Source organism: Chrysochloris asiatica, unplaced genomic scaffold (genome assembly GCF_000296735.1).
Source record: "Chrysochloris asiatica unplaced genomic scaffold, ChrAsi1.0 scaffold00138, whole genome shotgun sequence".
Lineage (NCBI taxonomy): Eukaryota > Metazoa > Chordata > Mammalia > Afrosoricida > Chrysochloridae > Chrysochloris > Chrysochloris asiatica.
In genome coordinates this window covers 1451275-1513373 of record NW_006408656.1, presented here as the reverse complement: position 1 = coordinate 1513373, position 62099 = coordinate 1451275, and the positions used below count along the sequence as shown (strand labels likewise).

The 62099-nt window shown below is 40.6% G+C and overlaps 3 protein-coding genes across 6 annotated transcripts; 1 reads left to right on the top strand and 2 right to left on the bottom strand.

Moving 5' to 3' along the window:
- Positions 1-6019: 6019 nt before the first annotated feature.
- On the bottom strand, positions 6020-36819 carry CBX5 (chromobox homolog 5). Of its 3 annotated transcripts, none has more exons than XM_006869932.1 (5): positions 36727-36819; positions 17416-17594; positions 11032-11218; positions 8037-8137; positions 6020-6301 (listed from the first exon to the last, which is right to left on the bottom strand). In XM_006869932.1, exons 2-5 carry the CDS (start codon positions 17550-17552, stop codon positions 6151-6153), a joined length of 576 nt encoding a protein of 191 aa, XP_006869994.1. In that variant the 5' UTR covers positions 17553-17594; positions 36727-36819; the 3' UTR covers positions 6020-6150. The 3 variants fall into 3 exon arrangements, with proteins under 3 accessions (XP_006869994.1, XP_006869995.1, XP_006869996.1); XM_006869933.1 differs by lacking the exon at positions 36727-36819 and adding an exon at positions 19398-19423; XM_006869934.1 differs by lacking the exon at positions 36727-36819 and adding an exon at positions 19157-19241 and having other exon boundaries at positions 6151-6301.
- A 1400-nt stretch (positions 36820-38219) lies between these two features.
- On the top strand, positions 38220-42389 carry HNRNPA1 (heterogeneous nuclear ribonucleoprotein A1). Of its 2 annotated transcripts, none has more exons than XM_006869931.1 (10): positions 38220-38295; positions 38837-38953; positions 39229-39375; positions 39510-39720; positions 39811-39903; positions 39981-40073; positions 40422-40496; positions 41490-41645; positions 41755-41812; positions 42042-42389. In XM_006869931.1, exons 1-9 carry the CDS (start codon positions 38281-38283, stop codon positions 41808-41810), a joined length of 963 nt encoding a protein of 320 aa, XP_006869993.1. In that variant the 5' UTR covers positions 38220-38280; the 3' UTR covers positions 41811-41812; positions 42042-42389. The 2 variants fall into 2 exon arrangements, with proteins under 2 accessions (XP_006869993.1, XP_006869992.1); XM_006869930.1 differs by lacking the exon at positions 42042-42389 and adding an exon at positions 40714-40863 and having other exon boundaries at positions 38281-38295; positions 41755-41810.
- Positions 42390-48528: 6139 nt separating this feature from the next.
- On the bottom strand, positions 48529-51003 carry NFE2 (nuclear factor, erythroid 2). Its single transcript, XM_006869929.1, has 2 exons — positions 50890-51003; positions 48529-49530 (listed from the first exon to the last, which is right to left on the bottom strand). Exons 1-2 carry the CDS (start codon positions 51001-51003, stop codon positions 48529-48531), a joined length of 1116 nt encoding a protein of 371 aa, XP_006869991.1.
- Between the last annotated feature and the right edge of the window lie 11096 nt (positions 51004-62099).

Sequence of the window (62099 nt, the reverse complement as noted above, 5' to 3'; positions counted from 1 at the left end):
GGGAGAAAGGTCAGTAGTAGCAGTGACGGCAGCAACAACGCTCTCTCCAGGTTAAGTGAGTGGCTAGAATCCTAGTGTCACCAAGCACCCTCCTGCCGCTGCACATTCAGGGGGCAGAGTCTCTTCCCTTTCTGCTTCAACTCAATGTCAGTAGTTACGTCTTCAAACTCAGCTAAAGATTAAGGATATGAATGATGAATCCTGTTTGTCTATCGGAGATGGAGGGGTTGAGTGTAACTAGCCAGACTTGTCATATTCTTTCCTCCTTCCAGAGACATTACTTTACAGCAAAAGAAAAACAACTGTCTTACCCCCCACCCCACCCCACCCCACCCCCACTTTAGATTTATTTTGGATTCTGGTGAGAATCAAGTCCCTTATCCTGAAACTAGGGTGGAAGGGCAATTAAACATTCAGCCCTGGTTCAGAATCAAATACTCACTTGAGTCATGATTGTTCTGACATAACTGAACTACTATCTTTTCAGACCTTTTCAAGAAAATCAGAAACTTGTCCCCTTTCTTCCCTACTCCCCACAGCAGCCACTACTACAGGATTCTACATACAACAGAAGCTTAAAAAACAATTTATCAACAAACACAGTATGACCACCAAGGATACTCTAGTTGCAGGAAGAACCAAACATCCTATAAACTTTGACTGCTTATCACACCAAACAAGTTAAGGTGGTAAGAAAGTTCAAGACTGATGTTTAAAACGACTATGATAGTTCAGGTTCCGTCTGTTTGGAGGGAGGAAGCAAAATTCCTTAAAAAGTGTGATGAATCGGACACTTGGGCCTGAATCAATGCTTAGGGTCATGCCTGCCAATCCCAGGGGACATCACAAAAGAAAAAAAAAGAGAGAGAGAATGACAAGATAAAAAGTTCATTGGATTCAATTTGGCCTAATTTCTTGATAATAGTTTCCTATTAGATTTTCCGATTAATACTGATGGCTCTTACCTAGCCTGTGATAATTAGGTTTTGATCTATTGTGACATTAATGATCACAATCAGTTGACTTTGAAATAGTCTTAATTAATGGCTCTTTCCTCACAGGCTGCCTCCAGTGCAGCTTCTTTCAATGATTGTCACCTCCCCCACCATCCGGTTTTAACTCCTTCTCTTACTGACCTCAAAGTGGACGATCACTTTCTTTCCATATACCAAGATTTTAAGTTATTTAAAAATATTTCTCTGGCAGGGGATCAAGGTGAGATGATGTTAGTGAAAAGAGGATCAGGATGATGAGGCAAGAGAACATGCTATCACTGAGCAGGAAAAATTCCATCTTAGAAAGCATCCAAAGTCAAGCATGATGTTAAAATGGCAATGGCAAGAAGTTGGAGCCAATTTTTAAAATGACAAGATGAGGTAGATTAAAATTCAAGAAATTCAGCACAAGCAAAAAGAAGTAAGAATTTTATATTTTTGTTTTTATGAAGCTACCCAAAGAACCTTTATACTTTATTCCAGAACAGTTCATCTAACTCCTGAGAATTCTGACTTCCAAAGCTAGTCAATATTCAATTATTCAGGCAGAGATTAAGTCGCTTTTCTGTGGTCAGATGGGTCAGAATTGAGGAGTTTTTTAAGGTCAGACTATTTCAAACAGGGAATGGCCCCACCCTAGACCTACTGAATCAAACACCAGGGTGTGTGTACTTCTGGGCAAGGATTCTACATAATTGATAAAAAGTCCTGCTTAGAATACAATGCACAGAATAAATGTCAGGCATTAACAGATGTGCCCTAAGTCTTCAATTTAACAAATCTTGTCACTGTAAAGTATGTCCCAGTTTTAGGCTAAAAGCCAGCCTCATTCATGTTAATTTATCCAAAAGAGATGATAAGTTGGGGGAAAAAAAAGGGTGTGAGCAACTGATTAAATGTTCATGAGGAACAAATGCTACAGAACCACAAAAATGTTAACACATAACTGGATCTCTAAGTCAATACTTTCCACAAGCAAGGATTAACTATACTATTAACTACTTTGGTAAAGAGCCTAAAAAAGGGACAGAAATAAGGGGTTCCCAAGCCCCCCTAAATCTTTTGTTGCTTCCTTAGTAGTAACAGCATTTCTAACTATCTCTTAGCTATCTTTATTTTCTGGAATAAAATAAACCCTTGTTCTGGTTTATGACCAGTTCAGTTCATCCAAGGTCTTAAGTCTCCTTCTATATATGAAACAATTAACATTGCCCTCCTTCCTACCTATTCTAGTCACAAACTATACTACCAGTCGGCTCTCTTATCAGAAATGCAAACCCATTTATAGCACCTATTACACCAAACTATTATTAGTCAATTCATCCTCACCTAGTATAAAAATGCTTTGTGGGGAAGGGAAGACTTTGTACCCCCAGGGCCAAAATACACTTGTTGAATGAAATGAATTTGATGTAGGCTAAAGTGGATAGAATATGGACAGTTAAAATGCAAATCTACCACAATTGGGGGATGGGATGAAGCAGAATGTGCCCAATTCAGAGCATAGATTCTTGGGTATAAGTTTGATTATCTACTTCTGAAAATACAATTTTTGTGAGGCAAGCATGAAACTAGAACACTCTGGGTATGGATCTTTCCTTTTGCTGCCATGCTATAGTTATATCCTAGTGGTACGATCAAAAGGAATAGATGACAGCACTTCAAGGCTTCCTCTAAAAAATCTAAACCAAGAAGATGGGGTCCTGGATGTAAAATGTTTTTCCTTTTATCTGATTTGAATGAAACAATTTGTGCTTTTTAAATCTAATCATCTAACCCTTACTAGAGTTCTGTCATTGCAAAGCAGCATTTTAGGCATTCAACTTCCAACCCTAAAGGGCAGAGATAATCACCCCCTACTCCAAACACAGTTCCTTCTGACCTCTTATTGTACACCCTTAAATGAGCTGGGTCAAACCAATACAATAAGGTAAAAACTCCCCCAAACCTGTCCCAGGGTCCTATATAACGTGGCCTGAATAGACAGAAAATGGACTGTAGGGTGGCTATCAAACAGGAATCAAAATGGTTAATATAATGTATCTGTCCAAGCTATGGAAACAGGACCAGTCCTTCAACAACAAAAAGCAGAAAGTAGATATGTCTGAGCAACAGCCAAAGATCATCTAGACTTCTCAGTGTTAAGGACCAAAGAGCCAAATGCTCCCTAGAACAGACACAAACTGGACTGCTGTTTGAAGGGGAAAAAAACAAACACTTCCTACAGATTTAAAAAGGACACATGCATCCAGGAGACTTTCCCAACAGCTCATTGTAACATGCATTATCTGCCTAGCCCAGGAATCAGAAAAGCTGCTCAAACTGACCTTGGTAAATTCTGCTTGGCAAACCTTATCCACTATCTGTGGAAAGGGAGATCATTTAATGCTGGTTACTAGAAGAAATTCAGCATTACAATCATGTTTAAAAGATGACTAAATAGGAAAAAACACTTTAAGTACCTAAGACTGTAGTAGTCCATAGCTACTAACTCTTAGGTATGAAAACAGATTTCTATTTGAGGCTTCGATTCTCCAAGGGCCAGAGCAGCTCCTCAAATGCCAGAGGCATAGGCAGGCATCCATCTGGTTTCCTTTGTGAAATCAATATTGGTCTCTGGCTCACTATATTTCTAACGACCCAGCTAGGAGTAGATATGGAGAGAACAAAGGTTGTTTTGGAACCAGTCAGTACAAGACTATGATTCAATAAACTGAGGACAGGAAAATGATGGAGAGAAAGAGTAAGGGATCAAAGGGGGGATGAGTAGATGATGAAACTGGATTATTCTGTTAAAAGAAAATCAGGTTTTGATGAATGTCTTAAGCATTATTTATAGCCATGGCTATCATATGCCCTAGGTTTCTCAGGACCAATCACAGTACCAAATATTGCTGTTAGAATTTTGTTGTTAAAAATATGCCCACTGCTACTGGGAGGTACACACTGACTACATGGATAGACTGCCATTTTCTCCAGCTGCAAATCGAGACCTAGATCACACCTCCTCAGGGGCTCTGGCCTACTTTCATCTTTTTGTTGGTCTATCTTAATTAATATGCTTGGTTATCGATTGGTTAAATCTGTTTTCTGATCATCCTTTCTTTCCTTTAGATGCCCATCAGAATAAGTACTAACAACTATCAATTAGTCAGCACTTGATTTCGGCCTCTAACTCCTTTAGGAAGTCAAGGAAGATGGAGATAAAAACACTCCCACCCACCTGAGGTGTGGGTTATAAGCTCTCACCCAATCAAAGTACCATTCAAAAGGATTTTCCTAGATAACTTAAACCCAAAACTTCATTGTTCCAGTTTGTCACATCACCACAGCAACAGCTGTCTTAACTGTGCAGTATAATTTTTGACATAATTTATACAAGCATACAGAATTCAGTCAGCAGCTGAGCAGGGAAACAATGTTAACAAATGCTATGAATGGGTCTATGATTTGCATGTTATTTGGCTCATCTGTGGACTAGAGCAATTGATCCATTCTCCCATCACTCTGAATAATCCAGAAATGGTTGAACTCTCTTGGGCAGACAGCTATGTTTTAAAAATCAAAAGCAACGACAAAAACCACCTTAGTGGCTGGTGAACTCTAGAGTTAAGGCTATTTCAAGCATTTATTCTTATTTCCTCAGTTTGGGGCTGGGACAAAGATGCTCAAAACCCTGCAATATCCTTACTTTTTAGTTCTGATTCTCTAGCCCTCCTCAATTATAAAAAGAAAAGGCTAAAGAGAAGTAGGGCATTTGTTGGGCGACAAAAGCAGAAGGATATGTTACAAAAAAAAAGACAAACCCTCAATATAATGGCTGAAGGATATCAAAAATGAAGTATTTTGTAGAGAAGGGAAAAGGTTATGCCAATATACGAATGCCAGGGCCTGTCCTTTTCTGAGGTGATACTCTTACATGGAAAAGCATTTAAAAAAATAAGATACAACTAAGAGCTTGAAGGCTAAAAGAGAAGAACATTAATACTTTAGGGACTCTTGGTGGCAAATCCAGGAGTCAATAAAACAGGAAACACGACGACAAACACCATGACTATTTAAAATTGACATTGTGGCCAATGGCCCCCTCTCCAAGAAATCCCCACCAAAAATAACTGCATGAAGGGGTAACTCAGGTCCACTGAGGAGTAAGAGTCAGGTTTGAAGCCTCTTTGGTAATAGAAATGTGTGGGAGGCCACAAAAGTTGGCAGGGTTAGAGGATACCTAGCACCTCTGCGCAAGCAAGCACCAGGCAGTCACTCCAACGTACATAAATATATATGTTCCCAATAGGAGGGATGGATGGAAAAATACATATATACCATATGTGAGAATAATAGACAATTATATCCCACTCCTACCCCATCATCCTTATGTATGAGAGCTAACACTCTACAGTTAATCATCTTGCCATCTTATGGCAGACAGAGACCACCTTGCAGAAGTAGCATCAGGGATTGCTAAGAACCATGGCCAAATTTCGGGGTTAAAGAATTACCTCAACAAACTTCGCCATAAAATTTATAGTCCTCCAAAGGGCAGAGTTACTCTGAGAGGATGGGTAAGGATGAACAACAGTGGGTGGTCCAGAAGACCACACCAGGAACCCTGTATTCTCCTGGGTAGGGCTGAATGAGATTGGGAAATCCCCAACAGGTAGGCGGTTGCTTTTGGTTTTTTAAAAAGATGGGCAGCATCCTTTCCATCCACCATCTCAAAACAAAGGCCAGCTGGTCATCAACATGTTCTAAGAACCAAAGCAAGAAACCAAAACTCATCATCCTTGTAACAAAATCCCCCTATCTAAAAAAGGTGGCCAATTCTGAAAAGGTCAAGACTCTAAAGTGATTAAAAAGCTAAAACTCAACTTGAGGTCACAGGAGAGCAGAAGGAAGAGATCAGGGCAAAGGAAAAGACTGTGGGAATTACACACAGTATGTAAATGCCTGGTCTTCACAGAGACACTTAACCATGAGTCAGACCATCCGTTATGTTACAAGAGAACCAATATCAACATTTCTCCTGTGGAGCACAGTGATAAGCACATTTTTTATGTACGTGTTTAGGATAGAAGGAGGTGGGTGGAAGGGAAAAGAGGCAGGGAAGTGAATGTATTATGTACAAAGAGAAATGACAGAGACCACCCCTCCTCCTTTAGCTCTTTGCTGTTTCTTTCTCTTTGTTTTCTGCATCCTCGGGATATGCATGCCACGTCAGTCTCTCTTCATAAAATGCTATCACAATCTGTGGACATTTCACATTAGCTTCTTTTGCAAGAACCAAGTCAGCTTCATCTGTGTCTTTCCTGGAGAGACATAATACAGAGGCTTATGTCACTGTATGGGTTTCACTTACATAACTTCCTCTTCACTTTGATTTCAAGGGGAAAAGGACCCTAGACAGTTTAATATTTTCAAGGAAAATTTTAAGTAAAAGAGCTAAATTATTCACCTATGTCATTTAACTACTACATCAGACAGCAACAGGAGTCTTCAGCTGTAATTTAAAGAAAACATGGTAAGCTTGGTCAAAAAGACTGTTATATCCATTCTGCTTCCAAAATATTTATTTGTAAGCAATACACAATCAAGCCTAAAGATTGTAAGTAAGTTGGCTGATACATTTTTGGGATCATCTAGGTGAAGAGGTCCTAACCCTCCTCTCACCTTACGGACTTATAAACACTCATTTACATCCTTGGTCAGAACTGTGGATTAAAACAATAAGAAAACAGAAATGTGTATCAGTAACAGTACTTCAAAAAGGGAGTGCAAGTAAAAATGTAAAGTCTAGTCACTAAAACGACTTTGTTCTTGTTGTTATGTGCCGTGGAGTCAGTTCCAACTCATAGTGACCCTGTGCAGGGTTTCCGAGGCTGTAAAAAAAAAAAAAATTTTTTTTTTTTTGAGGCTGTAAATCTTTACGGGAGCAGAAAGCCTTATCTTTCTCCAGCGGACTTTAGAAATTACTTAATAGACTTGTTTATTCAGGTAACCCACAGGCTCCACCACTACATATAACAAAAATCTAGCAACATCTCCTTAACCATGATTCCAAATCAAGAAATCATATTTTAAACTAAAATTCTGAGATGTAGGCAAAGACAACGACCTCCTTTTTGAGAAAACTGAAATGTTTAATTCATCGAAGTATTATGGGAGAGAAGAGGGGGGAATATGCACACAGCTTAGAACAGATACTCAAATTTAGATAGTGATGGAAAAAGCTAGTTAATATGTGAATATAAACCGTAAGTACCACATTTGGCTGAGTAGGAAAAAATAGTCTCTAAAAGCCCCTTACTTCTGACAGAATAGTGACTCTCTGAGTACAGGCTTCAGGGTAATTTACCAGCAGCATTTCGATCAGATAAAACATAACCTTCTGATTATATAATTTTTAAGGTAATTAGCTTCCTTAGTGGCGGTGTAACCTGAGCCCTCTCTCTATATAGAGACCAAATTTAAACCAAAACCCAGAACACTTGGAAACAGAGAGGTAGTCATGGCCACACAATTAATTACCCTGTCTTTAAAAACCATACTGAGGGAAAGGATTACACTTTCTTCTAAGAGCCATTCTTTATGCCGGATGAAATAACATGTGCTTTAGTCAGTATTAACATTAATGCTTTTTACTGAGATTATTTTTATCTTTTAAACACTATTCAGTGGTCTTGGCATCCAGTGTCAGCAGAAAGTCTCATCCAACTCCTGTACCATGGCCATAAGCTTATGGTCTGATGGTAAATGATTCAGAACAGTGTAAACAAATGGTTAGATCATGTTTACAGCTTTCCTATTTAAATTCTACCTTTTCCTGGTAAGTAAGCTACTGTAATATAATTTGACTTAAGACTTTAAATTCATTCTGAACCGTAATTCCCATTTAATACCGAAGGCTGATATTGGCCAAGGATCCTTGAGAATCAACATTCTTAGTTTGGGAATTCTCGAGTCTTATCACCCATTCTTTCATATAAACTCAAGCCCCTGGCAAAGAAACAGAGCATTGTGAAGTGAGGCCCCAATATCTCTCACCATTTCATTAGGAACATTAAATCGCCACAGGAATCTGTCGCCCCAATGATCTTTTCTGGCTCCAGTCCTCTTTCAAAGCCCCGAGCGATATCATTGCTCTGCTATAAATAGAAGATGAAGAAAGGTTATGGCTTAGATGAAAGTGCAAAAAAACCTCCCGATTTCTCAATTCAGCAAAACACAACCTAGGTTAAGACCATCTGACACCATTTTGGTCACCAATTTAGAAAAATTCTGAGAATGCAAGAAACAAGTACAACATTGGGTCAGCCAGTGACAGTGATGCAAAGAAAGAGATTTCCTCAGTAAGAAATGACTGATCTTCCATGTACTCCTTACTCCTTCAAAGGAGTAAGAGTGACCCCTAAAAAAATGTTAATATCCCTTAAAATAGGCTTTAGTCATCATCCAGGAATTGATCTAATTTCACCTTGAATTGCCTTAAAATTGTAAACATTTTAGCTTATAACAGGATAAACAAGTCCATGTTTCCTCCTTTTTCATTTCATAAACTTCAAATGCACCAGTATTTTTTTTAGAATTCTGGGTGACCTTGAAAACACTGACCAATATTTTAAAATACTGTTCACCCAGTCATCTAGACTAATGAAAGGAAAAAGGTAAGAATGATTCAAAGTAACAGTATAAAATAGTAAACTTCAGAGATCAGATATGCCAAATTCCATGCACTTCACTAGGGAAAATTCAGACCTGACCTGTGCTCATCCCCTCCCAAAGTGGGTGAACTGCTAGACTACAAGGCAGAACTCGGCAGTGATTAAAACAAAAACAAGCTGATAATTCACTAAAGTTACTAGACAACAAATAGCACAGGCTCATCTATGTGTAAAAGCACTGGTGAGGACAAGATAGTAAGATGTTATACAAATTGGTACTTTTAAAAATGCTACTACTGAAGATAATGCAAACTTATCTAGTGGCAAAACAGAAAAAGATTTAGAAAGATAGCCCAAATGAACTAAATATCTGGTATCTGACTTTCATAATAAAGTCTCTTTGATCTAATATTCACTTTTCTTTTTTTCCGAGAAAGACAGCATTCAGGGTCCAGGTGGTCCCCAAAGATTCACCAGAGCTCACATTGTGAAGGAAATTCCATGTATGGATCAAGGGGAGATACTGACTCTTAAAAACATAGCCTCTTTTGGGGGTGCTTAAGGGGAAGAAGTTCCCAGATGTGCACACAGCTGCTCACAGCTGGAATGCTGGCGCTTGGACTGAGTCGTAAATCATAGCTGGCAGCTGAAAACAGTTTGCCACATAGGGAGGAAAAGGAGGGGGAATGAAAGAAAAATGTTCAAGCTGCTGAAAAGGAGTCGAGGCGAGGAAAATGCTAAAATCATCACACAGGCAGTAATCTTAAATCAAGCATAATGCCGACTAACAAATTTCTTCTGCAGTGGTCTAAAGAAAGAAACATAATCCCCTCCTGTACCTTTAAAACATACAATCACCTATCTTCCCAGCTGCCTACCTGACTGCCGCCAGCACTATTGAGAATGCTGCCAAGGGCCCCAGATGAACATTATGATGTAAGAGATGTGTGGGGGTTGTTTCAAGGTCGGCAGCATTGAAACCTGGTCTAGGAACAAAACTCCCTGCCCTGGCCAATGCCACTAACTAGATTGCTCCATCTTAAAAGGACAGACAGTCTTAGCTGAGAAAAATATAACTATATGCCACAAATGGTTAGTAAGGAGCTTGTGCTGTGTTGTTTTTGCTTTGCTTAGCTAGAAAATTAATCAGAGGACATTTAAAAAAAGCAAAAATGAGGTAATGAACCAAGTTCTTGCTCTTTAAAGAAAGGCATTCTACAATCCTTTATTAATATAGCATATCATGATATACAGAGCTCACCAAAATAGGCCAGTTTCTGATACATTGTTATTGTTAAAGTGCTGTCGGGTCCATTCCGACTCATAGTAACCGAATACAGGGGTTCTGGGGGTCCTGGTGTGGCACCACAGCATAAGCACTCTGCCTTGAGGTCTGTTTGAACCACAAGGTTGGCAGTTCACACTTACCAGCCACTCATCGGAAACCCTATACAGGGTCGCTGTGAGTCTGAACAGATTCCATGGCACTTAACAACAACAATCAGGGTTCCAAGAAGCAGCTGGTGGGTTTGAACCATAGACCTTGCAGTTAGTGGTCCAGTGCTTGTCCTATAACACCATACCAGGACTTAAGTTTTAGATATAAGGTTGTGAAAATGAAATCCATCAGGGAAACAAATGACACAAACCCATAGTGCACTTTCACTTGAAGCCTACAAGCCTTCACTCTCATTTCAATTATTTTTTAGAAGACTGGTCTTTCATTTCTCCCCAAGGGAGACCAGGAATCACATGTTTAAACCTTTATAAAGGCAATCCTGGCAATCCAACAGGAAAAATATGGGAAAACTACTCAAAAACTGAAAATCAGAAGCAAAGCAATGGCATCAAACAAAAATTTCATAAACATATTAAACAAACTGAACAATTACAAACAAACGGAAAATAAAATTTCTTATTAAAAGTATGTAGAAATAGGATCAAAATGACTATATATGTCACTGAACTGTATATATTTAAATTATTAACTGTTAGAAAAATTCAATAAAAAAGAGAGCAATAACTTGTCTTTGGAATAAAAGAAAAGACGAAGCAAAGTGGTCAACATTTCAAAGCCGTTTTCTATCCTTCAAAAATTCATCAAAGACCTTCATACACTAAAAACACTAAGTCTTCCATTTATGGAGAAGGCAGAGAATAGTTCAACATTTTACAGAAATTTAATTTTTCCATGTGAATACAATTCACTGGACATAAATTACACTCGTCACTTAGCCAGGAGGGGGCACTATAATCAATACACTTCCCAGGAAACTGTTCCAAAGATTTTCTTGTAGAACTAACCAAAATAGGGCTTTTTTATTTTTTACCCAGCAGAATAATTTATGGGAAAACAAAAACAAGGAAAGGAAGCTTACCTCTCTCTTTTTTTTGGATTTGATATCATCAGTACTGTTTGAGAAATTGGATTTCCTCTTGTTACTTTCTGACTTCTCCCTGGGTTTGTTATTTTCACCCTCCTTCATCTTCTTATATTTTTTCATAAACTCAGAAATTAGCTCAGGGCAATCAAGGTTTTTTTCAGGCTCCCAAGTATTGTGCTCCCTAGACAAGAAGAATACAGAAGAATGGAGGGGGGGAAATCCAATGCCTTATTCAAAACAAAATGACATGCAGACACAAAAAGCAAAGAAAACTATAAGCTTAAAGGAAAAAACATTTTATCCTAAGAATGTATCCAAAAGAAACGGAAGCATATGCCCACACAAAAACATGTATAAACATTGTTTATAGCTGCACTCTTAATTGCCCAAACCAGGAAACAATTTGAGCTAAACAAAATGTGGTATATTCATACAGTGGAATACTTGTTATGTACCATGGAGTTGGTTCCGACTCATAGCGAGGACCCTGTACAGGGTTTCCGAGGCTGTAAATCTTTACGAGAGCAGAAAGCCTCATCTTTCTCCCGCAGAACAGCTGGTAGTTTCAAACTGCTGACCTTAAGGTTCGCAGCCCGATTCGTAACCACTACGTTATTACCAGAGCTCCTTCAGTGAAATACTATTCAGCAATAAAAAGGAACTACTGAACTGTGCAACATTGAAAAATCTCAAAAACAAGAAACCAGATGCAAAACACTATATATTATTGTCTGATTCCATTTATATGAAACGTGAAATGTAAAAAAAAAAAATTTTTTTTTTTTAAGAGAAACAAAGTACATCAGTGGTCTCTTGGGGGCTGAGGGTAGAAGTTGGAATTAATTGCAAATGGGCTCAATGGAGTTTTAAAAGGGGAAAGTTTTAGAAACAGCAGGAGAACTGATGTATTTGAATTACATTGTTGGCAAAGAGTAATGAACTGCCAGAACAAACTAGTCTCTCCTGGAAGAAACAGAAGAATGCTCATTAGAAGTGAGATGACCAGACTTTATCTCATATACTGTGGAAGAATGTTATCAGGAAGAAGAAGGACATCATGCTTAGTAGAGTGTCAGTGAAAAAGAAGACCCTCAAAGAGATGAAATGACAGAGTTGTGACTACAACAATGGGCTCCAATACAGTAACGACTGAGGATGGCACAGAAGCAGGCCATGCTTGGCTTGATTGTGCGTGGGCTCTTTGAGTCAGAACAGACTCCATATACCTAAGAACAATGGAAATGGACCAAAAACTGAGTGATGGTGATGGTTGCATAGCTCTATAAATACTCTAATAATCACAGAATTTGTATATTTTCAATGTAAAAAAAAAAAAAAAAAAGTGGATGAATTTTATAGCATCCAATACCTCAATAAAAAGGCTTAAAATATTAAAAATTCTGTTTCTAAGTGGCATCAAATGATTTCATGTATTTAACTATGTTGTTCCTGTTAAGTGTCATCAAGTCAGTTCCAATTCATAGCAACCCAGTACTGGGTTTCCAAGAAGCAGCTGGTGGATTTGAACCACTAACCTTGTGGTTCAAGTCAAACTTGCAGTCTAGTGCTTTATCCTACATGGCCATACCAGAACTCCTATTTAATTATGTATGTATGAAATTATGCAACTCTTGAAAGCAGGACAACCTAATATATCATGTAATCCCACTTTACATTGTGTTCCATGTTACTTATATTTTGAAGAAATGCCAACAAACTACTGAAGAACTAGAAACAGTTATTTTAAAAGGATTTAAATCAGTAGAATATGAACAAACAATAAGACTTTTATAAGTGAAATTTGAGGTGCATTAATTCAAATGCTCTAGACTTAAGTATACTGTCCTACACAGACAAAATAGATTTTCAGATTAAGCAAAAATAGTCCCAACTAAATAACGTGATCTAATTGAATTTAGACTATCCTATCATGAAGAAAATAAATATAGTTGGTATCCTCAAAGTTGTTCTGTGTTACTGACATCGATTTTGGCAACCCAATCCTCCAACTGCATCATTGGCTTATAAAATTCAAAGCAAGAAATGAGTTTATGGGGTGGGTGTGGGGAACTAGACCAGGCAGGTATCCTCTTCACCCTAGTCAGTGGTAACGGTTCTCCTGGTTATATAGTAAGAATGAATTTACATCAATATGCATCCATAAATGTATCATCTGTTGTTAAGTGCTTGAGTCTGTTCAGGTTCTGATTCATAGCGACGCTGTGTAGCGTTCTGAGGGCCGACCTTGCAATTTACACCAACCTAGAAGTTGAGTGCTTATCCTATGGAGCCACACCAGGATCACAGGAGCTAATTACACAATCCCTCAACTAACTTGGGAATGTTTAAAAAACACATATGCTACCATTTCATATATTTTGCTTTTAAAATAAGGTATCTGTGGCACTGTAAGATCACTGGGTTGCTAACCACAAAACTGGTGGTTCAAACATACCAGCCACTCCCTGAAAACCCTGTACAAGGTCACTATGTCAACAACAAACCTTTAGGTGGAAATGCATGCCAAAACAACCAGATTATTCACTCTACCTAAACATCTTTCTACAAACGGAGCTTTAGAATGAGGCAAAATGTACTTCTAAATCATCTGGGCTAAGACTCGAAAAGGCCTGTCTCTGGTATCTCTACTCTCAGCAGAAAACCATTACTCACAAAGTAACTTTACCTAAAATTTAAATTCAGTTTTTCTATTAAGGGTGATGGGACAACTAGGAAACTGATTGATGGTTGAACCACATAATAGAGATAAATAATGTCAGTGAATTATGCCTGTGAAAAGGCTGAAATTTTATGTGTTATTACACATATGACTGAGTTTCAAAAAGTTCATGGAAAATGGAATTAAAGGATAACAGAATTTTTCCATGAACTTTGTCAAGCCCACTCATCTGTATACATATATACACACACAAGTATATCATGATTAATTTTTTAAAAATCACAAACGATGCAGTTTACTATCTAGAGAAAATGAAGACCAGAATTAGGAAGAATCTCTTTGATGACACGATAAGCTAGCCATTTTCCTACCATTTTGGTACTGTTGTTTCGAGTTCAACCAATTTTCACCCAAAACAAAACAAAAACCACAGTTGTGGTATAATGTAAAAATAACCTGGGCTTTAGGGCCAAAGAAATCTGACACTGGTTCCTTGTCCTAGCCTTTAGTAGTTATATGATCTTTTTCAAACTCAATTCATTGCTACAGTAAGTTGTCACAGCACTCCCCTTTAGAAATATGGAGGGCACTTTCTGATTGTTGGAGTGACTGGTGAAAAGTCTTAACCACATTTAGGGCCCCAGAGCTAGAGATGCTAAGCATTCCAATGCATGAATTATACCACCTAAAATGCCAACAAGTGCTCTAGATGAGAAATCCTGATTCATGTAATAAAGCAATTTTCATTATGGTACTGACTCATACCATTATCCAAAGGTGTTGTCAAACATTGAATCTTTTATTATACAAAGGTGCTTCAAAAAGGTGACGGAAAAAGTCCATTATCTTCGAATTCCTTTTTCCACAATCTTTTCGAAGACCCCTCATATTTAGGTCCTAATGTGCCTTCAAGTTGGTTCCTACTCATAGTGATCCTATATACAGGGTTTCTAAGGAATGGCTGGTGGGTTTGAACTGTTGATCTTGCAGTTAGAGGTCTAGAACTGAGATATACTATAAAATATATATTAAAGAGTTGCATGAAAAAATAATGTAAAAATATCGCAAATTTTGGTACTGATAAGTGTTGAAATATTTTTACATATTGTATTAAATGAAATATTAAAACTAATTTCACCTTTCCTGAATGTGACCACTAGAAAATTTTAGGTTATGTATGTGGCTTCAAAAAGTTTGTGAAAAAATTCCATTATCTTCCAATTCCATTTCTGAAGCCCACTCATATTTCTATGAGATAGTACTTTAGGAACCTATACCACTTTTTATCAGTTTACAGGGGCTCTTCATTTTTCATTATTAGGCATTTAGGAAAATAATTAACCAGAAATTGAGCCAGAATACGTAATGATTGTGTATAATCTATTTCTTCTATGCTTCTGTATGTGTTTAGTTCTATTTGTTCAAAAGGAGAAAATAATTTAGTTTTTCAGCATAGAACAGTTACTGGCAAAAATTCTAATCAACAATTCATTATCACTCTTATGGCTCAATGATTTAAAAAGAGGGTTTTTAAAGCCTTGAAAAAAACAGATGGACAAGGAAAATATACTAATAGTAACACAAACCAACATCAGTTGTAGCACTATCCAGAGTAGCTGTTGAAATAACCCAAATGTGCAACAGAGGAACCAATAAACAAAATGTGGTTCTTACATGCAATAGAATATTATGCAAGCATAAAGAGAAATGCTACAACATAGATGAACCTGAAAAACATCATGTTAAACTATTCACAATAGTAAAAAGGTGGAGACAGCCTAAATGACCATCAATGGAAGAGTGAATAAACATAGTTTGGTACACACACACAATGGAATACTATGCAACATTGAAGAGTACCAATGAATGTATAAAGCATTTCTTAACATGGATGAACCTGGAGGACATTATGCTGACTGAAATAAGTCAATCATAAAAGGACAAACACTGTATGACACCACTATTATAAAAACTCAAGAAAAGGTTTTCATACTAAAAGAAACATTCTTTGATGGTTACCAGGGGTGGGAGGGCAGGGAGATTATTCACTGGCTAGAGAGTAGACACATGTTAACTTGGGCGACAGGGAGGGCAATATATAAGATGAGAGGGAGGCTGGCAGATGATGAAGACAAGTGAAGAAGACACACTTGGAAGGGTAATGCAAGGGCTAACAGGAAAAGAGGTAAATAACCTTGGAACAAGTGTTCTTTATGTAGCTACGTGGAGAGAGACATAGGTTGAATGGGTATGGAGGAAGAGTGGGATATATAAATGTTTACACATCTCACAAATATATAGGAACTTAAAAGTAGGTATTTGAATGAAAGAAAAAAAGAAAAAAAGAAAAGCTATTTGTACATGGGTAACCGCAGGGAAGTAGAACGAGAACTATTGTTATACGGAGGGGTATTGCAATCATTAAGATGAAATAACGTGTGATTTGTTAACGTAAAACTGATGATCTTGTCTGTAAACTTTCACTCAATTCACAACAAAATAAAAAAATCTTATGACGGTAGCTACAAAAGGTCAAATATTATATGATTCTACTTACATGAAATATCTAGCATAGGCAAGTTTATACAGACCTAAGTGGTTTGGCACTGTAGGATAAACACTGGATTGTTAACTGAGAGGACAGCAGTTGAAACCCACCAGTCACTCCTCAGAAACCCTATATAGGATTGCTATGAATTAGACCAGACTTGCACTTAACAAGTGACTACCAAGGGTGGGTGGGAGTAAGATGAAAAGGGAGGCTTCACTGTTTAGGAGATGCTGAGTTTGTTACAAGGTGATGGAAAATTCTGGAAACAGACTATTGTGATGATTACACAACATGATGAACAAAATTAATGGCACTGGACTATGCATATGAAGAATGTTAAAATGACAAAGGTATTGTTACATACTGGTTATTTACCACACACACACACACATATAAAAGCAGTTTTATCATACATACACACATATTACCAAGCAGTTTTTTAGTTTAGAAAGTCTAAAAAAACCCAAAACCTCCACAATAAAAAATGAACAAAAACAAGTTTAAAATAATAGGAGAAACTAAGAGCTCTGAGTATTCATTGTAAATTTCTTTTGCTTTGGTCCTATGTTTGAAAAAATTCAAAATAAAATGTTAGGGCAGGGCGCAGGGGAAGGGGGGGGAAATATGACCTCAGATTTAAATTTCTCCTTAAGATGGGCACTTCATTCTGCAACACTACTGAGATCTAAGGATCACTCTGGAGAGCTATGAGGAACTGACTTTTTTTTTTAACTTTATTTATACATTCTAGCTTAGTTGGATCCAAAAGAACAGTAACATTAAAGTTTATATTTACACTGAATTTATCATGTCAGGATCTGTATATTTATCCTACAGCCTTATGGAGTAAGTACTGATCCCTATCCCTACTTTGTAGAGGAGGAAAGAAGATTAAGTAACTTTGCCACGGTAACCCAGCTTGAAATCCTAAGTGTGAAGCAAGAATCTGGACCCAGGAAACCTGTGTTCTTAACCATATAATACCTCTCAAAAGTAGTATCAATAGATTGGCTCCACTTGAGGGAAGACTTTATTTACTGCTGTTTCTTTTGAATCAAGAAAGGAGAAAGATGGCCGTGGTTCAATGGGAAGTAAGCCAAACGTGTCTACCCCTAAAGAGTCCTAAAGCCTGAGAGGCAGTACTTACTCAGAAAAGCCTTTCCACTTCAGTAGGTATTCCACTTGCCCCTTAACTACACGCCTATCTAGCACCTTCTCCACAACGTACTCTTCCTCATCCTCTGAAGAAGAACTGTCAGCTGTCCGCTTGGTTTTCTTTCCCATGTCTCACACTGTTCCACCTGAAGAACTAAGGCCACCGGGTTCCTGCAAATGGGAAAAACATGATTAAAATTTATGAGAGGAGTTAAAACTTTGACTCTTCTTGATGGGATGTTAAGGGATAGACCACAAAATTGTCATGTAGCCTTCTCTTGGGTACTGGAGTATTCTACAGATGAGTCTAAAAAATTCAATTTAAAAATTGGGTCAAGTCCCACTTTCCCACCCACAACTTTCCCTTCAGTTAAAAAGACCAAAATGAATTGCCGTAATTGTCTAACTCCTATAATTTCATATTTTAAAAAACAAGTTGTGTGGCATGTTACTCCTGGCTACTTTTGTAACTATTTTATAAGCCAAGAACTCAAAGAGAATTGTGGACAACCTTCAATTAAAGGAACTGTAATAGAATTACAAATCTTTCCTGCAAGGTAAATAAGGTTCTTTTTAAAAATGAAAAAGAAACAAACTCCAGAATATAACTTTTCTGCTTTGAGCATTTTGACCAGTCTCATAGTAGCACTTAAAAAAAAAGAAAGCCTGCTCAGGCATCTTTCACCACATTTTCAGTGACTCGGTACATTTCCCTTAAACAAATTGTGCTTGTCCCTTCTTAGAGCATCCATCAGCTCCCAAAAGCAAGGCTGACATCTCAAACACACTAAACCTCCTTTTAGCAAGCTCATTGGGAAGAGAGGAGGGGGTGAAGCAGGAAGGAGTAAAAAAATTTTAGTCTTAAAATTCAAAATTAGTCACTTGACTGTTAAGTTAATTCCCAAGGCTCAACTAACCCAAACAGTTACGGAGGTACCGCTCCTCTTTTCAAGTGAAGCTGACTGGGCCAAGGGAAGAAGAGGAAGAAAAAGAAGTCTGGCCTCAAACTCAGCATCAACAAGAAGTCTCCAAACACAGAGGAGCCATTCATAGGCCCAAGGAAAGCTGAAGCAAGGCAACACAAATGGAAATTGAGTTAAACTCAGAAATATGCACACCAGGGGGTACTCAACCAAGAATCTAGTTTTTAAAAATTACCATGCTGTTGTGACCATAATCATTTTTAAGAATTCTTCCTTAACCATGTTAAATGGTGCCTACAGTCTGGATTACAGAATAGCAGGAATTGTTTTCTTAGCTGAACTCCATTTTTATTTTGCAGTCATCTTTAAAGATGTTTTTTTTTTTTCAGCACTCCCTAAAATATTTCCATCCTGACAAGAGCAACCCAAGAATAGTGAGAGCAACTACCAAGCTTAAAATTCTGTTCAAATCATATTCAATTTACGTCAAATTTATAAAATGATTCCTCCCCCAAATTAGAGCTGTTAACTGTATCTCCAAAACTTATTAGCAATATCCAAAAATCTGCCTGTGCCCATTTTACTGTCCTGTAATTAAGCTATTTTCATTAAAATACTTTATTTGGAAGAGGGGCTAAGGAACAATGTAGAAAGGCGGTTTTAAAATAATTTCTTCATGAATTTAAACAAGAAAATAAGCTTCAAGACAATACATATGACTTGGTTTATTTGAAATAAAAACAGCCTCCAACCTCACCAGACAGGAAATGGCATATTTCAGGGAGAGTACCCACCCCCACCCCCACTCACCTTGGAATTTCCGGGAGCTGATCAGTTTAGGTCAGAGCGCTAGGGTTAAAACCAGCCCCATGTTAGATGCATGCAGTTAAGCATTGTGGCTATGGCCTCTCCTGCCTCACTAGGAAAAACAAGGATTTACATATGTGTTCTTCAGTTTGAGGGAGGCAAGAAAAAAATCTCCCTTTATACCTTCATGCAGAAGAGGATCCCCAAAGGTAGAAGATGAATGGGGGTTCCCTCCTTTACCTACCGGATCGCCCCAGTTCTTTCTCTCCCTCTGGGCTAACAGGAGGGGCCTTCCCCTCCCAGGTCTGGGGCTTGGCGGGCTGGCAGCTCCCCCGCCCCCACCCAGCTGCCTGGGCGCCACTGCGCAGCTGTCCCAGTCCGTTGCCACGGCAACTGGCAGCAGTACTAGTCTAAGGGGGGGAGAGGCAAACGGAAAAGTTAAAAGGCTTAACTTTCCTTTTCAGTAAAGACTGGGTGGAGAAATTGGAAGGTACCTTCCTTGGCCTCAGAGCGAAGGCATGCAGGGCTCAAGGGAATTGCTTCTTGGGTTTAAAATACGATACCAGGGCTTATTTCTCCAAGAGCACTGGGAACTGATCAATAGCATTTTAAAATCATCCAACAGGATTATGGCTCAACTGGAAGGGGGAGGGGAAAGACTAGGTCTTTCTCTAGAAGGATCAGTACAAACCACAACCACACACCCCCAATACGGCCGACCAGAAACACTTTGGACAAGGGCTTTTGTACCATCTGTCACCGAACAGTTCATTAAAACTGCTTGGGGGAAAAAAATAACAAGAAAAAGGGGGGGGGGTGAGATAACCAAATGATACAACTTTCCTTCTATGAAGGATTACTAGATACAAAAACAGAATCCAGACATTTGAAACACTACCAAACACATTTTTCAACTGAAACTGTAAGGGGAAAACAAAAAAAGAAATCAACACATTGTTTAAAAAAAAAAAAAGAGAGGGAGTTGTTTAGCCTTCTCATTAGTTGTCTTTGTAATGTTATCAAACAGATTTGTTAATAATTATTACCTACCCATTATTAAGGAGCTCTAGTAGCATAGTGGTTACGAAACTACCAGCTGCTCTGCGGGAGAAAGATGAGGCTTTCTGCTCCCGTTAAGATTTACAGCCTCGGAAACCCTGTACAGAGTCGCTATGAGTGGAAACCGATTCCACTGTACTGACAACAATAAATGTACTGTTGTGGGACTCCTGGTGTAGTGTTAGAGGATCAACCCTGGAGTGTGAACCACAGAGTCAGTGGTTCAAACCCACCAACTGCTCCTTGGAAAACCTGTACAGGGTTCCCTATAAGCCAGAATCAACTTATTAGCACACATTTTAGAGTGTTCCCTAAACCTGCTCTGCTTAATAGTTTTTAGTCAGAAGTTGCTGTTATAGAAGCAAAATGAATAATCAAAAGCAAAGAAGCCAACTGATGAAAAGGGGGAAATGATTAGTCTGGCAGTCAAAAAGAAAAAAATCAGTAATAGGGGATTTCCTCAAATTTGAATGATCTATCAAGAAAATAGCCTCTGAAACCCTGTACAGGGTTGCTATGAGCTGGAACTGACTCAATGGCATATAACAACAACATCAAGAAAATGGGACTCCTGGTGTGGCGCTGTAGAATCAGCACTGAACTGCCTGCCACAAGGTCGGCAGTTCAAACTTACCAGCTGCTCCTCGAAAACCTTATATAGGGTCGCTATGAGTCAGAATCAACTCTTAATAGCACTTAACAACATCAAGAAAGCGGAGTTAACAGTCTGCCTTTTAGGTCTCTTCTTCCATTCTCTTTTTACACTTTTTAGTTAAAAGCTGTGAAAACAATGCCAAAGGAATAAAAAAAATTCTGTGATTAACTTCCCATGTGCAATCTTGTGTAAATACATTTAAGAGCTAACCCTGCATCACTAAAACATGCCAAATAAATCCCAAATGCCTAACTCCTAGAGAAACAGTGAGTTTATGTCGAAACCAAAGAGCTATTATGTCCCCCAAAGAGAAGCTTTTGTAAAAATATGCTAAGGCTGAATATAACAGCAGCAGGAAACATGTGACCTTCCAAATTCCTTAGCTGTTAAACTATATCACATGCTATAGGGTAAAGTAACTCCTGCAGCTTTATGTGTTAGTAAATAGCAAAAAAAGAGGAATAGTCTTTATTAACTAGGCACTAGAAACTAACAAATTTCCTAGAACAGGGTAGGTATGTTCTCTCTCAAAAGTAAAATATTTATTCTTACTCAGAAACACAACATTTTGGTGAAAATTTAAAAATAACTGAATTTAACAAATAAGTGAACAAAAATATTCTGGTGTTCACTCCTCCTACCTACAATTACATTAGGAAATAGAGTCTGATCAATTCCCTCCCCTCATCCTTAAGAACTACCTAAAGGGCACATGGGCTGAGGTCCCATTCTCTTTTGGAAATGGATTTTATAATAGCTGACAAATCAAATTGGGCCCCATGCCAGGAGTCAGAGTCCAACCATAATATTCTGTAAAGAATGGCATGCAATTGTCTTGTAAATCTCCTGGACAGTCACAGATCAGAAACTGGCAAGGATGACGACATAGTTCTGATGGAATGTGTCTTATCTTAACCTTGAAGTTACAGATCTGCTCAGGAGCAGCAGTAAGAAATGAGAAATGCACTCAGACATTCGAGGGAACATAATTCTCTTTTAGACAGTGCGACCCAGTGTATTAGGGTCAAATGAAACACAAAGCCAGACGGACAATTTAAGGGCTAGCGCCTGGACCAGATAAAGCATCAAGACTGGTGGTTCATGCTGAGCTTGGGAGGAGGGAGTGTTCCAGTATGAGAAATGAGACATGGCTGGCAGGATGATGGAGTGATTAAGGTAGAATCCTGATACCATGACGGAAGGAAAAGAGGATGAGCCCCTGAGCACAACCTTATCCTTGTGGAAATCTCCATGGGAAGGGGCGAGCAGCTTCTCAAGTTTCTAGCATCTCTTTCAGGCATGCCTGCTCTCAGCCCTCTCTTGAATATAGACAGGAACTTTCTGGTAAAGATATCAACAACTATACATAGTAGATTTCAGAAGCTAAAATCCACAAGGACAGGAGAAAACAGCAGGATCCACCAACCCTGCAGTATCAATAATACAAGGCAAATTTCACTATACAGGCCTCTGCATTCTGAGGAAATCACCTAAAATAAGAAAGCCTTGGAAAAAAACATCAAAGAGCTTTGTGATCAGGCACAGTAAGAACCCACATTCCAAGCCACTGACAGGAGACTCCTTTAACAGATGAATCTTCCAAAAAAAAAGGGAAGAGGTGAGGAGGTGAAGCACAAAGAGAAGTTGTTGGGGGGGGGGGGGGGGGGGAAGGAACCCATACATATAAGGATAAAGGGAAAGTTTAAAACTGTCACCCCCCAGCAATTACAGAAGAAAAAAAGGAGAGAGACATTACAGAATGCTGGGGAGACCTAGAAAAAAATTAATGCAATGGTCAGCTCTTTGCATGAATCAATCCTGGAAGCACAGAATCACCCATATGGGTCTCTCTGGTGTCTGCTCTGTCCAATTCAGGCTCTGCTCTAGAGTCCCTTTAGTCAACATTTTCAATGCCAGCTGTCTGCGTGGCTTTGCTTCAATCTTGGTGTAGCAAATGTTATTTTCATCATCATTATGAACAAAAGGATATATAACATAATTCTAAATATTTCTCTAAGCTTTTTTGTACTGTTTAAAAAGAAATGAAAAACAATTATGAAAAGGCATAATCAAATGCATTCTCTTATTTTAGACTTTTAATATAAATTCTAAAAGTCCACTTGTTGTTGTTGCTGTAAGTGCCGCTGACCTGGTTCTGATCCACAGCAACACTGTAAAGGGTTTCCAAGGAGCGGCTGGTGAGCTTGAACCAACAACCTTAACACCACGACTGCAATCCAGGGCATTAGCCCACAGCGAAATACCAGGAAGGAGGCAAAATTCTCCAGAAGTCAAGTTACAGCTCAAAAGCAGGGAAGATAGAGGGCATATGAAAAACTCCCTATATCATGTTGTTGTTAAGTGTTGTCGAATCAGTTCCGGCTTATAGCAACCCTAGGTTTTGGAGGAGCAGCTGGCAAGTCTGACCTGACAACCTTGTGGTCCAGGGCATTATCCTGTAGCACCACACCATGCCACTGATGGGTGACTTCAGTTGGCCCAAGTTTGAGAAACTTCTACTGTTACTCTAAAGTCTCTGGGGAAAGAGAAGTGGCTTAGGTAAAGATTAAACTGTCAACTACAGTAGTGCAGTCTTCAAGAAGTCCTCTCTATAGTCTGTTGCACCTTATAAACCCAATAAAAACAAACCAATTTACAGAACTATTTTAGTCTGCCCTATGTCTGTTCTTTGTTCTGTATGGATTTTAAAATACTGATGGTCGTAAGAATGTAACACATACAGCATAAAACTAAAATACCCTCTATAAAGATGCTTTTTTCCCCACTAGATTTACGATTTCCAAAGTATTAGCCATGTTACATTTTAACAAAAACAGCTTCATTTGAACAAAAACAGCATAGAGATGCACATTACAGCTGTCCTGACTGTCTCAGGTTTTGTTAAATGGGCTGATAACTATCATACTTCACCTCCACCAAAGGCCCAAGAGCAACCAATTCAAGAGGAGTTAAAAGCTTTTTAAACGTCTATTTAAGAGACTGGATTAGGAAAGAGTTGAGGAGCAAGATTAACTGTGGTCGTTAACACCCCTATCATTAACAAGCCACATATAGACAACACAAACTTTAATAGAGGAGTGTTGAAAGAGGAAATGTTTTCCCTTTGGCTAGCACAGCTTCAGTACATGATCTTTTTAAAAATCAGGCCAAAGCAGTGCTTCAACCAGGCTCACAATTACTATTCTGAGCCACTGTATTCTATTTGCTATCCATGTTTCCTGTTCTAGTGAACAAGGGAGGAAAGGGCCTTTTGTGCTTTTATATTAAAACACATACATTATAAATGGAGATAAAGGCTATATATTGCAAATTTCATTTTGTGGTTTACCCCCAAACTCAGACCACCATTTCAAAACACAAATGAATGTGGACTGCAGGACTCATTTTCCAGAACTGCTTAAAGTTATCCTTCGGGACCACAAGTCATTTAGCTGCAACATTCAAATTCTTAATCTCATCAAGCAGAGCAGTTTCACAAAAATAATTTTATGTGATTTATTTTATTAAAAGCCACTAGATGTCTTCTTTTGTGTCAGTCCTCTTCAAACTTACGGAATGCTTACACTCATCAGTGTGTAACAGCTAGAGATTCAATTGTTCAAAATTTATGAGAAAGCAGAACTTGGCACCACTATGGAGAATGTCTTCCAGATGGTGCTTTCCAACAACTCTCCTTAGAATGCACTGAACCCATCTCAAGGTCCTAAACTGTCCAAGCTCTCAAGGTGGGTGTTAATCTCACCCCCTCCTTAATTAAATGCAATGAAGAATGAACTGGTAGACCCTGTCACCTCTCAGAAAGAACATGAATACTTCATAAATAACTTTTAAAAAGTGGATTAATAGTAACATTTGAGTAGATTAAGGAGCTCGTGTGCCACAGTGGTTTAACTTTTCAGCAATTAAAACAGGGCAGCTGCTCTGCGAGAGAAAGACGTGGCAAAACGCTTCCATAAACATTCATATAGTCTTGGAAACTCTCTGACAGTTCTACTGTTTTATAGGATCGCTATGAGTTGGAATCACCCTGACTTTTGTGGGTTTTGGAGTGGGTTTTAGTATCTTTCCTGAATCTTGATGCCACTTTGGCAGAACACGTTCACAAAATATAGAAGAGTTAAAAGAATCCAGAAGTATCCAACCCCAAATAAAATTGTGGTCATAAAACATTTTTCAAACATCATTATTAAAATTTGGACTCAGTGCTACCCTGGGATCAACTAGTTTGTACAGGTTTTGGACTTCAGAGCATCAATTACAAAAGTCCCTTCAGGCCTTTAGACAAAACCTCTACTATATGGTGTTAAGATGTTGTTAAGTGCTGTTGAGTGGGTTCTGACTCATAGTGACCCTGTATAATAGGATTTCCCAGGAGCCGCTGCTGAGTTTGTACCACTGACTTTGCAGTCCAGCACATTATACCACAGCTCCACAAAGGTCAATGGTTTAGGTCCTCAGAGTCTTAGTTTAGCAAAGATATTTAAGAGACATAAAAATTAATCTGCATATCCTAAATTACAATCTCCTAAAAAAATCTGTAATTTAACTGTTGAGAAGATATTAGAATTTAAATCAATATACTAAAATCTGGTTAATCCATGCTCACAAAAGTAAGAGTTTTTATATAATTGGAGTAAGACTAACTCAGACCATAAAATTTCAAGGAACAAAAGAGAGTATTCCTTCAACATATGGCATAATTTTGTGCTTTGCCATTACGTGGGTATATGTGCAACATGAATTATACTGAAGTCATAGCCTACAATTTTGATAAAGTCAACCAGTATTGAACCTTTCCCCATCCCATATAAGGGAATCCTTGGCCATCTATTATCCTGACCAATTTCTCTCAGTGGCAATTTAAAAGCTGTAAAAAAATACATAATGGGTGATGACAGGAGAAACAAACCCATATCAGAAGTTATTGAACCTTGCAGGTCTTTGCAAGTGTCTCTATTGACATTTAAGTGTGAATTACTGTGCCACAATATCATAAAAAGTGTTCTCTACACTTCAGATATATTGATAGTTAAATACAATGAAAGGCCACCACCACATGAATGGCTAATGGACGTCAGCTTCAGACCACCAAGCTCCCAAGTGTTTTTTTACTTTTTTGTTCGTTTCCAATTATATTCCTAATTCAAACCTTATGCTAAAGGGATGGTTAATATAATTCTGACTCTTGCTCTAAAATTACTTGGTTGTGTAAAATGTATTGAAAGTTATTAAGCACTGCATGGGTACTGTGAGTCTAAATCCAGTCTTCAATTTAAGGTTGAGGATTTTGTTTCCTAAATCAACAATGGTTAGCACTGACTTTATAGATTGTTACAAAAAGGTTACTAAAAGGGCAACCTGTTAACAGAGGAAAGATCAGAGCAAGGGACGGATGAGATGTGAATCCTATCCTAACTAGAGATCACAAAAAGGTCAAATTGGACAGTTTACTTAACCTGGATGTTGGATATTTGCTCTACTTAATCCCATAGGTCTATTTGACTTTGAAAAAATCAAACAAATAGAAGATAAAAAAAATCTGACAGTAGTTAAAAATAACTAATGCTTTGCTAAGTGTTCCCTCCTCTTCTAATTTCTAGAAGTGTGTGTGTTGTTAGGTGCCGCCATTGAGTTGGTGCCAACTCATAGCACAACACAACGAAACACTGCCCATCCTTGGCCGACTCCACAATTGAGCCCATTGATGCCAACACTTTATCAATCCGTCTCTCTGGGGGTCTTCCTCCCTTTCTCTGACCCTTCACTAAAAGTGTGTGTAGAGTTGATATTATTTCTTCTTTTAAATTTGGTAAAACTGACCAGTGAAGCCATCTGGGTCTGTAGTTTACTTAGTGGGAAGATTTTCAACTGCAAATTCCATTTCCTTAATCGATACATAAAACCAAACCTGTTGCCATGGATTGTAACAGCAACCCTAAAGGACAGAGAACTACCCCATAGGGTTTTGAACCACAAGTTTAGTGGTTCAAACTCATCAGCCGCTCCTTGGAAACCCTATACAGGGTCACTATGAGTCAGAGCTGACTAGAAGGCACTATAACAGCAACAAAATGTTTACAGAAGTAGACTGTCGCATCTTTCTCCTACAGGGTTTAAAGTGATGACCTTTTAGTTAGCAACTGAATACTGAAGTACTGTGCCTTGGAGACTCCTTCCTTAATATTGTTGTGGTTGGTAAGTGCTGTTGAGTTAATTCTGACTCATAGCAACCCTGTATAGGGTTTCCAAGGAGCAGCTGGTGAGCTTGAACTATCGACCTTGAAGTGCAAACGATTTTGCAGTCTGCCGCATCATTAGCCCATAGCGCCACACCAGGACTCCTTCCTTTTTATTGGACTAATTAAATTCTGTATTTCTTAAGTGAGCTTTGGTAGTATTTCAAGAAGTAGCTAATTTCATCTAAGATATTTAATTTATTGGCATAGTTTATAGTTGCTGTACTTTTTTAATGTCTGTAGTATCAGTAATGATATCCGCACTCTTATCCCTGATGCTGGCAATTTGTCTTTTTTCCTGATCACAGTTGCTAAATTTATCAATTTTATAGATTTTCTCAAATAATCAATTTTCAGTTTCAGTGATTTTGTTTTATATTAATTACTGACTTTATATTTATTATTTTTCTTTTATTTTCATTGGATTTAACTTACTCTTTCTCTAGGATTTTAAGGTAGAAACTTAGGTCCCAACTTCAGATCTTTCCCTTTTTTAAATGGAAGAACTTAATGTTATATATTCTCTGTAAGCAGTGGCTTAGTTGCATCCTTCAAATTTTGCTCACATTCTTATTTTTATCCAGTTTAAAATGATTTTCTAACTTTCTTCATGATTTCTTCTCTGCGTACACAGGTTAGTTAGAAGTGAGTTTTGTTTCAAGATAATAGAAAAAAATTTCAGATGTTTTTCTGTTGATGTTTTCTAATTTCACTGTTAGGAAAACATACTTTATATGATTAAATCCTTTTAAATGTGAGACTTACTTTATGGTCAAGAAGATCATCTATTTTGGTTAAATGTTTGATGTGCCTTTGAAAAGAATGTGTATTTTGCTGTCCTTGGGTGGAGTGTTCTATACATGTTAATTAGATCATGTTGTTTGACAGTGCTGTTCAAAGTCTATTTCCTTACTGATTTTCTATCTTATTTTATCAATTGGAGTCCTGGTGTGGGGCTGTGGGGTAATGCACTATACTGTAAGGTCAGTCTGAACCACAGGTTGGCAGTTCAAACTCAGCAGCTGCTCCTTGGAAACTCTACAGGTACTTAACAACAACATTCTATCAACTATTGAGATGATGTATGCCAAAATATCCACTTAACTGATGCCTATTTCTTTTAGTTCTATCAGTGTCTTCTTTATGCATTTTTAAGTTTTAAGTTGTACACATACAATTATAGGTTTGTTGTGTCCTCTTGATAAATTACCAAGCCCTTTACCACCTTGTTGTTAAGTGCCATCAAGTTGGTTCCAACTTATAACAACCCTGTTTCCAAGGAGCAGCTGGTGGGTTTGAACTGCCAACTTTGCAGTCCAGTGTTTATCCTACAGTGCCACACCTAAACTTGTGTTATCTTTCCTATTTCATAGGTCTGGTAAGAAAAAAAGAACAAGAAAACACTGCAAAATATATAGCAAGTGAAGGAAAAATATTTGATAATAAAGTTAAAAATAACTTTAATAAATTTTCTGAACTATCTGTAATTTTCATCTATGCTTGTTTTCAACTACTCATATAAATGAGACTTGTCTATGTGTTATCAGATCCTTAAATATAGTTTATTATAAAATACTGAACAAAGTGTATTATACCCCACAACTCCCTGTGAGGTAAGTGAGTTTTACTGATTTAGGGATGAGAAACAAAGAACAGAAAGTTCAAGGATTTACAACAGAAACAAAACTTAATATAGATTTCCCAGTCTGTTAGTTGACCTCTGTTTAGCACAGGGCATTTTATTCCAACATAATTATAACGGTTGGCTCAGATATGAACCTTCTTTATTCTAAGAAACACAGATTACAATCAGAGAAATACTTGAATTTGGTTCACCTAGCCATGGAAGAAATTAAAAAAAAAAATGAGACTGCGATACAGAACTTGATCTTGAAATAATAGTTCTTTCAAATAAGCATCTCAATATCATTCTTTCTAGTGTCCTTCCTAGCAATAAAGCCCAATGCAAAGGTCACTCAGTAAATCTGAAGAACAGGAGGGGGCTTCAAAATATGCCTGGAAAAATGGAATTAGAACTTTTTGATGCCCCCTCATAAGAGGCAAACAATTTTTGACTCTGCACACACCCTAGTTTCTTTTAGGTAGAAAATGTCAGTGTTTTAGTTTGACCAACTACTATTAGCCACTCCTCGGAAACCCTATACAGGGTCGCTATGAGTCAGTATCGACTTGATGGCATTGTAGCGTAGTAGTTACGAATTGGGCTGCAAACCTCAGGGTGAGCAGTTCGAAACTACCAGCTGTTCCACAGGAGAAAGATGAGCCTTTCTGCTCCCATAAAGATTTACAGCCTCAGAAACCCTGTACAGGGTCACTATGAGTCGGAACTGACTCCATGGCACATAACAACAACACTATCTGGCATGGTGCTGTAAGATAAACACTGAACTGCTAAACTGAAGGTCTGTGGTCCAAACCCACCAGTCGCTCCTTAGAAACCCTATGCAGTTGGGCTATGAGCCCAACCAACTCAATGGTACTTAATAATAACCACTACTTGATAGGTTCCCTCAGTGACCAGATGTTTAAGTGTTTAATTACTAGCAGAAAGAATGGAGCCTCAAGCTTTAGCATTGTTGTTGTTACGTACTGTGTAATCGGTTCTAGACTCATAGTGACCCTGCATAGGGCTGCCGAAGCTGTAAATCTTTATGAGAGCAGAAAGCCTTATCATCGTTCTCCCACGGACTGGCTGGTAGTTTTGAACTGCCGACACCTTGAGGTTAGCAGCCCGATTCGTAACCACGCTACCAGAGCTCCTTAAACTTTAGCATAGGCACCTTGATAGACAGACCTGGCAATCTGCCTTGAAAACCCAAAGGAATAGCTCTACTCCGTACATGTGGTAGGGTGGCCAGGACTCTGGCAATTAACAGCTGTCAGCTACCTGGGGAGGAGTCCTGGTGTGGCACTGCAGGATAACGCACTGGAAGGCAAGATCAATTTGAACTGCAGGGTGAGCAGTTCAAACTAACCAGCTGCTCCTTGGAAACCCTAAACAGGGCTGTTATGAATCAATGCCAACTTGATAGCACTTAACAAGTTACCCTCACTGTTGTTAGTTCCTATTCATTAGGATGAGTGAAAACTGTCCAGCTAACCTATTACATCCCTTTAGAAAGCCATTTCTTTCAAAAGGCGTAAATATACAATTAACAAGTATAGATTTTTTTAATTATTATTATTCTGTTAGTACCCTGAGGAGTCTGACAATCAACCAGCAATTCAGTCTTCAGACTCTAAGCATGACCACCACAGAACTATGATGGTCCAAATATTAGTATGAATTCTTGATTCACATAATCATTACTTAATTAACAAAGTATAATTATTACTTTAAATACAAACTCCAAGAGTTAGGAGTCACTTTGTAAAAACTTAGATCTAAAAAGTCATTAGCTATTACATGGAGGTGCAAATGGTTAATGGACTCAGCTACTAATGGACAGGTTAGAAGTGTGTCTGCCCAGATGGAAGAAAAGCCTAGCTGATATGGTTCTGAAAAATCAGCTATTCAAAGTCCTATGGCACAGTACTACTTTGACATACATGGGATCACCATGAATATGAATCAGCTTGACAGCAAGTGGTTGGTATCTAACTCCTTCCATATAAGATGAAGAAACTAGAGACACCACAGAGGTCAAATGACTCACTCAAGTTTATACCTCTAGTTAACAGCAGAAGGTGAAAGAAAACCCAGACTTCTTGCACCTGTTTTTTTGGTTGTTTTGTTTTTTCCAATTACCTCTTTCCTTTTGTAAATAACCATTAAAAAAAAAAATTTTTTTTTTTTTTTTAAAAGATTAAATTTCTTTGGATAGTGGTTAGGGAATAGGAATGTAGTGGGCTGAATGGCAGACCCCCAAAAAGAGATGTCCACATCTAACTTCGCAAACCTGTCAATACTATTTCATTGAAAATGATCTTGAGAGTTTGTCCTTGATTTTTGTATGTAAGCCCCCAAGTACAATCACATGTATCTTAGAGAGGGGCAGAGGAACTTTTGAGAAGATATCAGAGGTTAGGACAAAACAGAAAAAAGCAGAAAACAGGCAAAGAACAGATTTCCCCATAGTGCTCCCAGAGGGAGGACAGCCCCGCCAACACCTTGATTTCAGACTTGTGGCTTTCAAAACTGTGACAGAATAAATTTCTCTTTTTTTAAGCCACCAAATTTGTGATAATTGGTTACAAAAGCCACAGGAAACTAAATACACAGGGAAGGTTTAAACACATAAACTGGATAGATAAAGCTAATTACTAATTCAAAAAGCATCCTGCTTCAAATGATACAAAGTATGCCAAAAATCTTCAATCCCTCATTCTAAAGGATAAACTGAAGCAACCACAGGATGCAGTTTGCAGCCTCCACCCTACCCCCAAAACTTGGCAGGCCTAAGACCAACTCAAAAAGGTCTAATATTTACATAGCTGCTAACAAGAACAGTGTAGGTTTTTTTCCCAAACATGCTCACTGGTAGAGCTCCTGGACAGACTAAACATAGGCAGCAGTTGTCACTGTGGGTGTTCTGCCAACACAAGTGTAAAGTTGTCATCAGAAATGAATATGTGATTTTAAGTGTGTTACAGAAATCCAGCAAATCTGTATCGTGGATTCTGCACAAGCCAGTTCTGCTCAGGATGACCTGGACTCCTTCCCATTGGTACAATTATCAATAAAAGTCATCCTCTATATAAGCAGAGAAACAAAATAAAAGTTTTATGTCAGGGAGAAAGATGATTGCCCAGAGTCCTAGTTCATGAATAACAACGTGTAAATAGTAACCATATAATATCAGTTACAAGCATTATCTCCCACTGTCATTTGTTACTTTTTAAATCAATATCCACAGTAGCTTAAGGTCTGAATTACATGTAAGGCAAAACGTAAAAGTACACCAAATAAAAGGAGCAAATAACCAAACCAAACCAAACCAAACTCCTGCAATGTTTTATGAGATCATTAAATAAGGAGTGCTTACTAGTGGTGCTTACAGTTGTTCCACATGATAAAGACGTGGTAGTCTGCTTAAGGATTTACAGCCTTGAAAACCCTACAGTAGGGCAGCTCTACTCTGCCCAAAAAGGTTGCTATGAGTTGAAATTGACTCAATCAATTGCAATGGGCTTGGTTTCTGGTTGGATATTAAATAGGTAATTTCAATAAGATATGAAAATCATGCTATATGGTTAAATATACTCCAACAAAAGCAAAAATGATGTCAGTCTTTCTCAGAAATCTCTATGCCCTAATGTATGCCTTTCTTTTTTCTATAGCTACTTTTAAAGGTTCTGAGTCTCCAGAGCTTTACTAAACATTTAACTCTGTTGTTGTTAGGTGTTGTCCAGCCAGTTCCAACTCATAATGACCATGTATAGTTTCTGAGGAGTCACTGGTGGGTTTCAACTACCAACCTTGCAGTTTAAGCCGATGTTGCAGTCCAGAGCTTTTCCTATACACCAGGACCTCTAGTCATTTGAAATGTATGTTTCTTCACTTTCCCAACTATCACTCTGTTCTCCTACTACTCAAACAGAAGCTTACTACTTAAATAGTTTTCAGACAGACAAGTGAAGATGTGTGATTTTCTCCTTTTAGTTAACAATCCTTTTAAAATTTGCTGTAATAAGAGAGCCTCTACATTCTAAGCACAAGTGTTTCTAATCTAACTTATTGTTTAATATAAACTCAACTCTTTAAATTACCTCCACCAGATAGAAATATTCATCACACTTGCGCACTATGGAAAAGGTTCTGTAATATTTCAAAGAAAATCACATCAATAATATACTAAATGAGCAGTGGTGGTCATGTGCTGTGGAGTCGGTTCCGACTCATACCAAGCCTGTACAGGGTTGCTGAGGCTGTAAATCTTTACAGGAGCAGAAAGCCTCATCTTTTTCCTACGGAACAGCTGGTAGTTTCGAACTGCTGACCTTGCGGTTCGCAGCCCGATTCATAACCACTATGCTCCTTATGAGGGGGTCAATTCAAGGATGTATAAACCCACGTACCTGGGGCTGGAGAGGGAGAAATGCCCTTAGAGAATATCTAAAGTGGTACAATTTTATTATCTATTATTTAGATCAAGGTGACCTGGTAGTGTAGTAGATTATGAACTGGGCTTCTAAGAGAGTCTGCAGTTCAAATACAGCAGTTGCTCTGTGGGAGAGATGAGACTTTCTGCTCCTATAAAGAATTACAGCCTCCGATACCCTATATCTGGCCACCACCACTATTCAGGGTTTTTTTCTCCACTGCCCCCTAAAAATGAGTCTTACAAAGTCCTAGGCTGTGAAACCAGTTCAAGTGAAATTGATCTGCACTTAGAAAATATCAGAGTGTTGTGCATAGTGAAACTTGTTTCAATCTGTGTATGTTGTTGTGTGTCGTGGAGTCAGTTCCGACTCATAGCAACCCTGTATAGGGTTTCCGAGGCTGTAAATCTTTACAGGAGCAGAAAGTCTCATCTTTCTCCCGTAGAAGAGCTGGTAGTTTCGAATTGTTGACCTTGCAGTTCGCAGCCCGATTCGTAACCACTACGCTACCAGATCTCCTTAATCTGCGTATAGAATCAGTGTAAAATGTATTTCTTACTGAGGGTCATGTCAAAAAGTGTGAGACACTAACCTAAAAGAATCCTAGAAAAGGAGAGAGTTAAATCAGATGAAAACTTAAGCTGCACATAAAGCAAGGTGTACCTTATTCAAAAACATTTGTAATTATTTCAGGAAGCCAAACACAAAATGCAATCAATCATGTGTTTGAATTACAAGAAATGGTGAAAACAAGCCACTCCCTAAAGGCTTCATCTTTTTTCTGCCTCCTTTATTTAAATTATTCCTAAGAGATAATCAACTCTTGTTAAGTGTCAAGCAGTAGGTTCTGACTCATGACAATATCGAGTTTCCAAGGAACAGCTAGTAAGTATGAACCACTGACCTTGCGGTTAGCAGTCCAGTGCTTATCCTACAGTGCTACACCAGAACTCAAAAACTTTAAAGTACCATCAAAATGGCTGTAAATCTTTGTGAGAGCAGAAAGTTTCATCTTTCTCCCACACAATGGCTGATGGAGTTGAACCGCTGACCTAATGGCTTATAAGTCAATGTGTATCCTACAGAGCAGAGCCATCATGCTCCCTAGGATTTCAACACTAGCACCTACCATTTTAGAACAAGTTTACAACCAGTGGAGTTTTTGCTACACACATCATCACATTTGGCAATGTCTGGAGAACTTTTGGTGATCACACTGAGGGTAAGGTTAGGGGGAATGTATGTGTGATGCTATTGGTGTCTAACAGATTATAGGACAAAGATGCTGTTAAACATCCTACAATGCAGATAACCAAAAAAACCCCAAACTTGTTGACATCAAGTCCATTTCAAATCATGGTGACCCTACAGGGGAGATAGAACACCCTAGCATTTCCAAGGCTGTAATTCGGACCAACTGGATGGCACTTAATAACAACAATCTTTATGGAAGCTGACTGTCGTATCATACTCCCACAAGCAGTTGGTGAGTTTGAACTGCTGACCTTTGGGTTAGAAGCTGAATTCTTAACCAAAGGGAAGCTCTCCACAATAAAGAATTACCTAGTTCAAAGTGTCAGCAGTGCTAATATTGAGCGACCCCGTTTTAAATTGGGGACATACACCCTTAGCCCAGTCCACTTTAGTTCTTGGAAGAGAAACAGTTGAACCATTATCCTATCTACAAGTAGACTTATAACCACATATAAATGAAATTCATCATGAGTTTAAGTAAAATAATCATTTTTCAGTTTGGGGGAGTACTAACTTTGAAAGGTCTCTAATCTTAAGTGTACTGAAGTTTATTAACATATAGCATTTAATATTTTTCTCTTGACATAAATAAATTCACAAATAATTCAGTAAAGACTCTCATACAACATGTAATAAAAATTTATATATTTTCCCAAAACATCCTGAAATAGTAGAATAAGCATTACCAGCAGATGGACTGCCAGGGGGAAAAAAACCTAGAAAGAAATATAAGCAAAAGGCAGTGAGTTATCCAGGTGATGAATGGTTCTTCTCTCCCCAACACCTAAACATCACCCTCCTTAAGCCGCTTCCTTCTTCTCCATATTCAGACATCCTCAAAGAACAGAAAGAGACACTTAGAAAATCTTTAATGGTGTGGGTGGGGGAAAAACTAAAGGACTTCAAAAAGTTCGTGGAAAAATGGAAAGGGGAAAGGGGTGGAGAGGAAAATTCCTCAGAGACTAAGATACAGGCATTAGGGACACAGAAAATATGTGCAACACACTTAGCATGACATCTAGCACACTCTAAGCACTTAAAAAGTTATTATCTTCCTATTGATAGGAATCAAATTGACAAGTTAAAAGATTAATGGGAACCATAATAAGTGATTGCACAACTCAGAAGAATGTAATCAATGTCACTAAACTGTACAGTTAGAAAATACTGACTTGGTCTGTTTTGCGGTGTATAGGGTATTCTCAACAGCAAAATAAGTTTTAGGAAAAAACTCCACAAAATCGGAGCGCTAACTTCTTTTAGAAAACAACCCTTAGTTCTAAACTCTTTTTTACAAGTGTAAGAAGGGGTGATGAAAAGTACTTGACTGTAACTGGAAATACAAAAACTACTTTTATTTTTTACTTAACTTTAATCACAAATGATTATCCCTGCAAAGACTCACTTCGATGCCACTATGTCCCTGATGTGTACCTTCCCAAAATTAACACATACATATTAGTCTGTAGAAATATGCATTGTTCTGTAATCTTGTCCATGACAGTACATATTTATCCCATTCGTTGTAACAGTCATCAGTCAGCTTTGCTAAAGAAGCGCGTTTCCAGAGTTAAATGACTTCTGCTTCCCACAAAAAAAGTGTGATGGATGGGAAGTACTGATGTTGGAAAAAAGGTCAAACTCAGGTACAGAGAGGCAAATTTATAGGTTTTCTTTCCATGGAGATGTATGGGATGGTGGCCCAAGACTCCGTTTGAGAAAGCACCGTGGATAAATTATACACCGCCACACGCCAACAGTCTTTGAATCCTCTCCTAACAACCCCAAATCTAAGACCTCCCTCTCGACTGGAGCGCTGATTGGACGTCTGGCCCGAGAGCTTTCTGGAGACTATTTGCTCACTGGTTCCAGATTTGGTCCATCCATTTACCCGCCCGACTCCGCATCCCCCATTGGAGTCAGATCGCGGATTCTCGGAGAAGCCCAACCTACCGCGCGCTTAGTGTTCATTGGTTCAAAGAACCACTGCTCAGGAGGGGAAAACCCGCCTCCCACATTCCGAAGGCCCTAGGACGATCAGTCGGTAGATGTAGGCACACCTAATTGGCCTATAACGTCGCCAGTCAAACGCTAGGGCTGCACAGCGCCGAAAACCCCACAGGGATTAAAACATCCCGCCCCCTGCTCATCCATTGGTTGGCCCGACTCACCGGTCCCCCCTTCACTGTCCCCCACCCCGAGGCCCATTCATTCCACACAATAACGGGTCCGATTGAAAACGGTTTAAGACCTCCTATGGATAGATAAGATTGTCAGACACTTACCCGGGATCGAGAGTGATCACTCACGCTAACGTCTTCTCTGTTACTCTGTGGCAAGGCCGGACCACAAGCCACTGCTGCCGCCTCCTTCTGCGCAACGCCAACCGCCCGCCAAAACGGATCCTTCTCTGCGCTTGCGCGACCAATCCTGAGCCCTGACCCTTTCTCCGCCCATTATGCCTGCGCAAGTCCCGCCACTACGCAGGCGCTGTGGGTTCAACGCCACTCCCGCCCGCCATTTCACGTGTCCCAAACGGCAGGTGGAACTTCTTAGTGCGCCTGCGCAGCCTCCCCATACACATATATATACATATACATATATACATGTGTACATATATACATATATATGTATATATATATATATTTTTTTTTTTTTTTTTAACTACACATGGGCCTTGTAGGTGATCTTGAATACCACTCCACACCTCCGCCCAAAATCTGTTACAGGCTAAATGCATTTCTAATGTACACTATTTGGCGTGCTTTTAAAAGGAATGCACTACTTGGAGGGTGGAGAATCCAAAACTTAAGCATCCTGAAATCAAACCCATTCCCGTTGAGTAGAATTCTGACATAATTACCGTAGGGTTGTTGTTGTTAAGTGCCGTGGAGTCGGTTCCGACTCATAGCGACCCTGCACAGGATTTCCGAGGCCGTAAATCTTTACGGGAGCAGAAAGCCTTATCTTTCTCTCTTGGAATAGCTGGTAGTTTCGAACTGCCAACCTTGAGGTTAGCAGCCCGGTTACCCTAGCGTAGTGGTTACGAATCAGGCTACGAACCTTAGGGTCAGCAGTTCGAAACTACTAGCTGTCCCGCGGGAGAAAGATGAGACTTTCTGCTCCGGTAAAGATTTACGGCCTCGGAAACCCTGTACATGGTCGCTATGAGTGGAAACCGACTCCACGGCACATAACCACCACCACCGCCACCACCATGGTTTCCAAGGCTGTAAATGTGTTTAGAACGACGACAAAGTTCAAGCCGCTGACCTTTCGTATCTCAGTCAGGCGCTTAACCACTGCGCCACCAGGGGCCCTTTAAATACTTTGTTGTTTTTGCCAAGTCCCGACCCATAGCGACCCTATATATAGGGTTTCTGACGAGCAGCTGGTGAGCTTGAACCACCAATCTTGGGGTTCAAACCAACTTTACGGTCTAGCGTATTAACCCAAAGAGCCACACACCACGACTCCTTTAACCACTTTAGTTACATTCAAACATGAATGACTGGCCGGGTAACCAATCAGATTAACTAAAATTATCATTATTCAGGAACCAATAGACTTCAATGGGTGGAGCCTGAGTAGACCGCCCAAATGGATGACGTAACAGAGCTGTGCAGCATTACAAACCAATAGTATGAGGAAGATATATCACTTATCCAATCAGAACTAAGCAAAAGCGGACACTCCCAATCCCGAAAGTGAGAAGGCGGGATAAAAAAGAGAGGCCGTAGGTAGGCTGGCAGATACGTTCGTTAGCCTACTCCTTTCTGCTCGTGGACACCGCGGAGGAAGCATCGTCTTTTTTTTTTTTCTCCCCCCTCACCGCCGTCATGTCTAAGTCAGAGGTGAGTAAGATGTCCATTTCAACTTATTTTCTTCCTATCTTCTTACTGCGTTCTTTAACATTCGGCTTTATTTTATTGCTGGCACCATCTGTATCGGCAGTTGCTTCCGTCCTGCCAGGGCCTACCCCTCCCGAAGTTCAAGTCGCCATTTTGTCTTCGTCGTCGCCATGAGGCCGCCGTCCGGCAACCATTAATTATACTGGGCTTGGGTTACGCACGGCAGAACTGTTAGGCACTGTCGGTGTGCTTTTGCTATTATTATTTTTTACCTTGGCTCTATGGAATAGCGTTTTTACTCTTCGATTGGCGACGTAGGTCTCCCTGCCAAGTCCTTTTGTTGCGCGTGCGTCTTAAGGCGTGTAGGGACGCATGCGCCTCAGGCTTCGCGAGCCTATTAACCCCCAACGTCGCGCCACCCAGATAGGAAGAAGCACGTGGCTTGTCGCACTCAGGTGGAACAATGCTATGTATGCGAGTGCCTAGTTGTGCTTTTGGAAACTGAGTTACGTGTAATATCTTCAACGTTGTTTCCTACTCCTAGTCTCCTAAAGAGCCCGAACAGCTGCGGAAACTCTTCATCGGAGGTTTGAGCTTTGAAACAACAGATGAGAGCCTGAGGAGCCATTTTGAGCAATGGGGGACGCTCACGGACTGTGTGGTAAGATAAAAGGCAGAATGAAGCCTTTTTCTTCGGTTCATGTTTTTGGGGGCTCCTGTTTGAACATAAAGGTTATTAGAATTGTAGCTTGGACAGTGTGACTTTACTGATTATCTTGGACCTCCAGGATCCCAACTCAATACCTAGAACAATGACAAACTAAAGTGCTTTGTAATATTACTGGTATAAAATTCCCTGTTTCCTCGTTCAGTATGAGAATGGTAATAGCGACTGGGATCTTAGCCATGTGTTAAATGAATTGACAACTTCCTCAGGTGATGAGAGATCCAAACACCAAGCGCTCCAGAGGCTTTGGGTTTGTCACTTATTCTACTGTGGAGGAGGTGGATGCAGCCATGAATGCAAGGCCACACAAGGTGGATGGAAGAGTGGTGGAACCAAAGAGGGCTGTTTCAAGAGAAGTAAGTTTCTCCTCTTGGTCCTTTGGAAATGTGCCAGAAAGAGTATTGGAAGATTGTTGGACTTCTGGATTTTGGGAGGTAGCCATGGTTTTTTTTTAACTAAGTAACTTAATGTGGTTTCCTTTTTATTTAAGGACTCTCAAAGACCAGGTGCCCACTTAACTGTGAAAAAGATTTTTGTTGGTGGCATTAAAGAAGACACCGAAGAGCATCACCTAAGAGATTATTTTGAGCAGTATGGAAAGATTGAAGTGATTGAAATCATGACAGACAGAGGCAGTGGCAAGAAGAGGGGCTTTGCATTTGTAACCTTTGATGACCATGACTCTGTAGATAAGATTGTTAGTAAGTATCAGATGATTGGACCTTAGTAGGATTCTAAGATCCATGTGGTGTTTGAAACACAAAGATTTATTTTCTTTTGAAATTTTTTAGTCCAGAAGTACCATACTGTGAATGGCCACAATTGTGAAGTAAGGAAAGCCCTGTCAAAGCAAGAGATGGCCAGTGCCTCCTCCAGTCAAAGAGGTGTGTGTTGCTTAAACCTTAAACGTTAATTCAGGGCAACCCAAACTGTATGGTCTGACATAACTTGTTTCTCAAAGGTCGAAGTGGTTCTGGAAACTTCGGTGGTGGCCGTGGAGGTGGTTTTGGTGGGAATGACAACTTTGGTCGTGGAGGAAACTTCAGCGGACGAGGTATGTATGATAATACGTATCAAAGCTGTAAATTGATAGTCTACGATAACACCTATGGTGCTGCGTGTGAAAAACCATTGCTTCCAGTGTATTCTGACCAAAGTGTAGTCATGGGACAGAATAACCCCACAGAGCAGCTGTTGATTTCAAGCCACTGACCTTTTAGGTTAGAAGCTGAGTATTATGTCCACAACAATGTAAGAGGTGTAGTATGTAACGTCTGATCATTATCTTCAAAGATATGTTTTGTTAAAATGTCATTCTCCTGGTTAGTGAAAAGCCAAGAATTGGCAATTGTGTTATGTAGAATAAGGACTACCTCCTAAAATGGAAACTTATTTCTTCCAGGTGGCTTTGGTGGCAGCCGAGGTGGTGGTGGATATGGAGGCAGTGGGGATGGTTATAATGGATTTGGTAATGATGGTGAGTGGCTCATCCTGGTTGATTTTTGTTTTCAATAAGGAACATGTAGGCACGCTCCCATTACCTTTAGGTAGGCTAGTCGACACTAAAAGTAGTGCATGACAAACTCAATTCTCACCATAATACGCATGCTGTGGGCAAGCCTTTAGCCCTGTGCTTGCACAGGTATTGATTGTCAAATACTTTTGTCTTATTGAGAAGAATTGTATTCTTGTAGGTGGTTATGGAGGAGGCGGCCCTGGTTACTCTGGAGGAAACAGAGGCTATGGAAGTGGTGGACAGGGTTATGGAAACCAGGGCAGTGGCTATGGCGGGAGTGGCAGCTATAACAACGGAGGAGGCGGAGGCGGCTTTGGCGGTGGTAGTGGTAGGTATCCAGTGATGCAAGTACTTGGTGTGAAAGCTAGACTAGCCTCTTAGAGTTTGCCCATGTTTTTTGGGTTTGATGCTGTTATACAGCATTAAGTGTTAACACTGCATGGTATATTTCAAAGGTAAATAGATTTGCTGTGCTACTACCTCCTCCTAGCTTTAAGCTGGGGCCGCCTCACTCACTATTAAGTAGATGACATAAGTGGATAGTGGTATCTTTATTGGAATTAGATTAGCTTCCACTGCAGGATTTAGGGTCTTCATTCTGGGACCTGAGGCACTTAGTTGATATATCCAAGAAGTTTGTTAGCAGTGGCCCTAAATGGCAAAAAGCTCTAAAGCCCTTCAAGGCTAGAAATTAGATCTTTTTTAAAAAACACATAAACAAATTTAACAATCTTATAATCTTATGGGTTGGTTTTCTTTTTAAGCTGCTGGATTATTCAACTTAATGCCCTGACCAGAGAAGATGGGATTGCAGAGATAACCAGTGACTAGAACCAAAGTAGCTTGGGAGGGAAAGGGCAAGCAAATGATAAAACCTTTTCTTCACTTGTGAATACTAATACTGACAGGTTTTATCGTCCTCCAAGTAACACAAAGGCCTTTTTCCCTTCCTAGGAAGCAATTTTGGAGGCGGTGGAAGCTATAATGATTTTGGCAATTACAATAATCAGTCTTCAAATTTTGGACCCATGAAGGGAGGAAATTTTGGAGGTAGAAGCTCTGGCCCTTATGGTGGTGGAGGTCAATATTTTGCCAAACCACGAAACCAAGGTATTGTATCTATGTAATATTGGTGTAGCTTGAATTTTATTATGATGATCATACATATCTCAAATGGAATTATTAGACACTCAAACCGTACCCAATATTCTTCCCTCAGGTGGCTATGGCGGTTCAAGCAGCAGCAGTAGCTATGGGAGTGGCAGAAGGTTTTAATGATAGCCAGGTAAGTAGGCACCTTTTCATGTTTTGAGTTAATTTTTATAATTGCTAATGAACCCAGTAACCCTAATGTAGCTGAGCAGTGCAACAGTTAACATAATTGTAGTAAAATTGTGGATATTAATATTCAAGCACAGCAAAATTTGTGGGAAACAACTTGCTATTGGATTGTAGCCTTGAGTCTTAATGTGTTTAGATTAACAACTTTATTCCATATTGTTCAACAGGAAACAAAGCTTAGCAGGAGAGGAGAGCCAGAGAAGTGACAGGGAAGCTACAGGTTACAACAGATTTGTGAACTCAGCCAAGCACAGTGGTGGCAGGGCCTAGCTGCTACAAAGAAGACATGTTTTAGACAATACTCATGTGTATGGGCAAAAAACAAAACAAAACAAACTCGAGGACTGTATTTGTGACTAATTGTATAACAGGTTATTTTAGTTTCTCTTCTGTGGAAAGTGTAAAGCATTCCAACAAAGGGTTTTAATGTAGATTTTTTTTTTCCGCACCCATGCTGTTGATTGCTAAATGTAATAGTCTGATCATGACGCTGAATAAATGTCTTTTTTTTAATGTGCTGTGTAAAGTTAGTCTACTCTGAAGCCATCTTGATAAACTACCCCACAGTGTGAAGTTTAGAATTCCTTCAGGGTGATGCCAGATTCCATTCAGTTTACTTATATAACCTTAGAGAAGGACTGCTTGGGGGCAGAGAAGCCATTTGCAGAAACCATGGTATAGTTGAACTGACAGTTGCTATGTTAAGAACCTGGAATTTACCATTAAATGGTCACCCAAGCAGTTAAACAATTGGTTATAAAAATGGTTGTTGGCACATCCTATGCAATATATCTAATTTGAATTAATGGTACCAGATAAAATTATAGATGGGATTGAAATTTATGTATCATCCATGATCATGTGTATTCAATAAAAAGATTTAATATCTTGAATGGAATGGAAAACTGTATGGATTTGAGACCGGCAGAGTTTTGGACTTACCCTACCCACTACCCCTGAACCATGTTGAATGCTTCTCAAAACTCAAATTCATTACTCTGCCAGAGTAGGCACCAGGTGGTGGCTAATGCCACCCCATAAGTTTATTATACAGATTAGAAGTGTTTGGGAGACCTTTCTAAAATATAACGGATACCAAATTTTATTCTTAACATTAAAGAAGCTTACATTAAAGGAAAACTGCAGTTATGCTGGGTTCTGGATGGGTGGGTCTTTATAAAGATTTATAGATAAAATACAACTCTGGGGAGCAAAATTATAGAAAAGGGAATGGAAACTAACTTTATCCATATAAAGTTGACTTTAACTGCAGCTTTCCTTTAAACACATTTTAAAAGTGTTATTTGTATAGAACATGATTTCTAAATCTAAATGGTTAATCTCCAATAATTGTTATTTGTACATAGGTTCTTCTGAGCCTTCCCTTTGGTACCCTTTTTAATTTCAGCACCATTGTACCTTAGTATAGAGATTGTTGATAAATAGTGTATATTCCATTCCATGGGTCTGTTGATTGAAATTTGGGGAGGAGGGTGGAGAAAGGTGGGTGGGAGGTGTTGGTGGGTGGGGAAGTATGGGTGATAGTTCCATGGGTTTGATACTGGCTGAGTTTGCAATAGCAGGTGGAACCTTAACTGTTGAGGGAGTTTGCAGATACCTCAGGATTCCTGACAATGCCTTTAAAGATCCAGGAGAGATGTTCAGCTACTAGGAACTGCTAGCAAATATAGCGCGAATGGCTCCGAGCTCAGACACTCTACAGCTGAGAGTAGACACTTGTGGTATGTGGAGTACAGATAAGCCAGGGGCAGGCCACGGCACGCTCCATGAAAGCTAGGAGGGAGTGAAGTTTCAGTGACCACCGCAAGGAAGGAGGCAGACAAGAGTAAGGTACATCTGACTCTTAGGACTAGCAGTCAGAACCAGGAGGCAAGGTTTTATTGCTATGCTGGTAGGTAAGAACAGATTTTATTTACATCTATATAGTTCTCTAAAATTCAGTTTTCTGCTAAATGTTAACTATTGAGCCAAAAGAAAACTAGTCCAGTTATATACTTGGTTTTACTGGAGATGAATTCTATCTAAATCCATTCCCTAGTTTTGATGGCTCCCAATTGAAGGAAGTGTGAGCACATTAAATTATTTCTATTGTAATTATTTACACTTAAGATAACATTTTGCCCTTTAATTTTTGTTAATTTCTACTTTCTATTGACCCATTTTTCTTAAAATAACGGCTCAAAGTAGTAACGCATTATAGTTTTCCCCAAAATGACTGTGGGAGGGTGGGTGGACCATTAGTGGGAGGTGGGGTTAACTTGATGGGACTTGGTCTCAGGAAAAAAGCTAGTTTTCTAAAGATGATTTACTTTTTTAGGAACGAACGTGCTACTACAGACATCAACTCATTTTAAAAAAAAAAGCCAGAATCTCATTTGTCCACACTTAAAACTTAAACGGTAAGTAATTTGGCTTGCTGTCTGTACTATTTCCTATATAGAAAATGGATAGAGTTGCTTATAGAATTCTTTTACTTCTGCTATGTAAATAAATACAATCTTTTCCTCTTTTTGCAGAAACATCCTCCTGAGGACCTTTATCTGAGCCATTGTGTGCTTCATTCTCACTGCCATGCAGTTGGTTATAGCTAAAATTCAGTTTTGTGAATGAATTTTTAATAAATTTTATTTTCTCTATGTCATGTCGTTCATATTTAAAGAGTCCTGGTGTGGCACTATGTGTGGGTTAATGCGCTGTATGTACTGCAAAGTTGGTTTGAACCACAAGATCAGTGGTTCAGGCTCAACAGCCACCAATCCTTGGAAGCCCTATACAGGGTCACTATGAGCTGGAACTGACTTGATGATACTTAACAACAAATATAGTCATAGCCCATCTCCTTACCACTACGTCTTAGGATCATGCTTATGGTCACTACTTTTTGAAATGACTGTTAAATCAGCCAATAGTGTGGTTAAGGAAAAAGAATTGGATTGTTGGAAGTGGTTCTAATACAATCGGTGGTCAATTCCACATTGTAAAATGAAAGTAGATAAACAAGCTGTAAAACCACTACATTCCTCTTGTTCTAAAGCCAATTTTTAGGTCAGTGTAAACCATAACCAGGTTTGATCTGCATAAGTAGTAGCTGACTTAAAATGTGTTCAAGTTTATTAGCATTTACAACTTAACCTTTTAAAATTATAGGTATATACTGCTATCCCGTTGCAGATGTAAGAACCTGGCAGTATTTGTCCTCTTCACTGTATTCTACTCACAACAAGACCCCTGTTAGTGTAGCACAAAGTTGGGTCTTCAAACCCACCAGCTGCTCTTTGGAAACCTTAATAATAGGGGTCATTGAGTCACAGCCAGCTTGATAGTGCTTAACAATTGAGCTTACTTAGGTGCTCAAGGTTGAGCAAATGGAATGCTTTTTGTCCTAGTGTGGCGCTGTGGGTTAATGTGCCCTGTTTGAACTGCAAGGTTGGTAGTTCAAGCTCACCAGCTGCTCCTAGGGAACTATACAGGGTTACTATGGGTTGGAATGGACTCGACGGCACTTAAAGTTGGGAGCTTAGTGATAGATGTGTAGGGCTTCTGGATGGCTGGTGGGTTTTACCTGCTGACCTTGCTGTTGCCAGTTAGTGTTTTATCTTAAACGTGTTATCACCAGAACACCATTGTGAGCTTGGTTACAATTTAAAAACTCTTGAATGTCTGGTGGTCCCATAGGTGAGATGAAATTTTCTGAACTGCTGAACAAAAATGAGCATTGAAGTCTTAAAATATATAAAGGGCCTTCAAAAAGTTTATGAGACTGTAAATAACATTTTCCCACAAACTTGCTGAAACTGCCTGAAGTTAGAAACTTCATTTTTTATTCCTCATGTAAGTTTCAACACAGATTTGTTGAAATCTGGGAATCTTGAGGTTCCCTAAAGGAACCTGAAATTGGCCCTATTTCATCCTCTGGTCCAATTTTCAACCAGCTGCTCCTCGGAGGAAACCATAAACAGTCACCATGACTCCACAGCACTTAATATATTTACCTAAAGACAGTTGAAAAGGGATGGGAATGGGAAGGTGGGGGAATGGAAATAAGAAACAGGCGATTCCAATCATTGCAATGAAACAAAGTAGGATTTTTTTTAATGTAAAACTAATCTCGATTGTGAGCTCAATTCATAAAAATTTTTTTAAATACTTGTTAAAATGGAGTTGGTAACAGTGAATAGAAATGTATTAGTATCCTAATACATTAGTGACACTGGATTAATGCGCCAGACTGCAAAGCTGGTTGAACTGCAAGATCAGCAGTTCAAGATAACCAGCTGCTCCTCGGAAATCATTCAACGGGACTAATACCAACAGGGTCACCCATGATGGGCAGGTTTCAAATGAGCTTCCAGACAAAGCAGACTAGGAAGAAAGTGATGGAACAACTTTCAAATATTTGATTGGAAAGCACAACTTCAAGAAGTGGGTATGGTTGTGAGCAGGGAGGTATGATTGTTTTGATTAATGTGGATAAGCAATCTAAAATGTATTGATTTCTAAATTAACATAATTGGTAGACCTTGAAGGACCTAGGGAATGGGGCCTTAGCAAAAAAAAAAAAAAAAAAAAAAAGATGGTTGTCTTAACCAGAATTGCTTATTGAGCTCCATTGTGAAGCAGGTTTCACTAAGGCCTGGGTATGAAGTTTGGTATCTAATCAAACTCATTCCAGTTAAGAGCAGTTCCTTCTGAGCACATCAGGACTTAGGCTGAGGGAATGCTAGAAAAGTAGGAGAGGAAGAACAGATGTATGGCATTCTAGGCCTTTTTTTTTTTAATTTTTTTTTATTGTGAATTAAGTGAAAGTTTACAGGGCAGATTATCTGGGTTTTTTTTAATGTTTTATTGTAAATTATGTGATAGTTACGTGGGAGAACATTAGTTTTACATTAATCCTATTGTGTATCCTTTCATTACCATGGTTACAATCTACTCTATGCATCATCAACCAACCAAAGGGTATATATACCCTGCAAGCCTGCCCCCACCGCCATCGTCAGCACACAGCCCCTCTCCCTTTCTGGATCTAAAGTCCCCAACTGCTCCATCTCTCCGTGTCATTGTCTCTGCCTCCATCTCTGGCATTGCTGCTTCTCTGGGTAGGATCCCGCTCTCCACTTTTGTCCCTTGATGGTCCCAGGGACCTCCGCTCCTAGGCTGCAAAATTAATCACTCCCCTCCTTGCTACAAAATGTCTACCTTCACATTTCCAACCTTCACAATCAGTCCTCCACTATTGTATCACTAGAGACCTATCCACATTTCCTTTCATCAGCCCTGCCTACTCAGTAGAGATTCTACCTTTCCTCCATGCCCTATGGATCTAGGTTCCCTCTTGAAAGCTTGTAAGCCATTCACTTCCTGCCTTTGTAGCCCCCCCACACACACACACACACTTTGGGTAGCCAATGTCCAATTTGCCCATTCCTGTCTGTATATGGAGGGGGTGGGAATGATCGATGCTGTAAAGATTTGTTCCCCCTTTTGAGCTAATTCTAGGTATTTGTGTGTGTGTGTGCTCTTAAGGACTCTCCATGTGATGCTGTAGGATCAGCACTGGACTCTGAACCATAATAAGGTCAGAAGTTTAAACCCACCAGCTGCTTTTCTGAAAAGGTCACTATGAGAACCAACTCCACAGCACCTAACAACAAAGGATTGTATATGAAAAACCATAGACAAAGTGATACTCATTAGTTATGGTGTTGGGTAAGAATATTAAAGGTACCATGCACTGCCAGAAGAACAAACCAATCTGTGTTGGAAGAAGTACAACCAGAATGCTCCTTAGAAGCCAAGGTGGCCAGACTTCTCTCATACTTAGGACATATTATCAGGAGGGACCAATCCCTGGAGAAGGACATCATGTTTGGTAAAGTGGAAGGACAGCAAAAAAGGAGACCTCCCACCCCCACCACCAACGAGCCGGATTGGCACAGTGGCAGAAGCAATGGGCTCAAGCATAGCAGCCATTATGAGGATGGTGCAGGACCAGTTGGTGTTTTTGTCCTGTTGTACATAGGGTCATTATGGGCCGGCACCTAACATCAAGAATTGAGAGGGGCATGACCTAAACCTCAGAGCCCTTGCTGAAAGTCCCCAACTTCGGCAGCTCTCCTAGCTCTATAAATAGGGGACATCAGGGAATGTGGAGTTCTTTACATTATCCATTTGCCCTGGTTCTAGAACAGGAGCTGCAAGTGATTGCTCTTCATACTGCTTGAGCCCAAATTTTGTGTGTACCTCAGAGCTCATAAAAATTCGGTTGGCCAGCTGGACTCAATGGCACTTAACAATCACCGAGCAGTAAGCTTTAAGGAGTGTTGAGTTTCACTCCCTTGAAAAGAAAGACACATGGAAGGATATTTCTGTTGAAAACTTTATAGTCCAAATGTTAGACAAAACCTGGAGTTTGGAGACCTGGGAATCTGTCACAGAAGAGAGTTTCCGCCTCCCCTCACATACTTGCTTCAAGGCAAACACACACTAGAACTTCTAAATACCAGCTGTGCCCATCATTGTTCACTCTGGTCTAGAGAATGCAGTTTCTTCTGGGTTCAAGGTTAGGAAGTACCTTTATCAGATGGAAATGCAAGAAATCCCATTACCAGTCCCACCCTTCTGCATCAGGTCAGTCTGTGTTCTCCATTTTGGTCCCCCTGGGCACCAGGAAGATAGCCCCATCGGCAGCCTGTTGCAGGGCATACTCCTCAGGAGAGTAGCTATTGCCAGCTCCATCCCGAAGATGCTGGAAAATGTCCCGGTACAGCTCAGTCAACTGATGCCGCATGGCCTCCAGGGTCCGGTCTGCCTCCCCACGGGCCCTGAGAAGGCGCTCACGCTCATTGCCCAGCCGTTCCAGTTCCCGCTCCAGCTGCACGATGGTCTCTAGCTTTCTCTTGCGGCAGTTCTGGGCAGCAACCTTGTTCTTGCCCCGCCTTCGGATGTCCCTGACTAATGCCAGTTGGCTGTCCGTCAGTGGGTACCTTGCCAACAGTTCGTTAAAGTCATCTACTGGCAAGTTGACAATCTTATCCGTGGGGAAAGGAATCTTCATGGCCAGGGCCCGGCGCTCATCCCGACTCCCTGACTCCCCCCGTACACTGGACTTGGCTCTCACAGGGCCTGAAGAAGGCTCTAAGGCCAAGGGGGTCTCCGTAGGTGGCAAAGAATAGTTGGGATGGGTTAAGGGATTGGACATAAGTGAATAGGGGTACTCCACTGGGTACATCTCTACATACTCATTGCGCCGCCGTCCAGCCTCCGTCCCCTCCAACTCAAGAGATTCAGCATCACTATAGTTGAGGGATAGTCCCGAGTCTGATTCTGGGTCTTCTTGAGGCTTGGGTGTCTCTGCAGGCAGCCCAATGTCCAGTAGGGCCAAGGGGTCTGAAAGGGGCTCACTAAGCAAGCCTGAGAGGGTCAATGGCTTAGATACTGGTATGGCCATGTTGCCATAGGAATATGGAGGGTCTGGGACATGGGATGCAGGTGCTGGGAGCTCAAAGGGTGGAGGAGGAAGAGGGAAACCAGCATCAGGATGAACTGAGCAAGGGCAGTAAGTTACAGGTGGTGGGGGCCCAGAGTAGGGGGCTGGGGGCTCAAACGATGGCTCACTTGGAACATTTAGGCCCTGCAAAGATAGAAAGAAAAAGGTTTGAAGATAAACTGAAGAAGAGACACCAGTTCTTTCTCAGGGCCAGTCCAGTCTGGGTCCTTCTAAACAACCTAGTGAGATATTAGCTCACTAATCTCACAAAAATATCACAAACGGGTGCTAACAATCATTGGTGGTGGTGGTTATGTGCCCTGGAGTCAGTTCCAACTCATGACGACCCTATACAGGGTTTCTGAGGCTGCAAATCCTTAACATGAGCAGAATGCCTCATCTTTCTCCCACGGAACAGCTGGTAGTTTTGAACTGTTGAACTTGAGGTTCACAACCCAATTTGTAACCACTATGCTACCAGAGCTCCTAACAATCATTAGAAACTTCTTATAAATCTATAATGCATCTGTTCTAAGAAAAAATCTTCCAAAGCAAGAATGGAAGTCACTAAGGTCAGATTTCAGTAAGGACCACCTAAAGTTGGAACAATTATGGAATCTCTTCAGAAATTCTTACTGGTTTGAAATGGCTTGTTCTTTTGTCTCCTTCATGAAGACAAGGAACTTTTATCCAAGATAACCTCTCAGAACCCCTTCCTGCTAGGGTTATCTTTGGTCAAAGGGTCAAGTTTAGTCCCTGGTCTTGCCCTGGGTGGCCAGCAGAGGGAGCTGCTATGTGGGAGGAAGGCCTGGGGCAGATCCTAAGGATAACCAAACTAGAGAAAGGGGTGGGGCAGAGACACGGCTGGGAGTTATGAAGCACCCCGGTGAGTTAACCTAAGCTCTGCCCTCTCCAGCTTCTCTGTCCCTTCCCAGGTGCAGCAAAAAGGTACGAACATTCTGAAAGCAGGGCCCCCAACCCACGTCGGGGGAGCCACTCTACTCCAGCCCAGCTGGGGACAAAGTCACCATTGTTCAGCCAACAGACACCCCTTTGTCCAACCAGTAGGAGGAGAGGACCCCGGCATAGTCTGACTCCCCTTCCTGAGGCCCCTGAACTACTGCTCTGTTACCTGAGGGAAAGGGGCCCAACTGCTAAAGGCAGGGGCTAAGAAAAGAGCAGAAAAAATGGTCAGAGAGGAGAAAAGAAAGGTCAAAAGAGAAAGAGAGGATGGGGAAAGAAAATTGGTTGGAACAGGAGATGGGGTAGAGAGAGCCTACAAACCCATTCAGACCCTTCCCTCTCCATCACTCCTATCCCCTGCTGGCTGTTCTCATCTCACACTCAAATCTCCCTCAAACTCTTGCCCTCCCTTCTCCAGTGTCTGAAACTTTCAGCTTGAGACCCTGAGCTCTGTCTCCTCTAGCCCCCTGCCTCAGTCAATCCCAGCCAAAGCCCTGGCTTCTTAGCTCCTCTCCTCCATTGCTCCCCTCCTCAACTCACCTGCAGCTCAGTGATGGACATGATCTCTTGCCAAGTCAATTCCATCTCACCAGGCTCCAGAGTAGGCAGCTGTGTCACCCTGTTCCTGCTCTGCTGGGGAGGACACGGGGGCATCCTACTGGGCCAAAGCCTCGTTCAGCTTCCCCCAAAGTCCAACGTCCCCCAACAACCTGTGGCAAAGAAGAAAGAAAAGTTAGGGTCTCCATAGCTAGAGGTCAGCACCTGGGTTCTGCCTCCATGAAGAGGTTGTCTCTCCTCACCTGAGGAAAGGAGAGACCTGGTTCCCATCCCTCATGTGTGCTGGCCTCACCCAACCAACTCCTTAAGCAGAAAGGTCCTTTTCTGCAGTGGATCTCTCTATCTTTCTTACCAGCCACAGAACAAAGTAGGTCTTTGCCTTTTTTTTTTTTTTTTTTTAAAGCCAAGATGCCTTCTACTTTCTCTTACTTCTTCTTATTCCCCAAAACTGGGCAAAAGTCAGAATTTCTAGGTTGTTTTAGGGGTTTTTACTTCTATTCTCTAGAGCAACATCAAGGAAACACCACTGCTTTCCTCATACTCAGTTTTAAGGTCTCAGTCTTTTCTTCCCAAGATGAGAGTGAGTCCTTGGGGATCCCCAAGGAGTATGTTGTGGGAAGAGCCAAAGAGACAGCCCCTCCCCCTTGCTGAGATATGGCCCAGGCCTGGTGGCTGATAGCAGCCCTGCCCTCTTCTCCTATCCTGGTCCTGGGCTCTCCTGCCTGAGCCAGATAAGAGGTTTATCAGCTGCATGCAGCAGAGAAAGAATGGGCTCTGGATACAGTGGACCTCTGTCCTGTCTCCACAGGGTCATCTTGGTCATACCCAACCCAAACACAGCCAGAGGTCTTTCTTCTTCTGAGGTAATAAAACAACCAACAATTGTTGTTAAGTGAAGTTGAGTCAGTTTCCACTCACAGAAACCCTGTACAGAGTTTCTAAGGAGCAGCTGGTATGTTTGAACCACGGACTTGGTGGTTCAAACCAACCTTGCAGTGCTTATCCTACCAAATGCCATACCAGGTAGGACTCCATAACAACATAAGTTCCACAAAGAGGTTCTGATTCATAGTGACCCTGTAGAGAGTTTCCAAGGAGCCGTCAGTGGGTTTGAACCACAGACCTTGCAGTTAGCAGTCCAGTGCTTATCCTACAACACCACACCAGGACTCCATAACACCATAGAAAAACGTACTATGCACTTGTCAAGAACTGTACTTTTGTTCTATGATGTTGTTATTAAGTGCCGTTGAGTTGGTTCCGACTCATAGAGACCCTGTATAGAGTTTCCAAGGAGTGGCTTGATGGGTTTGAACTGCCAACCTTGTTGTTAGCAGTCCAGTGTTTATCCTAACAGTGCCAAATGTAGTTCTATAGGTGTTAGTTTATGAGATTGATTTTCACGAAGATCCTATAAATTCCATTCAGGAACTAAGACCCAAACTGGTAAATGAAAGGGTCAGGTCTAAAACCTATACTGTTGGTCTCTACCCTCTGATACAAGCTTCTAGACTTACAGATGACTTCTCATTCTGCTCCTGTATCTCTGTTGTTCGAATTTCTACTTGTGGCCCACAAATCACTTCTCTTTATAAAGTCTGTCTCTTTTCTCTTTAGGGGAATTATCTCTTTAGAACCTTGAATATATCCCCCACTCACATCTAGCCCCTTTTCTTGTGATCTAGTCTCTAGCTACAGGGTTGCCACAAAGCAACAGTGTGATGTTGGGCAAGTCATCTCGCTTCTCAGGACCTCTGTTTCCTCATTTGTAAAATGAGGCAGTTGGACAAAAAGAACTCAGAAGTCTTTTTGTGCTTTTGGACACATTAGAGTTCTCAGCAACTTCCACTTCTGCCTTCACCTTTTCTCTGTCAGCGCCTCACCTTATTCTACCTCCCTATTCTCTGACACCCAGCTCTCCCTGCATCTGTTCTTAATGCCTTGAGCAAGGGATTCCAGAGCTTTGGAGGTGGCCTCCTCAAATCTCAGGACCAGACATCACAACCATGCCCATACCGCATACAAGTAAAGCAGTCTGGGATGGGTGGGGGAAATTTGTAGGGCATTGAATAGGATTGGATGATCTCAAACTGTTTGACTTTAAATCACCACAAAGATGGCCCATTAGCAGCTATCTAGTATGGAATCTAGTCTAATTTAATCACAAAATTATTGAGAACAACAAATTATCCTTTTGAAAGAGGATCTCCCCTAGCCACACCCCGTTGTTATATTACCATCTCCAGAGCTGGGAGTTGGTGTAGGCATAGGCCCTTGGCCAGTGGGCAGAGTGGGTGGGGTGTTTATGTCTGTCCAGGATGCCATTTCAACACCGGAACCCCACCCTCCCCACCCAGGTTCTGGAGGAAATTGCCCAAAGGCAAAGTGAATGGAGAACAGAGTTGTGGGGCAGGGACAATGACTCTTGCCTCATAGTCCTTCACCTCCCCACTTTGTCCCTCCCTCTATCTTCCTGGATCTGACTAAGGTGCAGTACAAAGATTCTGCTATAGGAGGCAGGGAAGGGACCATGTTCTCTGGCTCACCCAGATGCATGACCTTAGGCAAATTGCTTCACATTTCTGGGAGCCTCCACTGTCTCTCAGTCTTTTCCATTAAATGGAGATAGGACTAGAAAACCCCATTAGTGTATGAGACAGTAGATTGCATGTAGTCCAGGGGTTTTCACAAATGTTAGCATATGCCACATTGTCCCTGGAATATTTATAAATACGCAGATTCCTAGAGACTGTCCCAGACTACTGGATCAAATCCTAGGTGTCTGGACCAGGAATCAACATTTAAATACCTTAAGAAACACGGAACAAGTATGAACTCACAAGAACACAAAGCCAGAAAGTGAAAAGAAAGACCCATAAATGAATCTCCAGGCTTCTCCTAGCTTCCAACCTTTTACCCAGGTAAGCCTGGGCCCAGATTATTGTGGTCTCTGAGGCTAAGTATTATCCCTTCATCCCACATCAAGCCCTGGAGCTCAGTCTCTTCCTCTCCCTGTGACAGGAAACTGAAAACTTAGATGGGGGGAGTAGGGTGAGACAAAAGGTAGGGGAGAGGAGGTCTAGAACCTATGGATCAGCTCCAACCAGCTTTCTGGTGCAGTAACAAGTTGGCACCAGGCTAAAGGGGGAGCTGTTTTCCCCTAGACGTGTAGGGAAGGATGGTGGTCTGTATACTAGGCTTGAGAGCCTACCTTATAGAGGACAGGGGACTGGAAGCCAGTGGAATAGATTAGCAAGAAAGGTGAAGTCAGAATGGGATCTAACAGAACCTCACAGAGGGTGCAGGTACTAGAGAGATAATGGGAAAGAGGAAAGAACCCGGGAAGAGCTGCTCTGACAAAAATCTCCCCGTATCTCTTTTACAATGAATACTTCCCTCTTTCCAGTTTAGTCTGCATTTTGAAGTCACACAACTATCTTATTCCCACTGGGTTGGCTGTTCCTTCTCTTATTCCCCAATATCTTGGATCAGTTAGGACTGGAGCAATCTCCAGGGACTAACACCCATCCCCTTCCCACTCATGCTGCCCAGAAAGATTTTATTACAATCCCTAAGTCCTCACAGCAGGGTATCAGAGCTTTTTGCTTATAGATGCAGCATGAGGATCATTCAGAGAAGGATGCTGGGCAGAGGAAGGCATTCAGTCACAATTGCTGCCCAGGGGCTCTAACATCCTTGACAAGGGGGAGTGGTAAAGAACAGGTTGCCTTGAGGTCCCTGTTCAGAGACTGATCGGACGACTCTACCACTCCCAGGGTTAATAGAAACACTTTCACAAGGGGTATGAAGGGTTAGGAAACTTGGGGTATGGGGCAGCAGGTGGTCAACCTATTTAGAAAGATAAGGGGGAATCCCAGAGGCAGAGGCACACAGAGACCATGTAGAGAAACAGAGTGAAAGACCAGGGAAGAGAAATTTGAACAGAGCAAGATTCAAAACTCCTAGAAGCATGCATGACTCAGATTAGTATATAGAAACAGAGGAGGACATCACTAAGTCCCTAGACCCTTAAGTCCAGATTTTTAGGGGCTAATGACAAGAGAATCCCAGCCCCCTGTGCATCTTCCCTTCTACTACTTCCCAACCCCTACCTCTCAAGCTGCCAATAGTTCCAGTTGGGAAGAAACTATTTTAGGGGCTGACTTCCTCTCCCTTCTGGATCTAGCTGATATCTACAGACCTTGGGTCCAGAGAAGAGAAGGGGCAAAGGCAAGAACCCAATATCCCTACCTAATCACTCCCATTGTGCTACAATGAACACTTTTTAGAGATCCAGTGTCCCTAACGCCTCAGCACCCCTAAAACTTTCCCAGTGGGCTGGGCAGGGCAGAGCAGGGTCATGGAATGGGTGGAGAGAAAGATGGTACCATATGTCTAGGAATCCATCAGCAATCCTAGGGCAGCAAACCTGTTGAAGAGCTCCTCTGGGCTACTCTTCAGCCCCTCAAGGGTTCCTTGGGGAACCACTGGTTCCTATCTATACAGCCTCCCACCCTAAGAAGCTCAGCATTCAAGCAACCATCTAGGTCTTCTCCCAGTGGAATTCCCAAAGATGTCAAATTCCTAAACTATAGGTAGCCTGGGAAGGCCTGAGATCTCCTAGGAATGTATTGAAAGTTGTTTATTTTCTCCCTCTGCCTCCTCCACCCTCCCAGCCTGCCCCTCAGATCTCACTAGAATCCCCCCTTCCCACCCCAGTCCTTAGGCACCTGTGGCAGAGTCCAAGCAGGGTGAGGAGAGAGATGAGGCTCCGGATGTCGTCTCTAAGGAGGCTGGGCCTGGGCTGACACCTTCTGGGTGAGGATTCCTCACTACCTCTAAGAGCCAGGCAGAGTCACACCACGCCCCCAAGCCATTTCTGAGTGCTGAGTGTGGAAGCTGTGTTTGAGCTAGGGGAGCCCTAGGGCAGGCGCACCAGCCTCTTCTCTGAAGCCCTGAGCCAGAGTTCTCCTCGGTCCTTCCTCCAACCCTCCCCTTTCCCCTGTGGCCCTCCTCTCCTCCTGCCCCTTCTGGCCAAGAGAGGAAACTTGAGCCTAGTGTGGTTTCTGCCCACACTCCCGCCCCCACCTTACTCCTGGCCAGAAGGGGCACACATGGCTCCCAGACTCTAGGAGCCCTCTTTTAGAGCACTTGTGCCCTACCAAGTCTATGTTTCTTCCCTAAATATGACGAATTTCAACCTGATGGCCCACTCAAAAGTAACCTCTAAATTGTATACAGTTTGTAGCCTCCTATTCTTGGCTCCTTGGCTCAGGGAAACTGAGTCATAGCCAGGGCTTAACTTCCCAGCTGTTTAGGTGGGTGAGTATTTAGGGAGGGGGCTTCATTTAAGGAAAGGCTTGCTATTGTTAGGTGCCCTTGAGTGAGTTCCAATGCATAGCGACCTGTATAGGGTTTCTGAGGAATGGCTGGTAAGTCTGAACTGCTGATCTGCATTTCAAACCAACCTTGCAGTCTAGTACATTATCCAGCAGCACCACAAAGGCTAGGCTCTGGGAAAAGGGTAAGGGAGCTATTTGGGGGAGGAGGGGTAGCAGCTTCTTTGATATGTCCTCTCATCTGTAGCCTTCTCCCCTTCCCTCAGCCTCAAATGTCCTAGGGACAGAGGCCTCTTTCTTGGCCAGGTTTTGTGTCACTGTGTGAGGGGGAGTTAGGTGAAGGGTCATTCATCAGGAAGACTACTCACCTCCCTTAAAGGGACCCCCAGGTGCCCTCTGTCTCCTGTCTTCCAAGCAAGGTGCCCCAGTCACATGGCAGTCTAGACAAGCTAGGGCATGTGTGTAAGATACCAGGTGGATACCCAGGTACTCATAGCAGTTCTGTGCCAGGTCAACTAGTATCCTTTTGCCTTAGAGCCATACAACCGGGTCAAACAGAATTCTCTCCAGAGACTAGGAGAGAAGGTAACTCTTGGTTCTTCATAACTTTTAGTGGTTTTCAGCACTAAAAAAAGAGTCCTTCTTTACGTCTAACCTCAATCCTCACAGATACAAATTATATTTCTTCTCTGTTTTTACCTCATATAGTGTGTGTATATAAGCTAAACTTTAAATGGAAACATTTAAAGACTGAAGAGGCAGACAGATACCACTACAAGGCAGAGATGGCACTTAGTCAACATGTCCTGATACAATTGTGGTGTTGGTGGTTATGTGCCATGGAGTTTGCCCTGACTCATAGCGACCCTGTATAGGGTTGCTGAGGCTGTAAATTTTTATAGGAACAGAAAGCCTCATCTTTCTCCCATGGAACTGCTGGTAGTTTTGAACTGCTGACCATGAGATTAGCAGCCCGATTTGTAACCACTACGCTACTGAGCTCCTTTGATACAATTGTGCTCACTATTAAAATAATAAAAATGTTCTGTCCCAGTTGATAAAGAACAGCTGCTGTCCTTGTAAGAAGTTAAAACTTTTGTTCATTAAAAGACTAATAAAAAAGCGAAAAGACAGCTAACTTCAGAAACCATATATTCAACAACATAAAAACCAAATTACATATAAAACTTTGACAACAAAAATACAAATAACCCAGTGATAAAATGGGCAAAAGACTTGACTAGACACTTCATCTAAGAGGACCAGAGGAAATCAGACATGGCCTCCACGCCATTCAAATGGGCACCAGAGACATGAAAAGATGCTCATCATCATTAGCCACCAGAGAGATGTAAATCAAAACCACAAGGAGATACCATTTCACTCCTACTAGGATGCCTGTTTTGGAAGAAGTGCAGCCAGAGTGCTCCTTGGAGGCCAAGATGGCCAAACTTTGTCTCTCATACTTCAGATATATTGTCAGGAAGGACCAGTCACTGGAGAAGGACATCATGTTTGGTAAGGTGGAGGGACAGAAAAAGAGAGGAAGCCCCCCAATGAGATGGATTGGCCAAGAGTCAGCACCGATGGACTCAAGCATGGCAATAGTAGTGAGGTTGGCCCAGGATCGGGCAGTGTTACGTTCTGCTGTGCATAAGGCACAATGGCACCTGACAATGACTCAATGGCACCTAACAACAACAACAACAGGATGCCTGTGGACTCCTGATGTGGTGCTGTAGGATCAGCACTGGACTGTGAACCACAAGGTCGCCAGTTCAAACCCATCAGCTGCTCATCGGAAACCCTGTACAGGGTCACTATGCATTGGAACTGACTCAACAGCACTTAACAACAGAATGGCTGTGATTAAAAACACAGATAAGACCAAATGTTAGTGCAGATATAAGGAAATTGGAACCTGCAAGAAAGGCATGGGTGCCATGTCTGATTTCCTCTAGCTTCACAAAAGAAATGGAGAATCAAACTCAAAATCAGTCCAAAGCCAATTCCTATGAGATGCATGAGAGTCATGCATCCACCCTACAACCCTCTTTACCCTACTCTAATAGCAACTGTCCCTCCTACAGACTCGATGGCACATAGCAGCAGCAGCAAGAAGATGACACTGGATAGAAAAGTACTATCAAATAAATTCTCGGTATCACAGAACCCTTGCCCGTTGTTGGTGATAATGCAAAATGGCACAATCCTTGCGGAAAATTGTGTTGTGGTTCCTCACAAAACTAAGCATAGAGCTACCATATGATCCAGGATTCCACTCCTAGGTATATATCCAAAAGACTTGCAAGTATAGACTCAGAAAGAGAAGTGTACACCAATGTTCACTGCAGTACTTTTCCTAATAGCCAAAAGGTGGAAACAACTTAAAGGCCCATCAGCAGATGATTGGATAAACAAAATGTGGTACATACATACATTGGATAAGCAAAATGTGGAATGCTATTTAGCCAGTAGAAGAAATAGTGTTGACACATGCTACAATATGGATGGAGTTTTAAGATATTATGCTTAGTGAAATAATAAATATTGAATGACCTCATTTATATAAAAAGAAAAGATAAGGCAAATGCATACGATCCATGTTTATTAGTGGTTGCTAGGGGTAGGAGTTTTGATGTGGCACTGTAGGATAAGCACCAGATTGTTAACTACAAGGTTGGCAGTTCAAATCCACGAGCTAGCTCCTTGGAAAATCCTAAGCAGGGTCACTATGAGTCAGAACCAACTCAATGACCCTTAACAACAGCAACAAGGGGTAGGAAGAAACGGGAAAGAGGAGTTAACAGTGATAGAAAAATTGCCTTTTGTTAGGGGTAGGGTTGCACAGTGATTGCTGTAATTGCTGTCAAGCTGTAAAAACCTGAATTACCAAACGCTGTGTGCTAGATTTATTTACAACAGTGACAATAAAAGGTAACTGTTGTGGTTGCTAATGTACAACTAAACATCTCATGAGATTAGGGCCATGGTTTCATGGGACATTCTAGTTAACTGGCCTAATAGTATATTTAGTGCTTCTATTCTACTTCCTAATTAATTGCATAATGCCTGGTGTCTTAAAAGCTTTCAAATGGCCATCCACGGGACAATTGGCCTCTGTTCACCAGGAATGATGGAGTGAAATGTGTGGTCAATTGTCTGCATGAAACAGCTGCTTCCTTTGCCATGAGACCAGAAGAACTGAATGGTGCCCAGCTTCCATAACAGAACATTTTGATAAAAGATTCTATAGAAGAATCCTAATCAAAAGGGGGGAAATGCAGAACCGAATTTTACATTTTTATGGACTCTAGACTTTCTGGACTCAGAAATAATCTTTAGACCTCAAACCAAAAATGTTCCCTGAAGTCTTTTTAAAAGGTCTAGAAAGGTGTACATCAGGATTGTATCCTTTCACCATATTTATTCAATCTGTATGCTGAGCAAATAATACAAGAAGCTGAACTATATGAAGAAGAATGTGTCATCAGCATTGGAGGAAGACTCATTAAGAACTTGCAGCATGTGGATGATATAGCCTTGTTTGCTGAAAGTGAAGAGGACTTGAAGCAGTTACTATGAAGATAAAACAATAACATCAATAGCTTTCAGTGTGAATTACATTTCAACATAAAAATAACAAAAATCCTCACAACTGGATTAAAAAGCAACATCCTGATAAATAAAGAAAAGACTGGAGTTGTTAAGGGTTTCATTTTACTTAGATCCACAATCAATGTCCATGGAAGCAGCAATTGAGAAGTCAAATGATGTATTGCACTGGGCAAACCTTGTGCAAAAGACCTCTTTAAAGTATTGAAAAGCAAAGATGCCGTTTTGAGGACTAAGGTGCAACTAACCCAAGCCATGATATTTTCAATCACCTCATATGTATGTGAAAGCTGGACAATGAATAAGGAAGACCAAAGAAGAACTAACATATTTGAATTGTGGTGATGACAAAGAATATTGAATAAATCATGGATTGCCAGAACAAACAAATTTGTCTTGGGAGAAATACAGCCAGTATGAAAAAGAAAAAGCCCTTCAACTAGATGGGTTGACACAATGGTCTCAAGTATAGCAGTAATTGTGAGGATAGTGCAGGAACATTCTGGTGTACATAGCAGGGTTGCTATGAGTTGGAACCAACTCACTGGTACCTAACAACAGCAACTTGAGCATTACGTTCTTTTAAAAACTATCTATATGGGATCAATTTGAGAACATCAAGTCAAAAGATTAGAAAGGAACCTTGGAGGGCAGTGAGTGTATATTAATGAGGGAGGAACAACTCAGAAAAGGAGGATGAGATAGATTGCACAACTCTAAGAATGTAATCAGTGTCACTAAATAGCACATGTAGAAACTGGTGAATTGGTATGTTTTGCTGTGTCTATTCTCACCAACAACACAATAAAAATAAAATGTAAAGAAAAAAGAATAAAAGATGGAAGGAAGTGGGATAAGTGATTATGTTAAGGGAATTGTAAATCATTGAGACGAAACGAAGTGTATGGTTTGTTGAATGAAAAACTGATCTGCTCTATAAATCTTCACTTAATTCACAATAAAATGTAAAAAAATAAAAACTGCTAGCAAGAATTAAACAAAGAACAGCTGCTGTGAGTCCTCCAAGTGTTCTCTGCCAATATGTTAGCTACCTTAGTTGTCAGCCCTCACAACCCAGCAACACAAACAAGCAACTAAAAAGTCAATGCCGATACTGCAAGAGGCCCCCTTGCATATGTCCTGGGATTGATTAGTAGTTCCTTGTGCCAAGCCCATGGTTAAATGTTGAGCAATCTACCTTATCCCTGGAGCTTATGACTCTACCTGCATGATCTATGTAGGACAGGCAAGACCCACCAATTACTTCAATGCATGCTATATGTGGGTTCAAAATTTCTAGATGACTTGGACTTGAATCTGGAGTACATACTTGGGAATTCAGATATAGCTCTCTCTCAGAGGAGGTGAGGGTGATGGTAGTCATACTTGTGACTGATTAAAATAATGATATCAAGTTACAGATAGTCAGCAAGCATTTATTGAATGAAAACTACCAGTTTGTAGTACTGCAGATACAAGTCTCATCATGCATTCAATTGAGTACTGTGTTTCATACTCCAGAAATAAAAAAAAAAATTAATAAATAGTCCATGTCCTCACTCACAGTCTAAGCAGGGAATTGCATTAGTAAAGGACTGTTATGAAGCAGAGAAGGAAATAAACTCTGCCTGGTGAAGTTCAGGGAAGGGTCTATAGAAAAGGTGACACTTGACCTGGCCTTGGAGAAAGATGATGAGTTCGCCAGGCAGAGAAGGGATGGGAAAAGGGTAATCCAAGCAAACGTAAGATAGTTTGAGGTTTGAGGTGGAATGTGGTAGAAGATAAGTCTGGAAAGTTTGCCTGGGGCTAGGTTGTACAACGGTTGCTAACTGAAAAGTCAGCAGTTGGACTCCAACTAGCAATTCCATGGGAGAAAAGACCTGGATATCTGCTCCTGTAAAGCTTTACAGCATAAGAAACCCTATGGGGTAGTTCTACTCTGTCCAACAGAGTCATTATGAGATTCTGAGTTGGAATTGACTCAAAAATACACAACAAATTGTAGAAAATTATGCCAGTAAGATTGCTGTATTTCATCCTGTAGGCAAAGGTGATTCAAAGAAGTGTTTGAATCCATTTACTACTTATTTGGGGGAACTTCTACATGGTCATGTTAGGTGAGTTAAGTAAACAGTCAGCCTTCACTCGGTCCACTGACTAGGAGGATGTGTTCCTTCCCATCCCCCCTTATCCCCCTCCTGTAGGAAGAAGCCGTTACTGCGGTTCCCAGGCGATGTC

What these genes read in the sequence shown, in the direction of transcription:
- CBX5 (XM_006869932.1), bottom strand. Translation starts at nt 17,552, where the DNA reads ATGGGAAAGAAAACCAAGCGGACAGCTGACAGTTCTTCTTCAGAGGAT. An exon ending in AAGTGGAAAGGCTTTTCTGA is followed by an intron (nt 11,219 to 17,415) that starts GTAAGTACTGCC and finishes CTTCTTGTCTAG; the next exon opens with GGAGCACAATACTTGGGAGC. An exon ending in TTAATGTTCCTAATGAAATG is followed by an intron (nt 6,302 to 8,036) that starts GTGAGAGATATT and finishes ATGTCTCTCCAG; the next exon opens with GAAAGACACAGATGAAGCTG.
- HNRNPA1 (XM_006869930.1), top strand. An exon ending in AGAGGGCTGTTTCAAGAGAA is followed by an intron (nt 39,376 to 39,509) that starts GTAAGTTTCTCC and finishes TTTTTATTTAAG; the next exon opens with GACTCTCAAAGACCAGGTGC. An exon ending in TGCCTCCTCCAGTCAAAGAG is followed by an intron (nt 39,904 to 39,980) that starts GTGTGTGTTGCT and finishes TGTTTCTCAAAG; the next exon opens with GTCGAAGTGGTTCTGGAAAC.
- NFE2 (XM_006869929.1), bottom strand. Translation starts at nt 51,003, where the DNA reads ATGCCCCCGTGTCCTCCCCAGCAGAGCAGGAACAGGGTGACACAGCTG. An exon ending in TGTCCATCACTGAGCTGCAG is followed by an intron (nt 49,531 to 50,889) that starts GTGAGTTGAGGA and finishes CTATCTTTGCAG; the next exon opens with GGCCTAAATGTTCCAAGTGA.